This window comes from Sesamum indicum, linkage group LG8 (genome assembly GCF_026168435.1).
Source record: "Sesamum indicum cultivar Baizhima isolate 11 linkage group LG8, ASM2616843v1, whole genome shotgun sequence".
NCBI classification, from domain to species: domain Eukaryota; kingdom Viridiplantae; phylum Streptophyta; class Magnoliopsida; order Lamiales; family Pedaliaceae; genus Sesamum; species Sesamum indicum.
The window spans coordinates 2,075,720-2,146,102 of record NC_142664.1 but is presented as its reverse complement, the minus strand read 5'-3'; the positions used below and the strand labels follow the sequence as shown (position 1 = coordinate 2,146,102).

At 35.8% G+C, this 70,383-nt stretch overlaps 7 protein-coding genes and 2 long non-coding RNA genes across 14 annotated transcripts in view; 5 read left to right on the top strand and 4 right to left on the bottom strand.

The window, feature by feature from the left end:
* The window catches only part of LOC105167434 (uncharacterized), a 7,914-nt gene extending 7,725 nt beyond the window's left edge, over positions 1–189 (top strand). For all 3 annotated transcript variants that reach the window (XM_011087151.3, XM_011087150.3, XM_011087149.3), the window contains exon 6: positions 1–189. This exon is cut by the window's left edge and continues 331 nt beyond it. The gene's annotated coding sequence lies outside the window, so the exon portion shown is untranslated.
* Positions 190–986: 797 nt separating this feature from the next.
* On the bottom strand, positions 987–2,912 carry LOC105167433 (scarecrow-like protein 23). Its single transcript, XM_011087148.3, has one exon. It carries the CDS (start codon positions 2,774–2,776, stop codon positions 1,448–1,450), a length of 1,329 nt encoding a protein of 442 aa, XP_011085450.1. The 5' UTR covers positions 2,777–2,912; the 3' UTR covers positions 987–1,447.
* A 9,792-nt stretch (positions 2,913–12,704) lies between these two features.
* LOC148787097 (protein CYSTEINE-RICH TRANSMEMBRANE MODULE 4-like) lies at positions 12,705–14,587 on the bottom strand. Its single transcript, XM_088883254.1, has 3 exons — positions 14,403–14,587; positions 14,124–14,268; positions 12,705–12,909 (listed from the first exon to the last, which is right to left on the bottom strand). Exons 1-3 carry the CDS (start codon positions 14,425–14,427, stop codon positions 12,864–12,866), a joined length of 216 nt encoding a protein of 71 aa, XP_088739380.1. The 5' UTR covers positions 14,428–14,587; the 3' UTR covers positions 12,705–12,863.
* A 15,313-nt stretch (positions 14,588–29,900) lies between these two features.
* LOC105167432 (protein PAT1 homolog 2) lies at positions 29,901–36,753 on the top strand. The gene is made up of 5 exons (XM_011087147.3): positions 29,901–30,176; positions 30,404–30,561; positions 31,696–31,752; positions 32,747–32,822; positions 34,047–36,753. Exons 1-5 carry the CDS (start codon positions 30,113–30,115, stop codon positions 36,128–36,130), a joined length of 2,439 nt encoding a protein of 812 aa, XP_011085449.1. The 5' UTR covers positions 29,901–30,112; the 3' UTR covers positions 36,131–36,753.
* A 4,034-nt stretch (positions 36,754–40,787) lies between these two features.
* Positions 40,788–46,375, top strand: LOC105167431 (putative UDP-arabinose 4-epimerase 3). Of its 2 annotated transcripts, XM_088883367.1 has the most exons (11): positions 40,788–41,127; positions 41,915–42,066; positions 42,528–42,652; positions 43,024–43,137; positions 43,502–43,609; positions 43,738–43,829; positions 44,113–44,254; positions 44,513–44,607; positions 44,790–44,919; positions 45,684–45,828; positions 45,931–46,375. In XM_088883367.1, the coding sequence occupies exons 3-11, from the start codon at positions 42,530–42,532 to the stop codon at positions 46,152–46,154; spliced, it is 1,173 nt and encodes a 390-aa protein (XP_088739493.1). In that variant the 5' UTR covers positions 40,788–41,127; positions 41,915–42,066; positions 42,528–42,529; the 3' UTR covers positions 46,155–46,375. The 2 variants fall into 2 exon arrangements, with proteins under 2 accessions (XP_088739493.1, XP_020551554.1); XM_020695895.2 differs by lacking the exons at positions 40,788–41,127; positions 41,915–42,066 and adding an exon at positions 41,154–41,173.
* Positions 46,376–47,353: 978 nt separating this feature from the next.
* On the bottom strand, positions 47,354–55,585 carry LOC105167430 (heat shock protein 70 (Hsp 70) family protein). Its single transcript, XM_011087142.3, has 14 exons — positions 54,710–55,585; positions 54,058–54,290; positions 52,912–53,071; positions 52,341–52,586; positions 52,126–52,262; positions 51,692–52,034; positions 51,448–51,609; positions 50,858–50,929; positions 50,599–50,699; positions 50,445–50,514; positions 49,680–49,736; positions 49,489–49,550; positions 48,201–48,273; positions 47,354–47,842 (listed from the first exon to the last, which is right to left on the bottom strand). Exons 1-14 carry the CDS (start codon positions 55,511–55,513, stop codon positions 47,648–47,650), a joined length of 2,715 nt encoding a protein of 904 aa, XP_011085444.1. The 5' UTR covers positions 55,514–55,585; the 3' UTR covers positions 47,354–47,647.
* Positions 55,586–57,659: 2,074 nt separating this feature from the next.
* On the bottom strand, positions 57,660–58,548 carry LOC110012481 (uncharacterized). 2 transcript variants are annotated; one of them, XR_002287715.2, is made up of 3 exons: positions 58,341–58,548; positions 58,169–58,264; positions 57,660–58,086 (listed from the first exon to the last, which is right to left on the bottom strand). It is a non-coding gene; the product is annotated as an uncharacterized LOC110012481 (long non-coding RNA). The 2 variants fall into 2 exon arrangements; XR_016066950.1 differs by having other exon boundaries at positions 57,660–58,264.
* LOC148787096 (uncharacterized) lies at positions 58,080–58,755 on the top strand. The gene is made up of 2 exons (XR_016066949.1): positions 58,080–58,242; positions 58,548–58,755. It is a non-coding gene; the product is annotated as an uncharacterized LOC148787096 (long non-coding RNA).
* A 6,385-nt stretch (positions 58,756–65,140) lies between these two features.
* Positions 65,141–70,012, top strand: LOC105167429 (polyamine oxidase 2). 2 transcript variants are annotated; one of them, XM_011087140.3, is made up of 11 exons: positions 65,141–65,376; positions 65,479–65,614; positions 66,292–66,407; positions 66,487–66,575; positions 66,888–67,001; positions 67,386–67,473; positions 67,613–67,698; positions 67,787–67,889; positions 68,390–68,487; positions 68,581–69,010; positions 69,458–70,012. In XM_011087140.3, the coding sequence occupies exons 2-11, from the start codon at positions 65,575–65,577 to the stop codon at positions 69,764–69,766; spliced, it is 1,473 nt and encodes a 490-aa protein (XP_011085442.1). In that variant the 5' UTR covers positions 65,141–65,376; positions 65,479–65,574; the 3' UTR covers positions 69,767–70,012. The 2 variants fall into 2 exon arrangements, with proteins under 2 accessions (XP_011085442.1, XP_011085441.1); XM_011087139.3 differs by having other exon boundaries at positions 65,141–65,380.
* The last annotated feature ends 371 nt before the right edge of the window (positions 70,013–70,383 follow it).

The following is a 70,383-nucleotide window of genomic DNA, read 5'->3' as shown; positions in this document are numbered from 1 at the left end:
ATCTGTACAAAGGTCGGAGGAAACTCGATTTGTATGTCATGTATTGGGTTTTGAGCATGGTCAGGAAATTGGTTTTTATTTGAAACCTGACCTGTAATTATAGCAGGGAAGAACAAACAAGGAAGAAATCATGATTCTTGCTGTAATCAAGGTTATATTTAGCTATTTATTTTCTGGATCTTTATTAAATGTAGCAAATTGTATTCATGAGTTATCAAACCCTCATAAATGGGATGTGATCAAGTAAATACTTGATTCAATGATAAATAGGATAAACTCTGGTGGCAACATAGGACTATCAACTTGGTAATCTTCTTAAAGCAGCAGTATTTCATAAGGTGCATAGCTCTTCAGAATAAATAAACGGGCATAGTTTGACCTGAATACATTATTGTCCACAAGAGTTTAAATTACGCTTGAATTGATTTGATTGTTAATTAAATATAGTTGAATGAATTTCGAGCTTGAGTAGTTTAATCGAGGATAGTATGGCTAATCGAGTCGAAAATCAAGATTATTAAACAAAAAGTTCTATTTAAATACGATTTGTTATGTTAACTAATCAAGCTGAAATCAGTTACACAAGCTCGCATTTTCAGTTTCCTGTCTTTGGAAACATGTTTGAGATGGCAAGTGCCTATTCATGAAGCAACAGAACTGGTAGCAGCTCTGCCTGTTCTTCTTTTTCTGACTTCCCTTATACTTTGAACTAGGTTGTTCAAATTGACATCAAACATCATTGTATTCAATTTTTATATAGGATTTCTGTGCCTGTCTCAATTCTTCTTCATCCAATAGCTACATTGTCATATCCAAGAATCCACATGGAAAAAGATACAAATGGAAAAGACACCATGAAACCAATGTTTATCAGTCTATGAATTGGCGCAACCTTTTCCATTTTGGCCATGAAGGTATAACATGTATCAGGATGAACAAATGCAATGCATCATCCTCATGACACGTAGAAATTTAAAGCGAACAAGTTGACCTTGCGAATGTGATTCATTAATCCCCCCATTATTAAATCAAAACTAAGAACATCGATATCTTCTCACATTGTTATGAGACCTTTCAAAATCTTAAACTCTCTGTAAACCCCATCAGCAGCAGCAGTTGATCAATTCTTGACAATGTGCCAAGTCCCTAACTACTTTCTCACATAACAAAAACAAACTTCATTGCCGGAAAATCAAGTTGAGCTCCTAACATCTTATTTCTGAATTCTATAAGCTCATTTCCTGAAAGATCTACCCGACGTTACAAATATCTTATAAGCTCTTCAACATCTTATAAAATATTTTACAGAGCTTATAAACTCAGTGAAACACCTTGTAAGTCTTTAGAACCCCCATTATAATCACCATTTGATGAATTCTTGACAATGTGCCAAGTTTCGATTTTCATTCTCACATCCCAATGACAAATGGGTTGTTGGGCAACCATGCTAATCTGAGGGCTGCCATGCCGAGGCCGTGAGCAATGATAAATCCTTCCACCCTAGCTTCAAGCATCCATTTTCCTCCACCAATGTATACCCCTGCCAAGGGAACATTCCAAGCAACAGGGTCGCTTGAGCAGCAGGATTACCCGCCAGGGAAACTGGCCGGAACCCCACCTTAAATAACTCATCCCCCCATTTCTCCACCTTCACCTCGCCTGTCCGTTTCGGCCCGCCCACAGCCACAATGTTCCTAATCTCACTCCCAAATAGCTGCTGCTCCACTGTGTGCCTCTCCTCGCTCTCCGCTGCTAATCCTTCCCCCAAAGCGTCAAACAATGCCGAATAGTAATGCAACGCTTCAACAAACCGCCCCAAGAAACTTCCCCCATGGCTCAAATCCTGCGCCACAATGGTTATCAACTTGGGCCTGATCAAAGACAGGATTCTTAAAGCTCCTAAATCGCTCCCCGTTACGTCGTACAAGCAATGATGCATCCAATGCACCACCACAACTTCTCCCAATTTGATGTTCAATTCATTGATGTCCTTTATGTAACCGATTTTTCCTTCCAGGGGATGGAATTGGAATGGAATGCTAAGTGCACTTGCGAATTCAGCTAAACGCTGGCCGGTGGAGCTCAGCAGCTCTGCTGAAGATCCGAGCCCGGTGATTCTGAACGACTTGATCTTCCGCGTTTTCGAGGCGAGGATATGGAACAATCCTGGCCATTGGAGGCCCTGCATGATGTCTAGATCGATGACGTGAACGTGATCGGCGCCATCGACGGCCTGCTGGATGGCCTGATTAGCCGTGAAATGCGAGAATTTGATCAAAGGGGCGACGGAATTGTAGATTTGGACGGCGCTGAGGCGTTTTTGGACGTGGGTTTTGGAGAAAGGAGAGAGGGGGGAGTAGGTACCAAGGTACGAGCTGATGATCCGCGAAGACAGGGCGTCAGCGAAGTACGCGCCGACACGTTGGGCGGAGGACCCGAACGGAGAGGACAGCTCGGCTATCTCGGGGAGAAGCCGCCCGGCATCATCTAGGTTGTCAATGGCCACGCATTCCGCGCACTGTAAAAGCAGCCCGAGCAGGCGGAGCCCCGTGGAGTCGCCATCATCCTCACAGGCGGCGGGGTGGAGCTGCTCCACCTCCTCCTCTTCCTCAGCTTGTAGGTCTTCCTCGAGGGAAAGATGAGACCTCCGGCGCTTGATGGGTTCCTCATCGGAAGTGCTCGACAGGTCAACGGCGCGCTTCCCGGCGGCGGACATGGATGAATTATTGGCGGGGTGGTGGTGGAGAGGGGTTAACAGACTATGGAGCATGATCATGAAGGAATTAGCAAAAAGATAGGGGGAAAAATGATTGTGGGGAATGAAAACTTTTTGGCGAAGAGGTTTGATGTGTGATGATGGATCAATAATGGCGGGGTGGGGGCTTTTTGGAGGTATCGACAGAGAAGGAGACAGTGTAGGGAAGGTTTTGTTTTTAATGTTGAGTCTATACTCTGCTGCAAGGCTCTGTTTGGTTTGGTTTGGATTGCATTTCTTATTATAATTTCTATTTTATTTTATATATACACGTTAAATTATACTATTAATTTTATTTTAAAAAAGTTATACATACCAAAATTATATTTCTTTATTCCAACTATCCCATTTTACATTTTTTCATTGAAATTTATTTTTTGTGTCGACTTACCATTTCAATTTTGCGAAATTTGCACTTTATAATATGTGATTCTTTTTTTCTATTAAAAAACATCGCATATTATGTATATGTAAAAATATCGCATTATATAACCCTTGAATATTACATACGCATTGCATGTGATGTTTTTTAGACAAAAGATTCGATTGAAAACAGTTATAAATGATAAAGTGCAAAATTTCATAAAGTTGAAGATCGTTCTGTATAGGGGTTAATTGCATTTTTTATGTTGTTACAAGGATAATTGCATTTTAACTCTTTATAAAAACAATAATAAATGAAAATTTTTCCTTAACGAGAAAAACAAATAAATAATACAATTTTTATTTTTAAAAAATTAGAAAATGGAGCTTATTAACTCCTCCGTCGAAGGGTCACATTCTCATTTTTTTTAAAAATTCAAGAGATGGAAGATTTGGAAATATATTTTAATTCAAATATATATTGTTTGAGTTTTTAAAATTATCAATATTATGACTAATATTTATTTATGAAAAAAAAATAAAACTAATATTCTTTTAAGCTATAGTGTACTTTACAAAAATAAGAATTTTATTAATTTAGTTTCAAAATGTTATTAAAAAAATCCATGTATATCTACAAGAAAGAAAGAAATAATCTACTTAGAAAATATTTTATCTTATTATTCTACAATATTAATTAGCTGTGTTGTCCAGCCAAACACGGCCTAAGTGAAAGTACATAAATGGGATCATCACATGTGGTTAGCATTCATCATTGTTCATGTTGTCTGGTTGGATTTGTTGGTTTTTAGTTTTGGGCATATCAGTGTAATATTTAAGCTTTGTCTGCACATAATGTCCATATTGGTTTATTTAAGCAATACATACTTGTAATTTTTAATTCTATTGGTTTTCAATGATATTGATGTGGAAGGCTATCCAATACTAAGAAATTTATATAAATGTCCTAAGCATTTTCAGTAATATCACATGTGGTCAAAATCGTGCTTTCTTTATTCGAGACGTCTCGATTTCTTCTTGAATTTGGGTATGTACGAACTCATAATAATCTCCCAACATTCTTGAATTAATAATTCACGAGAAATTCTACACCTTCGCATATATATAAATACTAGTCACTTGGGATGTATGTATAAATAATAGTGATTTCTGCCCTCAAGTAAAACTTTTGACACCTTGGATGTTCTTATGGTCTCTATATTTTCTCTCCAAGCATCGGATGGCTATAATTGGGGTCTTCTCTCGATGTTATTTCATATATTCTTCTTTTGCAGGACACTCAACTAGATTCCTAAGCATATTTAGAGCATTGTGAATTCATGTTTAGATCATAAACAGACTTTTCTAATTCGAACACACATCATATATTGTCTCCAAAATTAATAAATATTTATATTTTTCTGTCGCCTACTAAAAGAGTACAAAATAAGTAATTATCAAATGGATATTGGAGACTCTTGTATCACATCGGCAATAAACGAAGGATTTGGCTCCATGTAAATGAATCCATATGTGCTCCGTAACTCGCGTTCGGGGATGATGATATTGAGTAGTACCCGCTCCCGTCTTTCATTAATAGCAAATAGAGATTGTTCGATTTATAAGTTCTAAAATCTCTTCTTTTTGCGAATTATTTTTTTATGATAAAATCGTGGGATAATTACAAACAGAATGAACGATATGACATATAGAGACTCAAATCGCTATGTGCAGGTATAAACCATATTACAATATAATATAGACAAGTTTTGAGAGACCAAGAAATTCCTCTTAGGTAGTATGCCTATCAATACTGCGGCAATGCCTACTCATTCATCTTGAGGTAGCAAATAAGTGGACTGGGTCCAAATGAGTTGAGTTCAATATGAATCTAAATGTATAAGTAAAAACAGATCCATTTGAAAATTGATTGATTCGGTATAATTCAATTCATCACTACAAAGATATACTGTTATATTTCTGTGGCCCAAAAGACTGTAAATAAATAAGCCCACTTAGGAGGCCCACCCACCAAACCCCGACGGTTGACCCATGGACTCCGACCCGACCCAGGTTTCACTCCCTTATATATATTATCCTAACCCTAAATCTATTCCTAATCTCTCTTCTTTCATTCTATGCGCCGACTGCTCTCTCCTCTTTCCTTAAACCTCTGATTCTGTTTCTCTCTTTACTTCCTCATGGAAATGGAAGCTTTCTCTGACCAAATCAATGGTTTTGGGAAAGTCTTCGTGGCTTATCTTTTCCTTCTTCGATCCCCTACTCCTACCTTTGGTTGAAAGATATCAGTTGAATCAGAAATATACTAAGCCAAAAGTGTTTTGAGTGAACCGTTTCTCTGTGTGGGTCTCTGTGACGCTAATACTGATAAAAGATCTGAGTGATCTTGAGTTTTTTCGTAGGATCTTGGTGGTGGTGCAGCTGTGGTCTGAACCTTTGTAAGTCGTTGAGTTTTCGGTGACCGAGTTCGTGGGATCTGGTTTACCTGAGTCACCATTCAAAATTCTGTTATTTTATTACGATTTATTCATTCATTAATAATCTGTAATATTGGTTGTATTAAGGAGTTTCGTACTCCATATATATTTGTAATAGTTGATAGGGTTCCTGAGGTTGCCACTCTACAGTGGTATCAGAGCCTCATTTCTGAAATCCGGCTCATGCTGGTGGTAACTTTTCTCAACCCCTCCTATTTCATTTCCGTATTTTTTTTGTTATTATTTTAGCCGCGGTAAATCCCCCTAAACTCCCACTTGGCCGGTCCCCTGAGGACGTCGGGTATCTGGTCAGGACTTAGGCTGGAAGCCTCGGTCTGTTGATCTCTTGATATTTCTTGTTATTATATCTTTGTGATACATGTTTCTGCAATCTGGTCGATTACTATATCTCTGTGATATCTGTTTCTCGATTTGTTCGCCTTCAAAATTCGAGTTATTTTTTCTCATTAATCCGCTGTTAACATCTCTGAAAATTTTGCAATCTGTGTGATTCATACTTATTTCTGTCATTTGTTGATCCCATTTGTGATATATAACTGTGATTATAGTGATTACAATGATTATTTTGATTATAGAGATTATTGTGATTATTGTGATTTTTTAATCCTAGTGTTATTATTTGTGGTCATATTTGCTATAAATTGCTGTTAATCTCTAAACTCTGTGTGTACACAACTTTCTTAAAAAATCAGTATTTTTCTCAAAAGCCGCATTTTTCTATTAAAAACCGATTTCTCAAAATTTTAAATGGCCGGTTATAATCTTCAACCATTCGATGGCAAAAGTGATTTTTCGATTTGGCAACATAAAGTGAAAGGGATTTTGATCCAACAAAAGGTTTTCAAGGCCATAGATGGCAAGTATTCTGATAATATTTCTGAAGAAAAGATGTTGGAAAATAATGAGTATGCATATTCTTCGATTATACTGAATTTGTTTGATTCTGTACTTAGAAAAGTCGTTAAACAAAATTCTGCTAGAGAACTCTGGAAAAAATTAGAAGATCTATACACAAGAACTTCTTTTCCTAGTAAACTCTTTTTGCTTGAAAAGTTCCTTATGTATAAATTGGACTTGTCTAAAAACATAAAAGATTTCACTAAACTGATACAAGATATAAAATTGATAGGAGATAACAACATTGATGAATATTGTCCTATTGTCTTATTGAATGCTATTCCTGATTCCTATTCTGATATCAAAGCTGCTATAAAATATGGTAGGGATAGTGTTAACCTAGAAACGATTGTTAATGATTTAAAAAGCAAGAAAATGGACATAAGGACTAATAAACCAACCCAAAGCCAATATGAGGTTAATTTCGTAATAGGTAGGTATAAGTTTAGAAACTCTGGATCTAGGTCTAATAACAGAAGTTCTAGTATGAGTAAGTCTAGACCTAGAGATAACCACTATAGAGATGACAAGACTAGAGAACGACATTGCTATAATTGAGGATTAAAGGGTCATTACATAAAAGATTGTAGAAAGCCTAAAGAGATAATAGGGAAAGGCAATCCGATGAAAGAGAACATGCAATGTTTCGGAAGAAAATGGTGAAGCCTTTGTGGTATGTGAAGTGAACTCTGTGCTTTCTATGAACAAACATGAATGGTTACTTGATTCTGGTTGCACGTTTCATATGACTCCTTTTAAATTTTTTTTTTCTAATTTCAAAAGTGAAAGTTGTGGTTTTGTTTCTATGGCTAATGAAAAGCGATGTGAGATAATGGGTTTTGGTAATATTTCTCTTAATTTTAAAGATGGTCATAAACTGATTTTGAAAAATGTTCGGTATGTACCTGATCTTAGTCATAATCTCATATCTTGTGCTGCACTTGAGAAAGAGAGTTTAGAAGGAAGATGGGGTAAGAGGCAAATGAAAATTATGAAAGGTTCCCTCGTCGTTTTTAAGGTATCGTTATGTCATAAACGTTTTGGTCACATTAGTAAAAAAAGACTTGAGTTTTTAAAAAGGGAAGGAATTCTACATGATAAACTTGATAATTTGAAATTCTGTGATGACTATGTGTTAGGTAAGCAGCATCGTGTGCATTTTCCTGCTAAACCTTCCCCAAATCCCTCCATGTCATCCTGTATTCTTGACTATGTGCATGCTGATGTTTAGGGTCCCTCTAAGGAACCCACCCATGGTGATAATCGTTATTTCTTGTCTATTATTGACAATTTTTCAAGAAAAGTTTTTGTTTTCTTATTAAAACACAAATCCGAAGTTTTTGAAAGGTTTGAAAAATAAAAATTTTTGGTGGAAAACCAAACTGGTAGAAAGCTCAAATCTCTTAGAACCGACAACTTTCTTGAATTTTTTAACCAAAATTTTTTTGATTTGTGCGAAAAGTTTGGCATAAAGAGACACAAAACCAACTCCTACACCCCACAGAAAAACAGTGTGGCCGAACGCATGAATCATACTATTCTTGAAAAATTTAGGTGTCTTTTGGTAAGTTCTGGTTTACAAAAAACTTTTTGGGATGAAGCCCTCTTGACTGCTGCTCATTTGATTAATCTATCTCCATCTGTGCCTTTACTTGGTAAGTCTCCTGATACTGTGTGGTATCGTAAACAACCTGATGTTTCTGCTTTATGTGTTTTCGGATGTTCTGCTTTTGTGCACCAAAATTCTGATAAGTTAGAACCCCAATATGTGAAATGTGTGTTTATTAGTTATCCCGAGGGTGTCAAAGGGTACAGGCTATGGGTACGAAGCCAGCCGGGTTTTAAGGTTTTAATTAGTAGAGATGTCATATTCAATGAAAATGAGATGCTTTACCTTAAAACTTTAGACACAGCCCAAAACAACACCACATTTATTAAGGTGGAGGATAGCATAGAGGATAACCAACAAGGGGGGGGGGGAGATAGAAGCACAAAATCCTGAACACCTAGAAGAACAAGAACAACACTTAGAACACCCGGAAAACACAAACATAGAAACAAACCTTGATGACTACCAATTAGCTAGAGATAGAAGTAGGAGACAAACTAGGATGTCTTCAAAACTTAGAGATCACCAAGTTGCTTTAAACACTGAAATTCCTGAACCTACGACGTACAAGAAGCCATAAAATCGAAAAATTGGCTTAGTGCCATGGAGGAAGAAATGAAATCCCTTAGGGATAATAAAATATGGATCCTAGTACCTAAACCCTCTAAATGCTCTATAGTAGACTGTAAGTGGATCTTTAAGGTTAAGCAAGAAATCAAATAAAATATAAGCTAGGTTAGTAGCTAAAGGATTCACACAAAAAAAAAGGTATCGATTACAATGAAATTTTTTCTCCCGTTGTGAAATACACTACTGTTCGCATTATACTTGCTCTTACTGCTCATTATAATTGGGAGTTAAAACAAATGGATGTGAAAACTGCATTTCTTCATGGGGACTTAGATGAGAATATCTATATGCATCAACCTTTTGGCTTCATTAATAAAACAAAACCTGATTATGTGTGCCTCTTGAAAAAATCCCTCTATGGTTTGAAACAGTTCTCCCGACAATGGAATAAAAAGTTTGATATTTTTATGCTCTCTCTTAACTTCAAAGAGTATATTGATGACTGTCCTATTTTCTTAGTATTATATGTGGATGACATGCTTATCTCTAGTTCTAATCTTAAACTGATTGATGATTTGCAAAAGGATTTGTGTAAAACTTTTGAAATGAAAAATCTTGGTGATGCGAAAAGGATCCTTGGAATAGATATTACTAGAGATAGAAAAGAATAAAAAATTCTTCTAAATCAAAGGACCTGTTTCTTCCCTCTTGCTGCTCATTTCCAACTATGCAAGGATCAATGCCCTAAAAACGAAATTGATAAGGAGAAGATGAGCAAAGTACCTTATTCGAATGTTATTGGGTCCATAATGTTTCTTATGGTTTGTTCTCGACCCGATATTGCTTATGCCATCAGTTGTCTCAACAGGTATATGTCTGACCCTGGCCCTCTACATTGGAGGCCCTGAAATGGCTCCTTAGATACCTTCGTGGTTCTATTGATATAGGTATCACTTTTTCTAAATTCTCTGATAACATTCATTTGATTGGCTATGTGGATTCGAATTATGCTAATGATAGGGATAGTAGAAAGTCTACTACATCTTACATTTTTTCTTTATGTGGTTCATACATTAGTTGGAAGTCTCAATTATAACACATAGTTGCATTATCCACAACTGAAGCAGAGTACATAGCTACCACTGAAGCCTTTAAAGAGGCTATATGGTTGGAAGGTTTGATAAAAAAAATAGGTTTTCTTAAAAACAAACTCACTATATTTTCTGACATTCAGCCGTCAATACAATTATGCAAAAATCCTGTGTTTCATGATAGGACCAAGCATATAGATGTTATCATTTTATTCATGATATTGTTAGTAAAAAACTTATAAAGCTTGAGAAAATCAAAACTGATGATAACACAGCAGATATGGGTACTAAATGTCTGTTTGCTGAAAAGTTCTGTATGTGTCTGAAATTCTTAATCTTGTTCCAGACTAACACCAGTATTGGAATTGTTAACTTCTTAGTGACTGCAGGTGCCTCGGAGGTTTTCTTAGCAATGATGAAAAATCAGATCCACACATAAAAGGCTCCGGACCCCTGACTTTGAGTTTTTGGTCCAAGGTGGAGCATGTTATATTTCTGTGGCCCAAAAGACTCCAAATAAATAGGCCTACTTAGGAGGCCCACCCACCAAACCCGACGGTTGACCCATGGACTCCGACCCGACCTAGGTTTCACTCCCTTATATATATTATCCTAGCCCTAAATCTATTCCTAATCTCTCTTCTTCCATTCTATGCGCCAACTGCTCTCTCCTCTTTCCTCAAACCTTTGATTCTGTTTCTCTCTTTACTTCCTCATGGAAATGGAAGCTTTCTCTGACCAAATCAATGGTTCCAGGAAAGTCTTCGAGGCTTATCTTTTCCTTCTTCGATCCCCTACTCCTATAAAAGGAGATCTTCCCTTCGGTTGAAAGATATCAATTAAATCAGAAATATACTAAGCCAAAAGTATTCTAAGTGAACCGATTTCTCTGTGTGGGTTTCTGTGACGCTAATACTAATAAAAGATCTTAGTGATCTTGAGTTTTTCGATCAGATCTTGGTGGTGGTGTAGCCGTGGTCTGAACCTTTGTGAGTCGTTGAGTCTTTGGTGACTGAGTTCGTGGGATCTGGTTTACCTGAGCCACCATTCAAAAATTCTGTTATTTTATTTACGATTTGTTCATTCATTAATAATCTGTAATATTGATTGTATTAAGGAGTTTCGTAATCCATATATATTTGTAATAGCTAATAGGGTTCCTGAGGTTGCCACTCTACATATACTTTTTAGGGTGAAAACACTTTACCCTCCTAAATTATTTTTGATGTAATATTTACCCCATAAACTAACAAATATAGCACTTACTCCTATAGTTAAATTTTTTTACAATATTGACCTTATATATTATATATATAGTTCAAAGAATTTTTTTTTTCTAAAAATTTTATATTTTAAGTTTAATTAACATTCTCTTAATTAAAAAAATATCTTTTAATTATAATAAAGTAATATATAATTAGTGAATGAAATAGTTCTAATTTTATTATATTTTCCAGATACAAAGTTAAGTAATGAATACGTACAAAAAATTTTCAAAAAAAGATTTTATTAATTTGGTAATAAAATTAAGTTATTAACTAAGGTAAAATATACTTTGCCCCCTAAATTGTTCTTGAGTAATTAAATAATTTTTGGAATATATTTTCTTTAAAAAATATGATAAAACATTTATATTTATTCATTTTCTTCTAAAATTGTTTAACTTTTGGTTAAGCATGTATATTTGCCAATTTCTTTTATTTCTTTTAAAAAAAACATGTATGAGTTGTTGGTTATATCAAATTATTGTGTATCTACTATATATATATATATTAATTTATACTCCACTTTTATTCTAAATTCTCTTTTTATTTAAAAAATTAATTATAAGTAGTTTTGTGATGATTTAATGTGCAAGATACTAAAATATATTAATAATAAGAATTATTTAAAACATGAGGGGTATTTTTATCCAACCAAAAGGATAAGTGTCACATTTGTTAATTTAAGGAGTAATTGGTACATTAGAAACAGTTGGGGTGGGGGGCAAAGTGTATTCTACCCTACTTTTGAAGTAAAAGTTTTGACTATGTTGGAAGAATCCTCCAGTAATGAACCCAAAATAAAAAAGTCCTAATAAACTATTATAGAAAATCGTGGATTATAAAATCATTTATATTACAAAAATATTAACAGATATTTACAATTCTAAGAGAAGCAGTAATAGATATAAAGATAACAGAGAAAGTAGTTGGCTCAAGGGCCAAATCCGATAGAGGGTAGCTCACAGCCACCAAGGTCAAAAACCACTTCACCAATTGCTAAATTCCAAAATACCTCACCAGGGCCGATCCACAAAGGACCACTAAAATCACTCAAAAATTTCCACTTAGGGAACTTAGTTCACGAAAAACTTTTAATCGGGAGCAAGAGAGTAGAAGGGGGAAGAAGACTTCTGTTCTGTTCGTTATTCTCACCAAAAGCTGTCAGAGGGTTTATATAAAGCTAATCCATTGATGACGGGAAGAGAGAAAAACGGCAGAGGGTGAAAACAAGAAGAGAGAAGAAGAGAGAAAACAGTGATTGAGATTCTAGAGAAAGGAAGGAGGGAAGACGAGAGAGTGAGAACTAGGTCTAGGGTTTTATCCGTAGAAGAGGAAGAGATAAACATCAAGAAAGTCGGATTAGGTCAAGAAGGTCAGGTGGCAGAAGTAGGTTGAGCCAAAGAATGGGTCACGGGCCACAATTTTTATAAAAGAATAGCCATGAAATCTTGTCCAATACTTAAACAAGTTGTGGTGAGTATTTTGCAACAGATTTCACCTTATTTAGAATTCCTAATTCCATATGCAGTTATATATGGCATCAAAAATAATTTATAAAATATTAGACTTTAATAATTACAACATGAATTAATTAGCCAAAAAATAAAATAATATTCAAGAATGTAATAACATTAATTACACAAACATGCAGTGTTGTTATTCAGAATTGCATCCAAAAAGATCCATTACAATTACAAACCAACTCTAACTCTCCCCACAAAGCCACAAACCCAACATACACATATAACATTGAGAAGAAAAAGAAGAATCATTCAGATTTATGAATTCTCCTCATCAGAAACAAGCATCCAATAGACAGCAGCAACATAAACCAGCACAACTGCACCAAAAATGTATGATTATGAATTTTAAAAGACAAATTTTCAGTTCCAAATTATGGAAAATTCTTGTCGGGACCCAATTCGATCAAACTCGAATCAATCACGTGGTAAGTGCAATCACACTTGTTATGTGATTGGTGTACGATTTAGAAAAAATGACATATCACAGAGCAAGCGTTCCGAAATAGGTTCGGGCAAGAATTTTCCCATGTATTGGCACATAAGAGGAGGTACTGCAAAAATGATTTTTTCCGTAACAATCAAACTATAAAGATAATAAAGGAAAAAATACAATTTTTTGTCCTGTAACTTAGGTAGGATGGCATTTTTGATCCTACACGTGTTGATTCTGACAATTTGGTCATGTAACTTTAGAATTTTGGCATTTGAATCATTTTTCGACCAATTTGATCGAAAAATTGCATGTGATCTGAACATAACCTAATTAAATTGTAATTTTAGTTCTGTAAATCAATTCATGTATGATAAAAAAATGCCAACCTAGCAATTCGTTCAAGACTGAAAATGACAATCATCTCTCAGTCACATGACCAAAATGCAATATAATTTAGTCGTGTTCAAATCACATATGCGATTTTTCGGCCAAGTTTGTAAAAAAGGGATTAAAATTGTCAAAATTTTTAAATTACAGAATTAGATTGAAAAAATTAATTTGTGTTGGACGAGAAGTACTAATATGCCTTAAGTTACAAAACTAAAATTATTATTTTTTCGACAATAGACTGATAAATTAAACAAATTCACATAAAATCAAACAAATACACTCACATAAGGTAAGACTCAAAACCTACGATAACGTACTTAGTCATACAACCTAAGTCTTAACCCTTAGGCTAAAATTTCAATAGTGATGTTAGGTCTCATTTTTTCTTGTAAAATTTGAAATTTAAAGGTAAATAAAGGGATAATTACGATTGAAATGATTTTTTTTTTTTTAATCAAATTGTAGTTGATAAATAGAATTATATACGTTGCACCACTCTTGGAAAAATTTTGTCCGAACTCAATTGGGCCAAATCTAAATCAACACATAACAAGTGCAATACATTTATCATGTAATTGATGTACAATTTAAAAAATAAGAGAGATTTTGCACCACTCTCATAAGTGAAAGAAGTCAAAGCATGAATAGGAAAATAGGGTAGAGATGAAATTAGCATGACGAGTAGGAAGGAGAAGCAGTGAAAGTTACCATCCTCTCCAGAACCCACCACCTCTAGACTCAGTGTTCTCCGGTGGGGTCTGAATCTGTTGCCCATCTTTCACTGGAAAACCAGGCGGCGCCGGAACCACGTAAGCGCCCTGTGCCTCCGCCATTCCCGGTGGCGGATAAGCTGCTAAAAAGTGAAATACATATATATATATTCACCATCAACAACCAAACATACATTATACCTTCTTTGCTGTATACAAACAGCAAATAATATATATATATATATATAGAGAGAGAGAGAGAGAGAGAGAGAGATACCTTGAGGCTGATTGTAGTTGCTCATGGTGAAACGAAGAGAATACGGCAGCAAGTATTAATTTAAGAGGATCGGAGATGTTGAACTGATCCAGGAGATGGAGTGATGTATACGGCTGCATGGGTAAGTATATATATATATATATATATATATATATATATATAGTATATACGGCGGGGGGAGTGGGTGGGGGAAGTGGAGTGGTTGGGGAAGATTAATTACTTCCTGCCTAAGGAACCCAGGGCGGCGACACCGCCTGAGGTGGCTGATCAGGAGCAGAAATCCTCCCCCGCCACCCCAAATGGTTTTTTTTTTTTTTTTTTAATAATAAAGCAATCATATATATATATAGTTGTAAATCACATTCATATTGTTTGAATTCATTTTTTGAGTGTTTTGTGGGGATAAAGAGAGAAAAAAAAAGATAAAAAAATGTGTTAGAGATAGTGTGTATGTTTGGATTTATTTGTGGAGATAACTTAAAATAAGTATTATATGTTTAATGTTGTGTTTTGGGAGACAAAAATGACTATTCATTGTCAAATTATTGTCATATCATGTCTTTTTTTATAAGAAAAAATCCAGAGACCCCCCTGTGATAATATGAATGTTCAAAAAGCCCCCTATGAAAATTAAAGTATCAAATACCCCCTGTAATATAAAATAAAGTTTAAAAACACCCTCCGTATAAAATTTGTGCCATAGGCGCTTTGAGTGTAATTTTTTTATGAAAATACCTTTTTTATTTTTGACATTTTTGTCCTTCTCTCACAGTTAATATATAATATTATATATATTTATTAATAATAAAATATTATTTTATAATGATTATTTATAAGGTGGGGGTGGGGGAAGGGGTTCGCAGGCGGGCGGGGGGAAGAAGACGGGGGTGGGGGGGAGGCTGGGGGGGTGGGGTGGGTGGATTTTTTTTATTTTTTCAAAATTATAATTATATATATTATAAATATATTTTAATAGTATTAAATTCTACTTATTATAAATTAAAATAATTATATATTAATAAGTTTAGTTTGACTAGTTGACTATAATGGGTATTTTAGTCATTGTGTTTAAAAAAATAGGCTCAAATTGACTAGGGGGCGGTGTGATTATTTATTCGTAACATGAGGGTGATTTTTTATATTAAAAATTTCATAAGGGGATTGTTGATATTTTTATATATCACAGGGGGTCAAAATGGATTTAACCCCTTTTTTTATATATATTTATGTATATGTATGTATCTATGTCAAAACAGTTAAAAACACCCAAATAAGCTGTTTTTATATGATGACAAATATTGGGTATGTTTTGACTCATTCCGAAGATAACTTGAAAATGAAAACAAACATAGTGATTAAGTTTTGGTAGAACTCAATTAATCGAATATCAAATGTAACACTTATAATGTAATTGATTTAAGTTCGATCCAACTTTTATGTATGCAGTAACTTTTGTTTTTGTGATATGAATATACCGTAGAGAGAAAGTTATAAATTTAGATGGGGAAATTCAAAATCTAAATTGTGTTTAATAAGACCTGAACCAATTATATGATGAGCACAATACATTAGTCGTGTAATTGATAGTTAGAAGAAAATGACCAATCAGATGACAAGTGTATCATACTTACTCTGCGATTGGTTTGATATGACCGAATCTGATTTGTGTAAGAATCTTTTCTTTAGTTATATTAAAAGTTGAAAGTGTTTGAAAATAAAAGTGAAGAATAGGAGGGAAAAAATTAAAGTTGTAGTATCTAAAAAAGATAATCTAATGTTTGTAATTTTCAGGAAAAAAACAAAAAAAGAAGTGATAAATACTTATATTGATGTGCAAACAGCTCTTTGCTACAGGTATTGGGTTTAAATTACAAGAATGTTAGTACTCTTTTTTTTTTTTTGGGTTTAATGCAATTTAGTCCTATGTGATATTGTAAATGAGCAAATTATCTTCATATAAAAAAATTAGCAATTTATCCCCTGTATTTTTAAAATGAAGCAATTTACCCCTTATCTAGGGAGGTAAATTGCTTAATTTCAAAAATTACAAGGGAATAAATGATTGCATTTTAAAAAATACAGGGGGTAAATTGCTGATATTTTTTAGAGTAATTTATACATTTGCAATATTACAGGGGGCTAAATTGCATTTTTCTCTCTTTTTTTTTAACACACACATCCAAGAGTCCTCATAAAAAATTTTGAGTCCAAACCATTAAGTTGTTTACTTACATAGTAGTCAGTTTATATGTTTATTGGTTCTTTTTTATTATGAAATTATTAGCATACCAATTAAATCTAGGTTTAATTTGATTTAATATATATATATATAGAAAAAGAAGAAACAGGAGGGACTAGTTGTGCAATTAAATTTATCATCTGCAATTAATATGGGATACATGCCTACACTATATTGATTTGAATTGTTCTTTTTCCTGCATTGTCATTTGTTTTCTATGCTTTTGTTACACCAAATTTGTTTGACCTTTTCTAAATTTGGATATTTGTGATACTAATTTTCTTCTTGTCATTTCTTGCTTTTTGACTAATGCAGTCTAGTTTATTTATGTCAGTTCAATCATGCTAATGGTGTGCTGATAAAATTTTAATTTCTTATAATTTTTTTCAGAAAAGATTGAAATTATTATTATTATTTTTAAATTTGTTATAATTTTTTTTCAAGAAAGATTGAAATTATTATCATTATTATTTGATATTTTTCGATATTGAAAAAGTTCAATTAAAGTCTAAATGGGATAGAGCATATTCCAAATATGCTAGAGTAAGCTGAAGATTGAATTGTGTGTCCTGTAAGCCAGGAATACATGAGAATAATATTAGATTCTAATTATAGCTATTCGATACTTAAATTAGTGTAGTTGTAAGAAACAAAACATTAAGATTGTAAGAATATTCAACGTGTTAAAAATTGTATTTGGGGCATAAAGTGTTATTATTTATAAAATCTCCCGAATTGTACGATTTCGCGTGAATAATTGACCCTTACCTTATCAAATGGTCATCATAAGATTGTGTATACCTGGGCTCAAACTAGATTACTGGCAATCGGTATGACAATATTAATAAAAACAAACGTAGATTTTGATGATCTGTTAGGAAATTACTGAATTAAATGAGGGCATTTTTGTGTAAATTCCTAATACCCTTAGATAACCCCTACATTGTTGTCGTTATCGTTGTTGTCATCGTTATTTTGAACATAAAAAGTAAATGAGAAGAACATTTGAATTGTGATGAGTGTTTAAATAAGTATTAACATGAGATTAAGTGTCCAACTTGATAGGGGTGCTAACCATCCCATAAGGCAATAAGACGGAAAATACCCCTTCTATGAAGAAAAATAACAAAAATAGCCCAGGATTCACACACTTTTTGTCTGGTCAGGTCGCTAGATGAACCCGCCCCTTCAACCCATAATCAGGACCCGAACTGTTAGCCGTTGGATTTTTTAATAGGCATTCTGTGAGATGTTGCCATGTGGGTCTACTATGTACGGACATTTGGGACTTATAAATACTGCTGTTTAGAAGCATTTATGGTATGTTGCATTTATTGCTTCTTCGACTTTATAAAGCCCTCTAGATCATTTTCGACTTCACCAATTCTAACTTAAATATTAGAGGGTCTTAGTTGGGGGCTTTCCAGCAAGCCTAACGAATTTCTTTGTTCTCAGGATCCACAACCCAGGTGGCTTAAGATCGATCACGACTCGACCATTAGTCAACGAGGAGCAGGGCTTGATCAATATAAGCGACCTGGATCAATTTGGAGGCGTATGTGGGAAAAACCTTGAGAACATATCGAACAATAGGAGGGATCATCCAGAAGAGATCATCAATATGAGGACGAGATACCTATATGAGGGGGGGATCAAATTTTGCACCTAACTAGAGCTGATATTCAGCGTATGATTGAGGAGGTGAGTAGGAAAGCTATTCTGGAGTATGAAAGGAGGACAATAACTCCTATACTAAAGGATAGCATGAAAACATAGTTATTTAAAGGAAAAGAAGTAGAACTTGAGCATGACAGAATGAGGCTCGAAGGACTTGAGAAAGGTGAAGAAAGGATGATGTCTAATGAAGTAACCATCAGAAGGGTGTTACTAAGGCAACCTGGTATCTCTAAGTCCAAGGTCGACAATGTGAGTTGGCAGATCAAAAAAATTAGGCCAACAGATTGAAGAGCTGAAGAAACGAGGAGAGATCACAACCCAGAACAGGAATTCACCATTCTCCAACAAAATCCTAATGGAGGTTGTGGATCATAACTTCAGATTTCCAGATTTTCCCAAATATGATGGAAATAAGGATCGTTAGGAACATGTAGCCGCTTTCGAATTGGTTATGAATCTGTACGATCAGATAGATTCGATCAAGGCCAAATTGTATTTGACCACCCTCAAAGGAGAAGCTCAAGAATGGTTTCAAATTTATCAAGCGGGTCAATAGAATCATTTTGAACAATTGGTGAAGAAGTTTTCCTTTCATTTTGCTATTAAGAAAAAGGCGAAGAGATCGGTTACTTGTTCACTATTAGACAAAAGGAGGAAGAGTCATTGAAAAGTTTTATGGGACAATTTAATAATAAAATGTTGGGGGTAGAAGACCTCAGAATTGACATGATGGTTAGCATACTCATTCATGACCCTAAGAAGGGACCATTTGCCTCTGAAGATGAAATCCCGAACAAAATGTGGAATGGGAGAAGTCAGATGAGATCAAATGGCGGCCAGACAGTGTTATAATTTATCAATAAAGCAGGCAGATGCGGGGAAGAAAGAAAAAAGAAAAGGAGAGAAACAAGGGCAGGGTGATGAGATCAAGAAAGAAAAAGTAGAAAAGATAGAGCTAGAAGAGGAATACAGAGAGGTCCAGCTCGTGACATGAGAGCTTGATAAAATAACTAGGATTGGATCAAAGATGACACCCGAATTGAAAATGATGACTATAGATTTCTTGAGGAGAAATAATGACATGTACACATGCAGTCCATATGATTTTAAGGGGATAGATCCTGAAGTCATAATGCATTGACTTAATATAGATCCCCAAGTCAAGCTAGTAAAGCAAAAGAAACGAGCATTTGGGGTCGAGAGGAACAGAATCATTGAGGAAGAAGTCAACAATTTATTGCAGGCCGAATAAGTTTAAGAGATCCAATACAAAACCTGGCTATCTAACGTCGTGATCGTGCCAAAGCCTCCGAAAATGGCGCATGTGTACCGACTTTACATATCTGAATAAGGCGTGCCCTAAGGACCTGTATCCTCTACTACGAATAGATCTTCTTGTAAACTCTACGACAGGATGTGCATTGTTTAGCATGATGGATGCCTATCAAAGGTACCATCAAATATTCATGCCTGAGGAAGATAAGGGAAAAATGACATTTGTTACTAAAAAAGGGGGTTTATTGTAATAACATTAGGCCTTCTGGTCTTAAGAATGTAAGTGAGACCTATCAAAGATTGGTGAACAGGATATTCAAGAATCTGATCGGAAGCACGGGGTGGAAGTATACATAGATGATATGCTAGTGAAAAGCAAGCTTGCGAACGAGCACCTGAAACATTTGGAAGGCGTGTTCATGATCATGTGAGCATACTGGATGAAGCTTAATCCTTCAAAGTATACGTTCAGAGTGTGAAAAGGCAAGTTTTTGGGGTACATAATCAGTGAGAAAGGGATAGAAGCTAATCTTGAAAAGATAAGGGCAATCGTGCAATTGGGATCACCAAAATCAATCAAGGACGTCCAAAGGCTCACGGAAAAAATAGCAGCATTAAATCGCTTCATAGTCAGATCACCTGATCGAAACCTTCCCTTCTTTAAGGTTTTAAGAAAAGTGAGATTTGAAGTGGACTGAAGAACGTGAAAAGGCTTTTTAAGAATTAAAAGCATATCTAGTGATCCCGCCTTTGCTCATGAATCCTTTACTAGGTGAAAAGTTGTATGTTTATTTGGCAGTCTCGAAAGAGATGGTAAACTAAGTACTAGTATGGAAGGAGAGGGAGAACAAAGTCCAATATACTATGTTAGCTGAATGTTGCAGGGGGCCGAGAAAAAATATGTGCAGATAAAAAAACTAGCCTTCCACTTGTAACAAAAGCTCGCAAGTTGCAATCAATACCTCCAATCACACCTCATAGTGGTCCTTACCAATCATCTTTTAAAACAAATTATGTCCAAGCCAAACATACCCGGGCAAATGGTCAAATGGGCAGTGAGATTAGGAGAGTTTTATATTGTGTTTCAAACGATGAATGCCATCAAAGCCCAGGTGCTTGCGGAATTTATACTAAAACTGGTAGAGGTACCACAGGAGGAAGAAGAGAGATGGCTATTTCATGTGGACGGGTCGTCAAATTCGAAAAATAGAGGAGCTGGAATGTTCTTGCAAGGACCTAATAGGATAGAGATCGAGGTCGCGGTAAGGTTATCCTTTCCGGTGGCAAATAACAAGGCAGAATACGAAGCTCTCATTCAAAGACTGTGAATGGCATGGGAAGGAGGGGTGAAACAACTTGATACATACACAAACTCGCAGTTGGTGGCGATGCATGTATAGGGATCATATGAGACCATAGAATGGTCTATGACATAGTACTTAAGGAGGGTAAAAGAAATGATGAAAAAGTTTGAGAAATGTCAAGTGCACCAAATCCCGAGGGAAGAGAACACGAGAGCAAACGCATTGTCTAAGTTCAGAGCCATGGTGTCGGGGGTCAAGGAAAGGAAGATTGATGTAATGATTAAGGAGGCTCCAACAATAGAGGAGAGTGCAAATAGCGCAATTGAAGAAGATAAGTCGTGGAAAACATCCTTTGTTCAGTATTTGAAAAGTGGGATCTTGTTGGACAACCGCATTACTGCCAAAAAGGCTACAATTCAAAGTGAATAGATTTACATTGTTGGAGGAAGAATTAGACAAGAAGACACCTGAACGCCTACTGCTTAAGTGTCTGAATGAAGAGAGAGCCAAGTACGTGATGAGTGAGGTACATGAAGGAAGTTGTCGAAACCACTCTAGGGGGCGATCATTGGCTCAAAAGATCCTAAGGCAGGGATATTTTTGGCCTACTATGGTGGATGATGCAAAGGAATTTTCTAAGAAGTGTAAGAGTTGTAAAAAATTTGCAGCATTATCACATGTACCAGCAGCACACTTGAAGTTGTCAAGATCGCATGTCCCTTCGATTGATGGGGAATCGACATAGTGGGACCGTTCCGTTCCCTCAAGCGATTGCACAGAAGAAGTTCTTGATCATAGCGGTCGAATATTTCTCAAAATGGGTGGAAGCGAAGACATTAGCAAAGATCTTTAATAAATAAGTAATAAATTTTATTTGAAAAAACATTATTTGCAGGTTTGGCATACCCAGGGTGTTGATTTTAGACAATGGAGCACAATTTCAAGGAAAGAAGATCATTGCCTAGTGCAAAGAGCTTAAAACTCAACAAAATTTGATCGTGGTTAGGAATCCCCAAGCAAATGAGTAGGTCGAGGTCACAAATCGAACATTACTCCAACATTTGAAAACAAGGCTTGAATGAGCGAAAAGATTGTGGGTCGAAGAGCTGCCAGGGCTGCTATGGGCATATAGGACGACTCCAAGAACAACAACAGGAAAGACCCCATTTTGCTTGATTTATGGAACAGAAGAAATCATACCTGTGCAGATGAGGGAGAAAACAGCAAGAATCAACCAAAATATGATCCGCAAGGTAATATACCGGAGAGGTCGTTTGACCTTAACACCATTTAAGGATCGAGCATATGCAAGGATCCCACGTTATAAAAATTTGATGACAAGAGGATATAATCAAAGGGTAAGGCCTAGAAGTTTTCAAGTGGGCGACCTCATCTTGAAAAAGGTCGAAGTATCAAAACATGTGGGAAAGCTCGACCCAGCTTGGGAAGGCCCTTACAAGGTGGTGGAAGTTAGAAAGAAAGGAACATATGCTCTTCAAGATATGGAATGAAAGGATTTGCCTAGGCTATGGAATATTCATAACTTAAAAAAGTTTTATGCATGACAGGAGATCAAGCTTTGAAGTACGAAAAAAACAAAGGTGAATTCTAGCGACCTCAAAAAGGATGTCTGGAAAACGTGAAAAATGATATTTGAAAAAAACTTGCAAATTATAGGTGACCGAGAAAGGTTAGGATTTTTTCAGATTTCATACCAGAATCTCATGCCTTTTTGTGACTTGATGTCAATTTTTGCAACCTAAAAAAGGTCATCGATTGTAAATCTGGTAGAAGTTAAAGGAACCTGCGAAAGCTCATCTTTTGTAAAAAGTCTGAGAAAGACATTCAACCCCAAATTATTCTTAATGGATGAACCTAAAAAAAGGTTGTGTTCTTATTCTTGGAAATTTTGCGATCTGAAAAAGATCATTCTTATTATTCAACTAGGGTATCATTGTGATCTGAAAAGATCATCTTTATAATTCAATTACGATATTATTGCAATCTGAAAAATATCACCCTTATGGTATTATGACGGTCTGAAAAAGATCATCTTATTTCATTATGATTGCAAAATTAAGGATCTATTATGAAAGAAGATAGGTCGATATAAGTATAAGGATATTGAAGCAAAAACAACCTATGATTCATGATCTTGTCAATTCATTTATGAAAGTAGATCGTGTAAACATCTACTTAGATCAAAAGTTATGAAGATGATGCCTATGCAATCTAAGAGCATATCACATCTATTCCACAATCCTAATCCTGTTTCTCTACTTCCACAATCAGACAAGCGAATTCGTCTTCAGCTTCTGGGGCTTTAGGCTCAACAGGGTAGGGTTCCAGGTCACTAGTCAAAGAACGGTCAAGCTGGGCCTGGTTGAATCTTTCAACAAAACCATTGAGTTTTTGTAATTGCGCTTGCACTTTTCAAAACCCTTAATATGGAAGTCAATAGCCTTAGTCTCCACCGCGATCTTAAAGGCAGGAACCTTAAGGAAGTCACGAGCTCCCTGAAAACAAGCCTAGGAGATAGCACTTTGGTACTCATCTGATTGCAGGAAAGATATGCGACCTTTTGCTAACCCAATCTCTCGACCTGCTGCGAAACCTTCCTTTTTGCTATTTCTTGTGCAGCCTTGCAAGCCCTCCCTGACTCAATTGCAGATTGTTGTAGTTTCAGCATGAGGTTAACAGATTTTTGTTCGGAAGTATGCCTTTGCCTCCAGATTTGCCTGCAGGGACACCAACTCACCATTACGATCCCAGGCATCCTTGAGCTGTTGTTCACGTTCAGATATTTTGACATCAGCCAATACCTTCTCATGGCACCACATCGAACATTTCAGAGAGAGATTGTGGCCAAAGGCGATCGCCTGCAGAATAATTTGAAGAGTATGAAGAGACAAGTAAAGATTAATCATCAAGTAATTGAGATCGAAAAAAAGTCACCTATTCAAGGTTATGAGCAAAATACTCTTCCACCTGGATGTGAGAAATTTGCGCTAGGATCACCTGATCGCGTTCCAAGCAGGAAGCCATGTATAGTTCTCAAGAATCTTGGCCGACTCTTGTCCTCAAGATACTACTTGAACTGGAGATCACCCAGTTAGGGACCGTCTTTTCTCCACCATTTGAGCGACCCGGTTATTAGGGGATCGCAAGGCCTCCCTCGCTTGTAGCTAAACCTCTTCCTGCTCTTGCAAAGTAATTTGATTTTGAGCCTCGTTAGCACAATCAGCAGCTTCGCGAGCCTTCTATTGCTTTTTCTTGGTTGACTTGGTTGGGCGGGAGCTCTTGCTCTAACTTTTGCTCTTGATCTTGATCTTGCTCTTACTCTTTCCCTTGTTCCTCTTCCTCTTCTTACTTATACTTGTTCACCTTTGGTAACCTCAGGTTCGACCTGTGCTTTAGAGGACTGTGCAACATGTGCATCAATAGGGGAATGAGCAGGTTGAGTGAGGCAATAGTGCCAGATTGATCGCGAGATAGAGTACTTTCTTGAGGGGCAAGGGTACCAGCATGGGCCAATTCTTGCAATGTGCTCGGGGAAAGGGTCCCCTTCTTTGCCCTCACTTTGTTAGTGATCCTAGCATTCATGAAAACAGAGTCTACAATAAATAATAGTTATAAAGATGTATAACAATTGAGATAGAAAGTAAGAAAGACAGAAGAAAAGAACGAAAATAAAGTCACCTAGAGAGCCCCTAACAAGGAGGGGGTGCTGGTAGGGGTGGCAGGTGAGTCAAGCCGACTCGCGAGCTCGAGCTCGAGCTGCGTTTTTGTTGTGCTCGCGAGCTGGTGAATATATATATATATATATATTTTAAATTTTTTATATTTTTATTTTTGAATTTTTTATATATTTAATTTTATATTTAATATTTGATCAGTTTTATAATTTAAATTAACCATATATTATAATTATTAATCAATATCATACATTTTATCTTGAATAATAAATTATGGTACTTTTATTTATACATTTGATCTTTATATAAAAATAAATTTGATCAACAACTTAGTAAATTATAATTTTTTATAATTAAAATTATTATAATATCTTTATGTTATATTTTAATATATATTTATATTATGTTATACATTTTTTAAATTGATAAATAATTCACTTATGATTTTTATTATTTATAAATTTATGTCAAAATTTAGTAATTCCTATGAATTAAGCTAATAATAATAATAATAATAATAACAATTCACAATAATAATAATAATGATGATGATGATGATTGAACTTCTAATTATTATTTTATTATATATATAATGAGATTGAAAAATTTAATCAATAATTACGATATCTGATTCATACGAAATTTAATTATATACAAGACTGTGCCCATTAGATCGTATCAGACGGTATTATTTAAAATCACATAGCCTGATTTAACTATACACCGTCTTGAATGATTATTCTTATGTTTTGAATATGATATCTCGACATCCGTATATCCAATAAGTTTAAAACTTTACGAAATGTATTTTTTTATAAGTTTTATTATATCTAACGGTCTGATCTAAATTTTGATGGCCCGATTAACCCATGTTGTTCAATAATGTAAGATGATAGTTAAATCAATGTTATACTAACATTTATAAATATATAAATTTTGCAGATTGTGAACATATATTAATTTCAACTATATCTATCTAAAAATTTTATAATAATAATAATAATAATAATAGTTGTAGTAATAATAATAATAATAATAATAATAATAATAATAATAATAATAATAATAATACAAAAAGTCAAAAATCAAAACCCATCACTTTCTCTCTCTTGTTCTCATTTCTTCTTCCTCTTTCTTTCTCTCTTTCTGTTTCTTCCCCATTCTTTCTCCTCTCAATTCTTTCCCAAACCCATCTCTTAGATCCCTAACCCCAAACTCACGGCAACAAGAACGGCAGGTCGGCAACGAGTATGGCGACGATCTTTCTCCTCATTTCTTTCCCAAACCCATCTCTTAGAACCCTAGTCCCAAACTCATGGCAACAAGGACGGTAAGTCGGCAACGAGGACGACGACGAGTACTGCTTTAAGATAATCCTTCTCTCTGTTGCATTTTGCTTGTTCTTCTTTTTCTTGGATTTGGGTGTGTTTTTAGCATCTTCTTTAAATTTTTTTCTTGAGTTTGGTTGTGTTTTTAGGGGATTTGTTTAATTCTTGTTTTTCTTGGGTTTTTAGGGGATTTTTTTATCTTGGGTTTGGGTGTGTTTTTAGCATCTTTTTTAATTTTTTTTCTTGGGTTTGGTTGTGTTTTTAGGGGATTTGTTTAATTCTTGTTGTTAGATTCCTTTCCAGCCTTAGTTCCTTACACTTTTGTTTGCTTTGAGAGTTGTTTGTAAAAGAGTTGTAATGTTGTAAGAAAGACCATTATCAGTTAGTAACATTTCTGAACTTCCTCGTCTCTTTCTTCTCTCCTTCCCACCTCCATTCTGCTGCAATGTTATTCAAATTTTCTGGAACAAGTTCTCGAGCTCGAGCTCAAAAATACTGCATCGAGCTCGAGCTCGAGTTCGACAAAAATGGTCGAGCTCGACTCGTTGCCAGCCCTAGGTGCTGGGGAGAGGCTTGCAAGCTTCAGGACACTTTCTATAAAAAGATGCTTGGGCTTGTACCAATATATGGTAATGTAGTTTATGAGATCGCCTTCCAGCCCCACCCCGTTCATTGATGGATTGGGCTTTGAGATACGCCAATCACAACGAAAAGACCACCTTTCACTTGGAGGGGGACAAATGAAGATACACCTTTCCTGTTAGGGACCTATATTGGACTTAAGGTCGTCTAAGTAGCGAAATTCCTTACGAGCAGTTAGATAAAACCAACCCCTCTCTCCGATCTCTTGGAAGTTATAAAGGAGTAAACCGACCAGAAGTTTTCAAAACTACAAGGGAGATCAAGATGTCGCATTACTATGATAAAGAGTAAAATATGACTAATAGAATCAGGTGACAGTTGCATGGGGCAGAGCTCTAGCCTACTAAAAATGTTATGTACAGGGCAAGGCAGAAAAAAGAAGACCAGCTTCTAGGTGCAAAATTGAGATAGAGTAAAACCCTTGAGGGCTACAATGCATTCTATCAAAAGAATGGGGAATCATGACCTCATAATCATGAGGGACAAAGTATTTCTCTTTTATTTGGTGTATGGGAGTCTTAACAGTACTAACGATCCTAGCCCAAGGGTCCTTGGCCATCATATACTGATATTTTATTTGAAGGGGAACATCATCAGGATCAACCAACTTTACTGACTAATTAGTAGTCGGAATCCTACGACAAGGGAAAGGAGATTGTGGAACACCTAAGGGAGAACTAGGACCATGGGAAGTGCCTACTCACTCCCTAAGGGAGGTCACAGACGACTCTAAGGATGAACTAGGACTAGACTCTGAACTAGAAGAAGACATAAGAGCAAGGTAGAGTAAGTACAGTAAAACCTCTATAAATTAATAACTTTGGGACCATGAAATTTTATTAATTTAGAGAGATATTAATTTATCGATAAATTAATATTTTATTAATTAAAAGAGAGATTTTTTAAATTCAGCAAATTTAGTACATATGTATTGAAAATAAATGAATTCATACATGTTTCATTGATTATATTCATGCATCAATTAATTTTTTATAACTAATTAAATATATTCATGTATAATATCAATTCATTATTTACAATTAACTATTATATTCATAGACACATGTATCAATTCATTGGAATAACTTAAATATACATGTTTACATTAATTCGTTGCACTTAAGTAACTATTATACCCAATTAAATATATTCATGCATGATGAATGAAACATATACTACATAAATCTCAATATGATAATAAAATAATTCATAACACCCAACCATGTCTTCTCATCTAAAAGGCATCGCAAAATCATTCATGAATGATCAAATGCGTAAAGCATTACAGACTTCACATTTTAGTAAATTACCATAATATTTATAATTGTAATATTTATGAATTATTAATTTAGAGTTTTAATGGGACCTAATATTTATAAAGGAATTTTTCAAAAAATTATTATTTTATTATCTTATTGAATTTGATGATTTTTTACAAAGGCCCAAGTCGGGACCGAAAGATTTTATTATTTTAAAGAGTTTATTAATTTATAGAGTATTAATTTATAGAGGTTTTACTGTACCTGGAAGAAAAGAAAGAAGGTTGGGAGGGAAGACGATCTCCAGAGTCAGCTTGAAAGCAAAGTCAGGAAGGGAGGTCAAGAGGTTCAAATGAGGGCCTATATATAGGGGGGAAGGAGAAAAAGCGCGCTTTTTCATGGACAAGGAGATGGTGACACATCAGCAGGAATCAACGGTCAAGGATGCGACGGTCTAACAGATGATGATTCGACTTCTCCTAGTACAATAAATAACATTAGAAGAAGTGGGGGAGTAATGATAGGGGTGCTAACCACCCAATAAGACAATAAGACGGAAATACCCCTTCTATAAAGAAAAATAACAAAAATAACCCAGAATTCGCGCGTACAATATTTAGAATCTGAAATAGTGCATGGGAGGAGAGCTAAGACCTCATCTCCATTGTTGTACAATACATTTAATTTCAATGCAATTTATCTTATAATCATAAAAAAGAAAAATGACATATTTCATGTTTTGGAGTCACTATCCCATGATTGATGATCAATCCAGCAATAAAAATTAATTATTTATAATGTTTAAATATTTTTACACACATCTAGTGTGCAGCTTACTGCTAGTTGTTCAAATTCTAACTTCATAATGCCTACATACCAAATAGTTGTTAAAAGTGCTATGAGAATAAGTTTCTCCACCTAATAGTGTAATAATTGTCTTGCCTAATTGTTTTTGGAGTGAGCCAAACACGCCCTAATGAATATCATGTGATATATACAATTATGTACAAAAATTATAAATATCACTTTTGATCCCTGAATTCTACCACTTATATAGATTTGATACCCACATATTTCTCCCTCATCAGGCTTAATCCATAAAGTTTATAGATTAAATCGATTCTGATTCCTTCATTTGTATATATATAAAATAAAAGAAACATTTTCTGTGGCCAAAAGAACTCAAAACCACAACTTTATATGAACGAATGGGTAGCCTCGTCACTCTATCAAGTACATCACTTGGTTATTTTACGAAATAAAATATTATTTATACATAATTATAAAATAAAAAACATGTTAGAAAGTATATTACTTCCATGCTGAAATATCTCAAAATCAACAAACATCAATCAATATACAGTGATAATAAAAAATTAAATCATACAAATACCAAATAACGTCATAAATCACAACAGATTAAAATATATAAAAAAAAAAGACATAAAAGTCAAAAATAAATACATAAAAATCATGTCATCAAATACGTAATTACACTTATTATACTTTTTGTGTTGTGATTTATGACTTTATTTAGTGTTTGCGTTATTTTGGTTGGTTATAATTTAATTTTTGTTATCACGATATATAGGATAACAATGATCGATATTTGTTGATTTATAAGTAAAAATTAATTTAGAAAATTAGTCAGGTAGTGTATCTGGTGGAGTCGTTAGGCTACTCATTCCCTCATAGAAAGTCGAGGTTCCAATCCTCTTGGCGGTGTTTTTTTTTTTTTTATAAATTCGTTAAAATTAAAGGATGGATAACTGGAGTGACTAAAATGATGAATTTATAAATTTAAGGGACTAAGTCTGATAAAAAAAATATGAGAATCAAATATGAATAAGTGACATAAATGAGTTTTTATTTAAATTTGTCTTTTTTTCACAAATTCATTAAAATTTAAAAATAACACATAGATAATTAAAGGGACCAATATTGACAAACTATAAATTTAAGGGATTAAGTCTGATAAAAAGAGAAAATATGAGGGGTTAAAGATGAATAAGTGGTATAATGGAGGGACCAAAAATGATATTTACCCTATAAAAATTATATACACAGATTCTCTCTCTGTCTCTCTCTTCACGAACACATAAACACAGACAAATATAGACGAGCCTAACCGCTCACTGTGTGTGTATCTCAGTGGGTGAGTCTTTCTTTGTCTGCTTCTAAACCCTAATTACCCCAAAATCTCAGGAGAAAAGGGGAGTGTGGAACAGGAGGGGTTTCATCTATCTGTCTGTATCTTTGATTGGAGTTAGGTTTTGGTTAATTTCGTAATTATGGAGAGATCCGATGGCAAAGATTTCAATGACTTCACCGACCCGTCCAGCAGCTCAGCTTCTGGTTCGCAGCTCTCTACTCCCAGCTTAGTCTATTGATTTTGGAGATTTTTTTTGGTTATAGTTTGTTCTTGGTTACGATCTGAGTTCAATTTTTGTGGGTACTTTTTGATTCTTCTTTTTTTCATTTTTTTTTCTTTCTTTTTTTGTCGTTTGTTAAAGATTGATTAGTTTTGCGTGGATGTGATTTTCTGCTGATTTTTATAAATTCCGTTTTGATCCTGTGATCAGGTAGTGCGCTGTTCGATGCATCCCAGTATGCATTTTTCGGAAAAGATATAGTTGATGAAGTGGAGTTAGGGGGTCTGGGAGATGAAGAAGAGGGCCTTCCTGGTGGATTTGGTGGTGAAGAGGAGTTGAATGAGTATCATCTGTTCGAGAAAGATGAGGTTAAAGTTTAAAAATGATATAAAACAATTCTCGTGTGTTTTATTAAGTTCAGATGTTTGATATTGATCATTAATAGTTTAATTGGAGTTAATGGAATTGTTGATTTCTGGGGGTTTCGACATTAGTCTTGGAAATAGTAGAAAATTGTTGTTTTTTTCTTCCATTGCAGAAGCAGATCTTTCATTGTTCAATTGGACTTAGTGGAACTGTTGGTTTCTGGGAGTTTCGGCATTTAGTCTTGGAAATAGTAGAAAATTCTTGTTGTTTCTTTCTTCCATTGAAGAAGTCATAGTCTATCAATAACCATCTACAGTATACTAATTTATTTGTGGAAGAATACCCAAGGGGATTTATGTTTTTGTGCATGCTACAGTAAGAGTGTATGTCATTAAGCTTAAAGAAGATAATGCCATAAATTTTGGAGTTCTTCATATGTTTTTAGAGTTCATAAGATAGTAGGTCTCGTCTTGAAATGAGTTCTCCAGTTTATTTGGATGAAATAGGCTCAGAGAGCCTGTAAGATTATTTTAGTCGATTAGCAAGATAATCCTGTCATTTTTATGGTGAAAATGATGAAGACCTTAAAGAATAATTTAGGTTCTAAATTGTATGAGCTCCTATTACCTTATTTTTGAAATAGTTCAGTTCCTAGTCTGGATTTTTCTTATTAGATGTTTGCAAGCTTGTTAAAAATCATATACGCTCTTAAACCTATTATAAGATTTTTTTAGCTAAAAAAGTAACAGCCATAATTTGATGTTAAGCTGTTTCTCATCCCCAATTAACTTTTGAATCTGGAAATGTGTGCATAATGGAGATTTGTTTCTGTGGATCTGTGGATCCCTTCAAGATTACTCAAAATGCTGTTATCAACTATTTTGTTGATCTTGTTGTACATGTATTTTACAGACAATATGAAGATGAGATCGGCCTTGAGTTTTGGTGTATTTCACAATCATGATGGGGATGGCTTGCATTCTCTATATGCTTACATTTATGCATAGTTGTTCTGCTGTGTGTGTTATTTCAACTTTCTTAACAAACCTATTTGTAGTCTAATTTTAATGCCTAATTTTCTTTTTAGCATTCCTCTCATGAGCCTAATGATTTTAGTATTCTTTTATATTTACCAGGGCTCAGGATTAGGATCATTATCTGATATAGATGACCTGGCAACTACGTTTGCAAAGGTGAGTTGCTTTGTAGTTCTGTTTATGATCTGGTTTTGCATATTTCTTTTAGTCTGTTATTCCTGTTTTTGTGATACAAAAGGATTTTCTATTGAGGTATTAGGAGATCCCCTATCATAAAGATATACTGGACATAAGTAATTAGTGTCCCTACATAATATGTCTTTTTCTTGCTTGTAAAACATGTCTACTGCATCACTCCAAAAAGGAAAGGAGGGGGTGGTGTGGGGGTGTAAAATTACAACCTTGACCACATGCTTTGTATGCTATATCCTCTCACTTATTTGCTTGTATCATGATAGTGCTGATATCATAAATGCAGTGAGCTAGCTTGCTTGCTCGCTCTTAAGGGTGGGCATTGGGTTGGGTATTGTGGGTTTGGGTACCCAAAATGTCGGGTAGCTAAAATAGCTACCCAATATCGACCTGACATTTATGGGTACCTGATCGTTTGGACATTGTAGACATTCATTCCATTTTGGATGTGACCTGTTGTACTTTTTTACTTTAATTTTTTCTTTCAAACTGAAGACAAACTTTTTTACCATACATACCCTTATACTTCTATCTCTGAACACCCACTTTTCGTCCCAACCAAGCGACCTCTAAAGCAAAACCATGCAGGATCATCTCTGACATAGTAAATTTGGTTGGACGAGTATGTAATCCCTAGACTAACTAATACTGCAGGATTATAATCAGGGATGCAACTAAAACAACGAAAACAAAATGGAGAACTGGATAATTGAGGAACTCTGACTTGGTTGGGAATTCTGACTATACATTTGATCCTTTAATAGGACCTTACATTGCTGCAGACAAGTGTTCCAAATTGAAATAGAACACTGTAATAGTGTGTATAAAACAAAAAAGCGAGATTCTTATTAGTCTGTTCATTAAAAATATTCTTATAATTGTCTATTCTTTATCACTATTCACTTTATTACCTGGTCTATTCCTTTCTCTTATTTTGCATAGTTTTGTTGTTTTGCAGTTGAACAAAGTTGTTTCTGGACCAAGACATCCTGGAGTTATTGGTGATCGAGGATCTGGATCTTTCTCGAGGGAGAGTGAGTTCTTATTTTGATTGATTTTAGATTTATCAATGCTTTCCCCTACTATTTTGTAGTTGACCATTGCACTTACATGTAGATTACGTAAACAGTCACAGTAGATAACCTTTTCCTTTTCCCCTTCTAAGTTAGTTCCAACGTTCTCTGGCATTTCAGTCTATGAAATCAACTTTTATGGTCTCTTGCAATGCACTGATAATATGAAAATGGTCCAATGTAGTATGAGACATAATGCTCAGGACTAGGATAGCTTATCACATACTCTTGCATATGCCTTGAGATATTGGAGAGTTCAGAAACTAATAAAGACGTAAAAAATGGATACCCTGCTAGGCATTGGTAAATTTAGGATAATTTGATATTTCATTGTGTTTTTTCTTGCGAAGGCCCAAAGGGCTGCCATCTCCTTTGACTTCTTTTTTTTCTTCTTTCCTTTTGGTATAGACACATTTACTGTAATAAATTTGGTTTACAGTTGGGTGCGGAGGTATGATTGCTATGATACATAAGATGTCTTAAATTATTGAAGACTGGTTGAATCCTGTACCTAGGGCATGTCATGTTCGTGTTGTTAGGTTCACATGCATCATTTTACATCTTTGCCAACTTGTTAGCTATATTAGAAAACAGCCAGATGCTTGAGTGTCCTTTTCAAATTTAATTGAGAGCTCTCTCTCTAGCAATTTGTTCATGTCCTAAAGTTTTTACTGTTCTCTGGATGTTAATTATTGTTAGTTTGTGCATGCTAAGTATTCTCTCTTTTGTTGATCTTGTTTGGATTTTTACCCTTTTTAACAGTATTAACTTTTTTGCCTTTTTAAGTAACTACCAGAGGTTCTCCTCGATTTAGGGAACTTTTTTACTTATGGGAGATTAGAAACTAGGCTTTGTGCTTATTCATTATTTATGGTCTTTTCTTCACTAGACGGTGCTTGTTTAGTAGAGGCATGGTAGTAAGCTAGTTAATGTTTTTCTCTGATATGAAGTTAGAAAAGCCCCTGCTGACTGCTTTATCCAACTCTTTTAAACAAAAACCTGTAGGTTGGGTAGTGTAGATCTATATTAATTTAACACTAACAACAAAAACCTCTCGGGTACACTTTAAGATTTTATGTATTGAAAAAGGCCAATCAACCACCCAGACAATCAATAGTTTATTTCTCCTTCATTCTTTTGTTTTGGTTTATTTTCTGTTTCTCTGATTGTTAAAGATTGCTTCAGGTTCATCAGCTACACAATGGACACGAGAGGCAGATTTTCCTGATTGGTTTGACCAGCATATATCTGACTCTGAATATTATGAAGAAAGTAAGAGATGGCAATCACAGCCCCATCTCTCTTCAATGTATCTTCCAGAATCTAAACCATTATACAGAACATCATCGTACCCGCTGCAGCAGCAACAGCTGCCACACTTTTCTAGCGAGCCTATCTTAGTCCCAAAGTCATCTTTCACTTCCTTTCCTCCACCAGGTTCTCAGCAAGCTTCTCTGAGTAATTCTCATCATCTTAATTTGTCGTCTCTTTCTAGTGGACCTCAGTCACCATTCTCTCCACAGAACAGCTCTCCATTATCTAACTCAACTCTTCATTTGCCTGGTTTGCCTCGTGGATTTCATTACAATGCAAACATGTCACACCTAACCTCACCTAATCTCTCTCGTAACAATCAGCTACAAAACCACTGGATTAGCCATGCTGGTCTTCTTCATGGGGATCAGTCTGTCCTTTTAAACAATATCTTGCAGCATCAGTATCAAAATGGGCTATTACCTTCACAGCTAATATCTCCACAGCAGCAGAGACTGCACCTTTCATATCAACCGCCTTTAGCCCATTTTTCAGCATTACAGTCCCCAATGTTTAATAGTGTTCCCTCACCATCACATTTGAGTAAATATGGATTATCTGACAAGAGAGAGTCGAAACACAAATCATCGCAAAAAGGCAAACATTCTGTCCGGTTCTCTCATCAGGGATCTGATGCTATTAGCCACAGGAGTGACAGTACTTTGCCACAATTCAGATCAAAGTACATGACTGCTGAAGAAATAGAGAGCATACTTAAAATGCAGCATGCTGCAACCCATGGCAATGATCCTTATGTAGATGATTACTACCACCAAGCTCGGCTTGCAAAGAAATCTTCTGAAACAAGATCAAAATATCGTTTCTGCCCATCCCACCCAAGGGAACAATCTTCTCGTTCTCGTAATAGTGTTGAATCACAACCGCATCTCCATGTTGATGCTCTTGGAAGGGTATGCTTTTCTTCAGTGCGTAGGCCTCGTCCTCTTCTTGAAGTTGACCCTCCTCCCTCTGCTTGTGGAGATGGTAGTGTTGAGCAGAAAATATCTGAAAAGCCTCTGGAGCAGGAACCAATGCTTGCAGCAAGGGTAACAATTGAGGATGGGCTATGTCTTGTTCTGGATGTGGATGACATTGATCGGCTTCTACAGTTCACTCAACCCCAAGATGGTGGAACCCAGCTTAGGCGGAAGCGCCATATTCTTTTGGAAGGTTTAGCTGCCTCTCTTCAGCTGGTTGACCCACTTAGGAAAAGTAGCAATTCGGTTGGGCTGTCTCCCAAAGATGATATTGTGTTTCTACGAATAGTTTCTATCTCCAAAGGTCGGAAACTCATTTCAAGGTTTCTTCAGCTTCTTTTACCAGGTAGTGAACTTGCTCGAATTGTTTGCATGGCCATCTTCCGCCACTTAAGGTTTCTGTTTGGGGGCCTGCCTTCTGATCCTGAAGCGGCAGAAACCATTAATTATCTTGCCAGAACAGTCTCCTTGTGTGTTAGTGGTATGGATCTTAATGCACTTAGTGCATGCCTTGCTGCTGTTGTTTGTTCCTCTGAACAGCCACCTCTTCGTCCAGTTGGTAGCCCTGCTGGAGATGGTGCCTCAGTCATCTTGAAGTCTGTTCTAGAAAGAGCAACTCACTTATTGAGAGATCCACAGTCCACCAGCAACTTCAGCATACCTAATCCTGCTCTTTGGCAGGCTTCATTTGATGCCTTCTTTGGTCTGCTGACAAAATACTGTGTTAGTAAATATGAGAGTATCGTGCAATCATTAATTGTTCAAAACCCACAAAATGCAGAGGTAGTTGGTTCCGAGGCTGCAAGAGCTGTAAGCAGGGAGATGCCCGTGGAGCTTCTACGTGCTAGTATCCCACATACTGATGAGAGTCAGAAGAAATTGTTACTGAATTTTGCTCAGCGGTCCATGCCTGTTACTGGTTTTAATTCTCATGGTGGAAATAGCGGACAAGCAAATCCTGAATCCGTGAGAGGTTAGCTCAGATGGTGACAACTTGGACACACTCTATGAATTGTAAATGCTTTCGTTCCCTGGGCTGCTTTGCTTTTAGTGTTGCTGTTTGTATGTTTGTCACAGCACAAAGATGGAAGATGGGGCATGTGTATACTTTAGGCGGGATTTTAATGCCTAAAGTTCTACTTTTGGAGTCACTCAATGCCCATGGTGTCCTTTCTCTCTCCCTCCCTCCCTTCTGCCTGCATTCTCCTCTCTATTCCCCCTTTGTTTCGGCATTTGGGAAAGGGGGTTTATTTTCTGCCTATTTCATGAATATACCGTCTTACAAAACCATGTATTATGTCAAAAGCTCTTTTAAATACTTTTTATTGTGGGGAGCTTTATTTGACAGTCTTATGTAAACTCTGGATTGAAGATTTAACTCTACGGGTGAAATGTACAGGTAAGACACTAAGATTGCTGACAATTGTGGTGTTTCCTCCCTCACTTGGCTCCATTAAAGTCTCTATTGGGGAGCAAAAAGAAAAAGTTCTTGTTCATCTAGTGAACACAGAAACGCTGGAGCTAGGCTTTCAAGAGGAAACTTGTAATAACAGCAAACATTGTTGGTTGTTAAATACTAGACCTAGTTGCCCATTGTGCAATCTCTCTCTCTCTCTCTCTCTCTCTCTCTCTCTCTCTGTGTGTGTGTGTGTGTGTGTATGTGTGTCTGTCTCTGTGTGTGTATGTGCGCGCGCGAGCGTGCGTGTCTGCATTTGCCTGCACATATGTTGCATCTGATTGTATTGGACATGCATTCTCTTCTAGGTTTTCGCAAATGCACTTTAATCTTTCTATAAGCACATTCTGAGATGGAGGCTGGCTCTGTAATTAGTACTGTTTTAGGTGGAAGTGTATTTTCAGCATACCCTGGCGAGCTCTTGTTTTTTATTTTTGTTTGCCATTCTGTTTGATTTTTCTCTTGTTGCTATTGGTATTATTGTTGGCCTGGCCAGATGAAGGGCAGTTGTTTGTATGAGTTGCTGTATGTTTTGACAGAGACAGAAAGCAGCTTCACGAGATGCAGAAGGATGGATTTTTTTATTGTTGTTGCTGTTATTCTGATTAGATCTAATGCTCTTTTCTTTTTGAATGGTTATTTGCAGAGGGAGCAATATTCTTTGTATTTTTACTTGTTTTGTTGCATGACTATTGTTTCTTTGCTCATTTTAATTTATCGATTATATTATTTAGATATTTGTTTCTCTTGAATTAAATAACAGAAATGCGTAATTTATTTGAGTTTACATCACTCTGTCTTTGCTTTGATAAACTATGAATGCTTTCATCATTAAGCTAAAATATGTATAGTACCATCTTATTATATTTAATTACACAAACAGGTAAATTATATTTTGGTCCCTATACTTTAGGTAAAATTGGATTTTTTAAGCATGATTTTAGTCCTTAATCTTTATAAAAATTGTTACGATTTTGACTTGTAAACTATTAGAAGCACGTTTGGCACCTGATTTTACAATCAATTATTGTGTTTGTCTATGCAGTACCCTCCTTGACTCAATTGTAATGGTTGGATCAAAATTATTGCAATTTGTGCAGATTAGGTATCAAAATTGTGTATTAAAAAGTTTAGGAATAAAAATTAGTTTTTTATACTTGTTTTCTACCATACAAAATTTGGACTTATATTGGGGTGTACTTTTCAAATTAATGGTCTCAAAAGTCTCCAACCACTAATATGTTTTTTCCAACATAATAATGCAACCTAATCACTCATTTTTTTATTATTTCAATTACAATAAATAATCAAATCCGATGCCATTGACTCAACTAGTTCTAAAAATACAATTTTTATTTTTAAAGAAAAGGAAATATTAGGTTGAGAGGAAGATTTCCATGATGATTATTATAGTCGTCGTATCACTCCACATTTTCAATCATATTTAAACTTGTGACGTTAAAGTAAAAAACTGGACATTCAACCATCGGACTACCACTAGAAATTAACTATTAATCTAATACTAAAATTCTTGAGACATTAAAAACTTTTTATTAGTATTTGCAATTATGTCCTAATTAATCATAACTTAAAGGAATAACTACACTCTTTTTCTATGAGGTTTGGTGTAATTACACGTGAATCCCTTATAACTTGAAAAATTATGTTCAATATCCATGAAGTTTGTATTTGTATAACAAATAGGTTCTTCCATTAGTCCAAATTCATTGATTCTTTTTTATATTAATAAAAAAATGAATGAAAGTCGGTATGCTTTTGATTGATTTATTGTAGGCTAAATAAATCTTTTATAATAATGGTGAGATGTGCCTCCTTATATGCATTAACATGTGAAATGTATAAGAGTAATTTGATCACAAAAGATTTATTTGACATGTAATAAAATTAGTAATAAGTCAATTATGAATTAAAAAAATATTATTTTTTAAAAAAATCATCATGTCGGGGATTGCAACCGCGACTTTCTTTATATATATTTTTAAATTTTTTTAATTAAATTTTATATAAATTAGTTATATATAATTAATTATTAACAACATATTAAAGTTCAAAAAATCATAATATTAAAATTATATTAATTTAAAAAATTACAATTAAGTATACAAATGTAATAGTGTATAATTTTTTTATACAAATATAAAAAATACAATGAAGTATACAATTATTCTTGACAACCCTGCACCGGCACATTTGATTTATAGAAGAATCTTTTTATTGGACTTGTTGTCTTTCACGCGTTTGCGCCCAATCCATCGCATTGTGAATACATGATGTTTGGTTTCGACCAGGACATGAAGAGATATGAATAGTAGTGTCGTGGACCAACTCAAATTTCGAGAAGTATTACACAGAAGTCATTACGGCTTACCCCGCTGATTTGAACCCCCAATTGTGGAGATCATCATGTCCATTAGTATCTATGCAATAGTGTAAATGAATTGTCCCGAACGGGCTCTTCACCAATTTGAGATGAGGCAAAATATTCCAAAAGCGATGGATACTCGTGATATGAGCCTTCATTAGATCTCCAGAAAAAATCATACGGGTACAGATTGACACCTACAACACATACAATACATCACTAGATGGCAAAGACGATATGACACGATTTTACAGAGACTATCCATTTCCAATAGAAGATAAACAGAATGAGATTATTGAGAATGTACTACAACATAACATGAAATTTCGTATCGTCATCTACTGATAGTCGTGTGAAAAGCAGGTACCAACCTAGAGGCACACCTATGTTGCAAGTTGTGGTACGTTGTTATATAGTATCACATACTTTACTTTAAATATTTTTTTTACAACACAAAACTCATTATTTTTCTACAATCTTCAGGCAAACAAGGTGAATGCCCGTGAAGCTTTCTGTCAATCTAGACCACTAAATATTGAAATATATAGTCAATTTAGTAGATAGATTCGAACACGGGTTACATATTATCAAGGAAGCCACAACCCATCAACCACAACAAACTACTTCTCCATCCGATGATGCTCCCACAACATCCCACAGGCAAAGAAGAAGTTCTAGCAGAATGTCTATTGCTTCAGTTGAACGTTATGATTATTACCTCAGGATGTATTACGTGCCCCAACCGCCTCAAGATTACTACATGCCTCAACCGCCTCAAGATGATTGGTTTCAATCGGCTTCCATATATGTCAATTCAAACACAAGATTATTGTTCACAAGTACATCTAGACCTTGGCATTGATATCAATTAACCATAAGCACCAAGATACAATATTTCACCAATTCTATTTCCATCATTTAGTGCATATCGTGATAATGTGGAGTCTAACTCTGCAACACATCAAGTCAGTTTGGTGGTGATAATAATGAGGTGCAAAATGAGCCAATACAAAATGTGGGCGAGGAAATAAGAAGACCTCGGTCAATGCTATAAACGCAATTGTGGAACGGGTGGACATTTTTTTATATTTGAAATTATATAGTTCATTGTATATTTTATAATTGTACAAAAAAATATACACTATTACATTTGTATACTTTATTGTAATTTTTTAAATTAATACAATTTTAATATTATAATTTTTTTTACTTTAATATGTTGTTAAAAATTAAATTTATATAATTAATTTATAAAAAATTTAATTGAACAAAATTTTAAAAAAAATAAAAATAAAGTAAGTCACGGATTGCAATCACGACATGTGGATTTTTTTTAAGAAAAATAATTTTTTAATTCGAGTCGTGGTTTGTAACAATGACTCGTCATATTATTATTATAGCATTTATTTAAATTATATTTATATAATTTATTTATTTTTTATTAATAAAAAATTAATTAATCCTTTGGGGACTTATTTGTTTGATGGAAGCAAATCTCAAATGTACTAAATGTAACAAATCACAAAGAATCCCTGTATAATTACACTAAATTTTAGGAAAGAACAATATAATTATCTCTAGTTTTAATTAAATATCTACCTTATTGTATAATTTGCTTGAATTTCTAAGCAACAAAGAATAATTCAACAATATCAAAGTCAACATTTAAGTATATAACCTCAGTTGAAACATAGACCTAAGGTTTTTTTTTTTTGTTTTTTTTGGGAAGAAAAATCAATTCCAAGACAAGACTTGAACTATGTCTCTCATCTCTCTCTCTCTCTCTCTCTCTCTCTCTCTCTCTCACACACACACACACACACAGACTAAATATGAATGCATGGTTCATTGGGTTATTCATGGCAATATTTGCGTGCAATTGTATGTTGTCTCCACATTTCATGGCTTTGTCCATTGTTTGTTATACTCATGAGAAAATGCTCCACTTTTCTTCCATCTCACTGTTCTGATTTGCTCACCTTCTCCTCATTGACCCTTCTTCACACACACACATAAATATTCTCATAGTTTCCGTTTCTTGCAGCCCTTTTGACGTTTAAACTTTTCAGTATTGCCGTTTAAACGTTTAAACTTCTCCACTTCATTCGGTCTTCTTTGAAAATATATCAACTTCAGGTACTGATCACCATTTATTCTTCATTCAATTTTCTTCTTCTTTCTGGTAAGGGATTAGCCATTCGGACACTATTATGTTTTTCCTTGTTTCTGTTACTGCCCTTTTTCATGAAAATCTTGAAAGAAGTTAGTTTTTTTCTTTCTTTTCTTTTTTTTTTTTCCCTCAATAAATGGTTTTTACTGTATATCAGTTAATCTCCTTGTGTTGTCTGATTGCATGGTCATTTGGAGTTTCCTTTTGCTAGTGATCTGGGATTGGTTCCTGGGATTGAACAGAAATGTTAAAAGTGGAACAAAAGATTGTGATTTTGCTAATCTTTTAGCTTTTTGGTATGATCCCTCCGTTTTCGATGGATTTTAGTCGTGTGATACTTTCCTTCATTTCTCTAAAAAGGGTTCCTCAGTTTTAAAGTATTGTTTGTTAACTTGATATAAGTGTGTGATTATTTTAAGGTAAGAAAAGATTTTCATGAAGTAGACCATGTGAAGATTAATCTTTATAAATTTGATGTTCAGAGGCTCTTAAGTAGAGGGGTAGAGGACAGTTTATTTGGCAGGATTTTTTGGTAATTCAAGTGCTTTTCTGCTCCTGAGATGATAGGATAGCAAGATTGGAGATTCTTTTGCTTGATTCGTGAGTGAAGTGTGATATTCCTTTTACGGTGATGAGGTAACTCATTGTATAGATAATAGGAAGAAACTTGTGTGCTGCTGCCTTATTGATTTTGAAGATTTTTAGTCTTATTTAAGGTAAATATTAGTTTTCTTGACTGTTGGAGTTCTGCAGTTCAAATCAAATGCATGGAAAATTGTTATTGGGGACACTGGGAATCTCTATCAACTGATTGGAATAAGATAGACCTTTGATTGTGTTGTGTATGAGGAAAATGTTGGGAGCATGGTGGAAACAGCTTCGAGTATAGCTTCCATGAACAAATGGTACGAACTTTGGCAAATCTCGAAGAATTCAGAGATGAAAATGAATTGATTTCAGATTCATTTATCTGATCTTGGATTTCAGAGAGTTCTTGTTAAGGTGTAAAGTTTCTTCCGTTGTGTTTCCGGTTGTGACTGAAGCTTAATGAAACAGAGATGATACATTCTACCTGATGTTTTATTCTTAATGGCTGCAAAAAGCCTCTGACATTTCCCTACATGCCCTACATGATAAGAAGGAAAAAGAACCACAAACAGAAAATTCAAGCAAGAATCTCAGCATTTTAGGCATGTTTCTTTGGCCGAAACACTTGAGAAAAGACAAATCTATTCCACAAACAATATAAAGAGAAGGGATGGTCAATGAAAATCAAAGCAGTGCAGGAACATTTACTGGATACATGCAATTCGTGTTTTTATCACTCCTCGTGAATGCTTTGCGATCATAAAATTTTCACTTGCAGGGATGGATTTCATGGAGAACAAGCGAAAGAGCAACTTCACAAGGAAAATTATCTTGGCTGCTAGCATCACTGCACTTTTCTTTTTCATGGTGAAGCGGCCGGCTGCTATTAATGGCTCCACCAAGGTACTCTAATTCACATGGCAAACCAAACATCTGCGTTTAAATCTTTTCTTTTTTATACTTCAAAGTAGATACTCTATGAGTTGCTCGTAGACTCAATTTGAATCATGACACAGTATAGGAAAGAATGCATACTGCATTAGACACCGATTGATTTGATATAGATAAGAATCATGTCAGAATCCAGACTTGTTGTCTGTTTTAGTTCAAGTACTCCGAACACCTGACAGGTAAGTACATAAATGTTTTCTGATAAAGGGACAGAAACCATTGCAAATCATAAGAATTCTTTCCCCCTCACAGAGTGGTAAATCCATTTTCAAGTGTTCTATTTCTTACTTGTACGCTAATGTTCTTCACCTGTGCATCTTCAGTTTTCTCAGCATGAGGCTGGCGTAACTCATGTCTTGGTGACTGGAGGGGCAGGCTATATCGGTTCTCATGCTGTTCTAAGACTTCTTAAAGACTCCTACCGCATAACTATTTTGGTATGTCCTTTTCCTAAATAATATGAATACTGTAGACAACTTATGGTTGGATAGATTGGCGTCAGACATTTAGAGGACAGATACTGAAATGTGTGCAAAAATAAGAAGGAAAATCAAACCCGAGAATGGCGTCAGACATTTAGACAACGTATGTGGTTTGAAGAATGCTCTAATGTTACTGCTACTCAAGTTCTTGTACTAAAATAGAATTTCTTACAATTACGGAAAACTTCCATCCATCAACTATCCGTACTAGGATGCCTGTAAGATTTTATAAGGTCATCAATTATATCCCTGTTCATGCCAACAACAGTTGATTATGTATGAGATAACGGAAGTGAAACTTTTCTCCATTTTCTGACAGGACAACCTTTCTCGTGGGAACATGGGAGCAGTTAAAGTTCTCCAAGGACTTTATCCGGAACCTGGGAGACTCCAATTCGTATACGCAGATCTAGGAGATGCAGAGGCTGTATCCTTGACAATTTCGTTGGGCCTTGCATTGCCAGCTCTCGTTCCCTATTCTTCTCCATGCAAACTAATTAGCTCTTTACTAATTGACTGTTGCTTTACGGAATTCTTCCTTAGCTTTTACATTAGGTGGACAAAATATTTGAGCGTAATGCTTTCGATGCTGTTATGCATTTTGCTGCTGTTGCTTATGTTGGTGAAAGTACAGCTGAACCACTAAGGTATTTAACTATCCTTGACACAAGTTATTCGTTTCTCGACTCTTGCAATTATGACTCGTCCAGACGTCAATAGAGTTTATGTTTGAAACGAACATGTCTCGTTCTCCCTCTGCTCGATACTTTACATGATGGAAGTGTAACTCTTTTGTTTATAAATTGGAATAAATGCCTTATGTTACTAGTGACCTTACCTTCTCAAGTCAGCAAATTATTGCCCAAATCATCTGTGCACTATGTCCCTGCTTGATCATTGCTTTATAATTGGTTTATCGGTCCTCTGCAGGTATTACCATAATATTACATCAAATACTTTGTTGCTTGTGAAGGCAATGGCCAAACATGGAGTAAAAACATTGATCTATTCAAGTACTTGTGCAACATATGGTGAGCCTGAAAAGATGCCAATTACAGAAACCACGCCTCAAGTGAGTGACTATAAACGATTAATCCTGTTTTCACATTTTTACCCGTTTACAGTAGCAACTAGTTTTCACATTTTTACCCGTTTCCAGTAGCAACTAGTTTTGCTACTGTAGACATAATGTCACATGGATCAAAGTGCTAAGAGAGTAAAAATATAAGATGGGATATTGATTTTGAACTTTAATTTGGAAAACAGTATAAAATTTGAAGTTAGTTTGAATAGATATCAGCTCATCATGTCAATTATTGTCAAAGTTCAGGTCCCCATTAATCCATATGGCAAAGCCAAGAAAATGGCAGAAGATATAATACTGGACTTCTCAAAGACATCAAACATGGCTGTCATGATCTTAAGGTTCGTACTTTTCTCTCTTCACTGCTGCTTAGGATTAGACTATTAGCAAAAGAGAGTTTCTTAGAAAGAATCAACAAACATGGTATGTGCATATGGCTTGCAACAAATGCTGATAACAACACAGATTTCTGACACAAATAATGATAATTAGTGTGACTTCTGATGTACGATCTTGTGACCAGGTACTTCAATGTGATTGGCTCGGATCCTGAGGGACGGCTGGGAGAAGCTCCACGACCAGAACTGCGAGAACAAGGGAGAATTTCGGGTGCTTGTTTTGATGCTGCAAGAGGAATAATCCCAGGACTGAAGGTACATAGTTCTTGTGATTAATCATGATGTTTGTGAGATGTCCTTCACATAAAATATGGCATGTTCTTTCATGGCACTAATACCTCATGTGTAGAAATCATATAGATAAAAGATTAGCATTGTTGAAAGTTCTTATATGCTCTGATTGTAAAAACACTAGTGATATAGATCATGCTACAAGTTAATCCTACTGATGATCTGACTTAATTCACAATTTCACACCATTTGGTTTTCATATAGCCAGAGTATATAAGTATTTCTTGTACGATATTATTATTTAGAGATAAATGCTTGTTTGTTACATTTCTTGCCTATTTTTCCCCATTCTTTTTGTTTGCAGTACTCTTTCCCGCCTTTCCCAACCAGACCCCTCCCTCTCTCATAGCACGAGTACCCCATGTACAACTCATAGAGGAAATATTTAGCAACCAAGATAATAAAGAAAATTTATAGTGCAGGGTGTAAAAAAACCAAAAGATGGTGTAGGTCACACCACATTAACATTAGGTAGAGGCAACTGTATGTAGCTTCATTCTCATGGCTATATACCGACAACCCTCAAGGGCGTTGCTAGTAAACCTTAATTTCTTAACAATATTCTCATTTTTTAGGATTACAGCTCTGTTGAAAGTATGGACCTGTTATCATTTGTGTGATAGGATTGAAGATTGTTAAGAATTTCTAGACATAAACGCGAAAGTTTACTTACTTAAGCTTGGAAGAGAGTTTATGGAATAAGGTCCTTCCTGTTCTTACTGCTGCAGATAAGAGGAACAGACTACAAGACTCCAGATGGAACTTGTGTAAGAGACTACATTGATGTCACTGATCTGATAGATGCACATGTGAAAGCTTTAGCCCATGCTAAGCCTGGAAAAGTTGGCATCTACAACGTCGGAACAGGAAAAGGTTCGACATCCATTTCCAACTCTATATGCTTGACGAGATTGACTTGAATCCTCCTGTTATACTTGCATGGGGTTTACATCTTGGTGAATAATATGAAAACAGGTAGTTCAGTAAAGGAATTTGTAGCAGCTTGTAAGACGGCTACGGGTGTGGACATTAAGGTGGATTTCCTTAGCCGACGACCAGGGGATTATGCTGAAGTTTACAGTGATCCTTCCAAGATTAACAATGAACTCAACTGGACAGCCAGATTCACAAATCTTGAAGAAAGTTTATCTATAGCATGGAGATGGCAGAAGGAACACCTAAATGGTTATGATAATTAAACAATAGTTTTGTTTATCAAAGTCCCTTGAGATATTTCTGAATGGAAACAGGAGAGTTATTTCTCAAGGAATTAGTTGTTTTGCAACATTTTGTAGCTTCACTGAGCAAGAATCTATTTGGTTTATTTTCGGGTTAGATGAGTCAAGTGATATGAACTTGTACAGAACTCGTTATTGTTCGATCTGAGAAAAAAATGGCTGAAAGATACTTTTCTTGTTGATATTCGCTAATTTGGCTGACTAAATATTACTTGGAGAATGCGTCTAAAGTGTTATTTTCCTGATACGACAGACGATCACAGTGACTAAAGGTTACTTACCTGCTGGAGAAATGAGTGTGTTGTCTTTAAATCTTGAAAGACGTGGTAAAATGGTTACTCTCTATGTATAATGTGGCTTAGCTGCATATTGCATGAGTGATGGAATTTCAGTATAACTCTTGCTGATGTGAGTTGTGTTGCTCGTTTTTCTTCCTTGAAAGGCCTGTTAGTGCCCTCTTTCTCACTATGACACTTGATTTAGCGTGCAATCAAATCTACTGAAAACATTTCGAAATACGTCTAATTAAAACATGTCCAGATACATTGATATGCTACAACATTACAAAATCGCCACATCTATGATTGATGTCGCTGAGGGACAGATTTGTTGTGAGAACTGAAAAGGAAAGGTTCATTTGGTCATCTGCCATGCAACATTTCAACTTTTTAAATGATCTTCAGATATTGTTTTGGTGAAGCATAAAATTATTGAAAAAGCAACAGTTCGGGAACAAAGCTAGTCCCCTAACTTTGGGGTGGTTGCAGAAAACAAGCTTAGTTCCATCAAATAAGTTTAGTCCTGTACCTGTTGTCCAAACACGCGCACATTTCATTCTTCTAAGTTCAAATATGAGAATTTCAGTTACGTACATTTAAAACACCCACAAACTTGGTCACAAACCAAGAATATATATAATTGTTTCCAGGTATCAGTACTAACATATGAGTTGCATGCATTTCTTCTTCCAAGCATCATAAAACAAAGAGAGGAGTCATAAAATCGAAGCATGTAACACCGGAAAAACACAATCACCAGAAGAATTCAAAACTCGATTCAAGTTAGCGTTACCTGAAATTTCATTAAAGATCTCCAATAGTCTGGATGATTCTCAGTGCACCGTACTACCTTAACAGTCCTTGATCATCACATGTTATGCATTGAGTAGAACAAAATTCTTTCAATAGCCAAAATGGCTCATAAATGATATGCCCACCAACAATTCCTTGTGGGTTTGATATTACAAGTAGAAAGGTCATCTTAAATAACAAAAGCACAATGCTAATAATCCCAGGGATCGCGGGAAAAAGACGACCATCAAAAACTGGGCTCAACTCTATGCTTTCTAACCACATTTGATTCTACATCTAGTTATCATATCAATGCTGTTTGTCTGTCCATGTATTGCAGAAGCATTGTCAGCTTTGGTTTTGTATCTCCCTAAATGACGATTATTACAACTCATCATGACCCTGGGATTCAGCATTTGCCTTTTCATCAGCAACATTGTCTGAATTGCTGGTGGTTTGGTCTTCTGACGACGTCTCTCCAGATGTAGAGTCGGCTTTATCTCCACCACTCTCGGTTTCAACCTTGTCGGGTTTCTCAACCTTTGGCTTTGGCTTGGGGATTCTGTTAACGCTTGCAATCTACACCCATGAACATGATCATGAATTAACGCCAATGAACAACTCAGACATTTTTTCCATGATTAGTATGTCATACTCTTAAGTGCAAGTAACTATTGTCTTTTGGACATGACTTTTTTATTCCCAACCAAAAATCTTTGTTAGTTAGGTCAATCCTTCTGTAAGTATTACTTTCTATTACAACTATTCAGCAGCTACAATTCAAAATTGTAGAGGGAATCATCTCCAAAGCGGTTGGGTTGAGAATAAAATAACAAATAAGCAGTGGTTAGTTATATACATTCAAGGCTTGCTTAGTGAGTGCACCATATCATATTGCGTATATGTGCACCAGTAAGAACAAAATATAGACAAATACCTTGTCTTGGAGATCTAGAACCTTTCCATATACTTCAGTAGATGTGAATGCTGGTTTGCTAAATCCAGAAGTCCTGTAAAATGTGACATTAAGGACTTTGTAAATGAAAATATAAAAATTTAATAACAGTAGAATAATCCAAGAAAAGAAAAGTAGGAAGTCAAAAATTTAAACTAACAATACAACAGAATGAATTATTTATGCGTACTATCAGTTTGCACAGTCAAAGGTTAGTCCATCAGGCAACTTGCATTAGATACTTAAGGGTTGGTTTGTTGCGCAACTCGCCGCATGATGTACTAAAGCAGCAAAATCCCTCTACCAGACCAGACCCTGTCTATGTGACCTAACTACTACCCATGAACTAATTGTCTCCAGCCAAATTGAATTAGTGGGCTACCCTAAAAACCTGCTGCCCTCTCTCCATATAGCTGCTTCTAAATGCATAACACCTTACTCATGAAAGCACAAATCTCATCCACCTATGTATCATATGTAGTTTCATGATTACATCATAATTTGAAGACCTTGTATCTCCATGTTCCTGTCGGTGTGTTGTCACTGCATGTCAGTCTGGGATCAAAAGAATTTTAATCATAGATATAAGATCTCAGGAATATATATATTCTCCCTTTATTTATCAAAAACCACATAATAAGGACCTGCAAAACCATTATTACTATTTATTCAAGAAGACAACATTTTTGTTAGTACTTTTGAGAAAAAGGAAACAAAAGATGCAGGCCAACTTGAGAAACAAGAAGTAACTAAATTTTTTATAAGTGGAAGAAAAGGCAACATATTTTGCTCCAGACTTGTTCTCTTGTGAAGGTGTAGTGCTCAAATATATTTTTCATGCTGCAAACCATCTTATTCCTATTCTTTTAGGAGAATCAAATTACTAAAACAAGATGACGAAACTACAGATTAACAACATTCTCTTGTCCAAAAAGGAAAGAGGAAGAAGAAGAAGAAAATGAACTAAGATGTCATTATTATTACTTATTAGGGAAAAAAGCAATATTATTATCTTAAAAATGAAAAGAAAGTTATAAACCTGTCAGGCAAAAAGAATGAATACAACCTATAATTAGTTTTTAATGAGAAAATGGCTTCCATAGATCAAAATCAATGTATTCTAAAGTATCCGTATTGTTTTCCAAGAGCATAATGAGAAAACAGAAAGAAACAAACAAAATAAACCAACAACATCAAAACCAAAGAAGATGATAGAGAAGTCATATGAACAGAGAAATAGCTCATAATATGGAAAAAATATAAAACTTACTTCTTCTGCTCTGCCTCCTTGTCACTTAACCAATTCTTCAACTTTTCAGCTTCTCGTATAACCTAGACACCACAGATTTGAAAAAGATGTCTAAATTTCCATTCTTAAGGTAGTACAAAAATTTGTATTCCTGTCTATATGAGCCCTCCCCATATGTATGGATGCTTTGTGAAATATGAAATAAAGAATACCTCGTCTATTCTCTCTCGTGGCAGCCAAGATTTGTTTTTTTCCCATCCTTGCACAATCTGAAATTTTTGGGCGACAGAAACAAGAAGTTAGAGATGGATCACGTAATAAAAGCCCCAAGTATGCATATGCAATTCATGAATATGAACTTCTACTTTTGGAGCATGAATCTTCAGTGATACAGTTAAAACACCAAAAGAAGTCGTCACACTTTATTCTACTGGGTTTTATCAATCAAACTATGAAATGTAAACTTCTAATGAAATTCAGCACTCAGGGTCAAACTAACTGGATTTATAGCCTTCTCCAAGGCCTGCAAAATTTTATATTCTGCCTTTGTCAGCCAACACGGTTTATAAACCAACAAAATCAATTTTCTTAACAAACCAAGGAGCCGTCTCCAAACTGAAAAATTATGTAGTGCTTTTATGAGAAAATAACAAAAATAAACATGCAGCAATTAAGTTCTCCGAACATTCTGGTGTTTGCATGAAAACCACACGCAACACTTTATAGCATTTAGAGGTTCCCTGCAATTCTCATTATACAAACTCTGCAAATTCACATAAATACTGTAACCACTACTTCTGCAGCATTATCATCATCCATTCTTCTAGGGACTTTCTACTAAGGCAAACCAAATCGGGAAACAATTTCATTTTTACTTTGCATCTTTATCACGGATATACATCTTTCCCATAATTGTCCAACTATGTGGCATAACGTTATCTTTCAAAGCTTCTAACTATGTAATGAAATTAATTTACCTGTTGCAACTCCGTAAGATATTTCCTTGCATGTTCTGATGCAGCAGGCCTTGCAGTAAGTTCTTCATATCTAAAAAAAATAATTCTTTGTAAGAGCCACCATCCTGGCATGTAAGAGCTACTAATCTATTTAAAATCGCCTATTGGGACAAACCTAAAGAATATGGGGTCACCAATAGCTTTTAACATGTCTAGGCGTTCTTGAAATTCAGTGGCAGAAGCATCTTCACCATCAGTATACAACCAGTCCTCCACCTGAATCAATGGATGATTTCCACAAGTATTTTAACAAGAATCTTGACTAGAAAGTGAGAAAATGAAAATAGAGAGGACAGCACCAGTACACACACACACACATATATAGATAGATACATAGATATATATATATAGAGAGAGAGAGAAAGAGAACAAACCTCATTAAGTTTTTCCATAAAAGATTGCCGCTGTTGTTCAGAAGATACTTTTTCAAACTCCTCAGATCCAAGCTGATTATATCAACACATTACATGCAACATTATTAGGTTCAAAAGGTTTTCAAAAGATGCTTATAAAATTCGAAAACCAAATCACAAGCACAAACAACAAACAGTAAATTAATCCAAGTAATAAAAGTCAATGAACTATGCATACCAATTGTCAGGTAGAAGATAATGAACAAAGGAAAAATAGCACTAGGCATGGAAGAACAAGGGGATTTCACCTTCGCACTAAGCCGCACTCTAAGGTAGCTATAAATGGGGAATCATAAGGGCATGCAAAGACAACATCAGCAAATAATCTTAGGGAATGGACATGGCAGTAATAGTAGCATGTTCATCAAACCTTTAAATTAGGCTAAAGTAATATATCCACCAAGTATATAACAAATATAGCTGAAAGCAAGAAGATTGAGACCTCAACTGTTCTAAAATGATATCCATTAATATCTAAATTGCTAAAATTAGTAAGAGCAGAATGATAGATGTGGACCCCCTTCAGCATAAACAAAAACTAAACTTCTTACCTTATCTTTAGTAGAATATATGTATCCTTCCAGGTTATTTTTCAGTTCAGCTGTTCTTCTCCTTTCTGCATCCTTCTTGTCCAATGCCTCTAATTTACGTTTAGCCTCAGCAAAAGATTCTTTTGAGATAGGCATTCCAGGCCCTGTTGTCTTCTCGATAACCTACATGATACATACAAACAGGATTTTCAAAACAATACAGAATTGAATAACTCTTAATTAAAAGTTGTTCAATATCAAATACCTTAAGGGCAACACGGAAAGTTCGTTTCTTCAGCTTTTTTTCAGTACCAAGATCCACAGTGTTAGATTCATTAGCACTGGAATCTGGCAGGTTACCACTGCCATTACTTGTCTCCAATTTGTCATTATTCTCCTCTGGAGCATCCCTAGCATCAGCATCGGTATTGTTGGCAGAAGCAGCGGCAGAGGTTGAGTTGTCCACAGTGAGATTCTTTCTTGGGACTTCTACCCATTCAGTTATCTCAATGACAGCCTCTGCCCGATCCAAGGAAAATATACCACTTCTACTGAGAGAGAAGTGTAAATTGGCCTTAATTGGAGAGGAAAGGTTCCGTGACGAGTACCTGGAAATTGCAAGGGCATCAGAAAATGTCATTGAGAAAATCAAGTTTTCGGATTGGATGAAAATCAGATTTTAATCAACATAACCCTTACTTTTCGCTAGTGTCTGTAAGACCTGAGATATCATATTGTGCAAACACAAGAGAAGAGGCACCCGGTGGTATCAGATCTTGACTCTCATAAGCAAGTGAAACTTCAAAATCCTTGTTGTGAACAACAGATCTGAACATCTGCGGTGAAGTAAAAGCAAATCAAATTGATACCATTGATAATGATATACCAATTTCTGTATCCAAAATGTTCTTTACCTTGCTGGGTAACTTTTTCATTCTTGGTACAATTAGCTGTCTGGTGTTTTCATCTTTTAAAAGACCAACACCATCCAACTCAAACACAAAACCATAGGTAGAACCATCAATCATTCCTAGTTTACGGTTTAATTTAATTCCATCACTCAAATTTGCAGCATGCAGTGAGGCACCTAAGACAATAGCCTCGTCAGCGTCTAGATGTTTGTCCAACTCCTTCCTCCCAAGAAATTCCTGAAGCTTAGCCTGTAGAAACATATTACCCGGTCAAACTCAAATCCTTAATTACTATAGAAACCAATCTATAAAAGACAAAAACTTCTGAAATATGCTTTGACATTGCTCTAAGAGCAAATCAGCAGTTACTATTAGCAACACAGCCAAGATAAAATGGCATAAAACTGAGAAACAGAAAACTGAAAATTCTCCTCAATATTCTAAACCTAAGGAATGTCATGTGAAAAAAATATATTTCCAGAAACTTAAGACAAAGTTAGCAAAAGTTCTATGAATGAAGCTTCCATTCAACATCCGTATAAAATAGTAACTGTAAACATCAGATGGTAAAGACCTGCAATTTTGGAACTCGAGTGGCACCTCCAATCAACTCCACTGCATATAAATCATCAGTGTCTAATCCAGAATGCTTGAGAACTTCTTTTAGAGGAACAAGAGCTTTTTCCCAAATATCTTCACAAAGCTCTTCGAACTTTTCACGTGTTATTGTGCTCCTATAAAAAAAAAAAAATTCAAAAGAGGCAAACAAGATCAGAGGCCAGATATCACTAAGTTCAAATGTGACAGAAGAATAGAGATAACTACAAAAGAATCCACCATGCAACCTCAGGCCAACATCAAAAGAAACATAAGAAATATTGTTCCCTCATCAGATCTAATACATGAACTAATAGTTGCAGTGCTTTGCTGGAAAGACAAAGGAACAAGTGACAGGTGCTACTATATGACATGGTAGGAGTTGTATATATAAAGTAGGTCAGACACTCAATGAAAGGAATTTTGATTTCCTCCAAACAGACGTGAAAATTTTTCACCCAGAAGGAATGATGAATAAGCAGAATATGGAATCCATAATCCAATTGCTCCACAAGTTACTAGCATATGTGGCACGATAAGTTACTGAGATTCATGACCCATCAAACACATGCATGTAGGTAGAAATTGCACAAACTGTGTTTCCTTTAGTAAAAACTGTAAATGGATGAGAAATAAATAAACCTCATGACTTCTTCAAAGATGAAATCTAACAGCAGTTTACTTAATATTCAAACACAAATAGTTGACTGTAGCAGAGCATATGATTGATATGATCAAAAGTCATAGAAGTAATATAGTCAAACAGGTACCAGCTATAATGTTTTCATCAATGAGAAAAAGGAAATAAATATTAGAAAAAGAGAAAAAAGAGTAGTTAAAGATTTGAGATGTACAGCAAAGAGGGATGCCAGTGTATTGTGGACCGCTTTAGGAACTATAAGGACAGAGGAAATAAATGAAACTTTGCAACCGGCAAGAATGGTGAAAATAGATTATAAGATTAATGTAATTTCATCAACAAAGATATTCTACGATTCTACTTTCTGTTTCTCTTTCCTTTTCTCTTTTCTTTCCAATAAAAGAAGCAGAAGGAATGAAACATCAAACATTAAGAAATCTTTCCTTGCATCTGAGAGGAGGCATATTATGAAGATTGGCTAACCTGAAGTCACGATCGTCATAAAGGGATTCTACAGATATTGGAGCCATCATGTTGGCGCTCAAGATTTCTTTGGTGCGCTTAACTTGTTTCTTCAATTTGGCCATTGCCTTGGGAGAGTTTCTAATGTCAACCCCATTTCCAAGCTGTTTGTTGAACTCATCAGTAAAATACTCAACCAACTTCAATTCCATATTCTGACCCCCAAGTTCTGCATCCCATTTGACATCCTTGACCTGGCCAACCACCAAAATGTCAAAATATCCACAGTAGTACTATAGTGCAACAAACTTCTGTAATTTCACTTTGATATGTTAGATGTTATTTCTCCCGAAATCTCCAGAATGAATCATGCAATGATGTTATGTCAATAAGTAATATAAATGAATCAACGTTTGGCTGCATATGGTCATACTCACGGCCTCACGAATCTTTTAATTTCAGACAGAAACAAAACATCTTAACATTTCAGCAGATTCTAACGTGTTGAGTGACTTCTAGCAAAACCACCAAAAACAGTCAAGTGCCATGCTATCCAGAAGGGCAATTATGAGAACTCAGACCTAAAACACCAAGTATCAACACAATTGGATCACATAAAGGAATTGAAACAACTTAAGAATATGAAAAATGACATCCATTAAGAAGAATTCACCTGAAATTGATTAACGGACACAGTTTTTCCAAATTCCTTAGCATTGTATGCCGAAAAATATACCAATGCAGCATAAGTACTGCTCGCCCCCATGTCATAAAACACTACATGCCTCGATCCATTAGAGAAATCCTTATCAATCCCATACTGCAGAGCAGCCCCTGAATGCTCATTCACCAAAGCCAGCACATTCAGCCCCGCCAAATCCGCGGCTGTCAGCAGTCCCCTCCTTTCCGCCACACCTGTAAATGGTGGCACAGTGATCACAACATCTTTCAAACTCGTCTTCGCGTGAGTCTCCGCCAGCCCCACCGCGTACTTAAGTATCATCCCCACCATCTCCTCCGCCGTGAAATTACCAAACTCCCCAGCCTCCGCCTTGAAAACCGCCACCTCACGCTTATCCTCCGGGGCAATCTCGTAACTCAAATAGAGCTTGCTGAGGAAATCTCGCGTAAAAATGTAGGGTTTCGCGAGGAGGGAGGGGAGATGGGAAAACACCTTGTTGGGGTAACGCGCGAGGAGGTTCGAAGACTCCTCACCGATTAATCGGGAATCCGCGTGGAAACTGATAAGAGACGGCGTCTTCCGCTTCGACATTTCGTTAATGGCGATGGAGATCGGGGGCTGGCCAGGTTTGAGGTTGACGACGGCGACTTTCAGCCATTCAGAGCCGAGATCTATACTCGCCACTGCCGATTCAGACTGGAAAGAATTGAGTAGAAACAGGGAAAGGAGGAGCAATGCGCGGAGTGAATTTGTCGTCGCCATGTTTGTGGAATTTTGAGCTTTCCAAGCATCCATGGAGACTGTGGAGGGGTTTTTGTAGGGGTAGTTGAGGTGGAAAGCGGAGGGCTCTCTAGCGAATAAAAGTGCGACGCGTGGCTGAAAGAACACGTGGAAGAAATTTAGTCGTCGTGTGTGTTGTGCTTGCCGTTGTCGTGGATCCTTGTGCTCCAACTAGCAGTTGAAAGGGGTCGAAACCTGTTCTAGCGGGTTCCCGCACCCGGGGCTCCAAATCCTGTTCTAGCGGGTTCCCACACCCGGGGTTGCAAATCCTGTTCTAGCGGGTTCGCCAACCCGGGGCTCCATTTGTTCCAAATCAGATGTCGAATTGGATGCATATGAAAAGAAAAGAAAAAAATGTTGCGCCCAATAACCCCTGCGAAAATAAAATTATCAATTACGTCCGTGTATTATCAATAATGAAGCAAAGAAACCCCCGAACCCCAATTAATGCTCGCGAGTTGACTGCGAAAGAATAGTGCAAAAGATCCGGCCTTCAAGTCAGCACCCAAAAGAGTAACTTTATCTCACAGTCAGTTATGGGGATTTGGGATTTGCTGATTGACCAACTCCACTTCCAAGAGGGACTACTGCCAATGAAGTATTTGGGACTTCCTCTTATTTCATCACGGCTCACTATTTCAAATTGCCAACCCTTACTGTTAAAACTGGATCAATGCATCAAAGGATGGGAGGGCACGGCTTTATCTTATGCAGGACGAGTATGGATTATTAAATCTGTTCTTACTGCCCTTAGTATCTATTGGGTGTCCGCTTTTATTCTACCCAAAAGTATCATTGGAGAGATAAAAAAAACAGTTGAGGACCTTCTTATGAAAGGGATCATCTGCTCGAGGGTATGCAAAGGTGGCATGGGATTGTGTATATTGTCCTATTGATGAAGGTGGTCAAGGGATTCAAGATATTGCTACTCTTAACCGCGCACTTATGGGACTCAAATTGTGGCAGATTATTCGCGGCAATCGAGCTTCTATTTGGGTTGATTGGATCATCATACATGCTTGAGAAAGGTTATTATCTGGACGTCCACTGAGCGAGGGGGTTCTTGTGGTTGGAGGAAACTCTTTTGCTTATGGCCACTTCTTCGGCCTTTTATTCATTATTTCATAAGGGATGGAACTACTTTTCCGCTATGGCACGATCTTTGGCATGATCTTGGTCCACTCATCCAGCAGTTTCCGTAGGGCCCTCAACTCACTATGAGACGGACAAGGTTGCGATTTTGCTTCTAGATGGGCAATGGTGTTGGCCCTCTATCACTGACACTCACTCTCTACAGCTCTTGCATTCCCTTCCACCCATCCATGGAGGGGCTAATCGTATCCTTTGGCGGACAAAAGATACACAACTAATAGTTACTATGATGATTCATTCACTATGGGGTGAAGGGCCCAAGGTAGGCTGGGCTTCACTATTATTGGGCCGCTTCAAAACCCCTAGACATGCTTTTGTGTTATGGTTGGCGATCCTTGGTAGACTCTCTAGTCTACTTAGGCGATTTGATGGAGTATATAAAGATATAAGCACTGTGGGTGCGCTGATGGTTCGAGATGTGCAGTAGATGATTCTTAGTGTAGAATTACCTACTGCTATTAGCACTTGTGCGCTTTATCGCTTATGGCGGATTCATTGGCCTATCGAGAAAATCGCTTACATTAAGCAAGTTGTATTGTACTTTTTTTACTTAATAAAAATTACTTTTACCAACAAAAAAATAGTGCAAAAGAGTTGTGTTTTGACTTTTTTGCCCTTTCCTTTTATTTTAGTAGTAGAATCTACAAGTAAACCTTCTAGAGGTAAGTTATGTTATTGTTGTAGATTTCAAATTTGCAACTTTTTGGTTGTGTACAACCCAAAAGAGCAACATGGTCACCAAGTGGAATTCCGGCAAGCTTTGATTTTGGAGCACAAATTGAACCGGGGGTTAATGTATTTGCAGCAGATGAACAAAATGGGTTTGATATTGATGAAGTAGTATAAAGAGGGTCAAATTATGGGACATCAAATGCGATTGTTGAAGGCAAAGAAAAACTGGTTAGCAATGTTATTTTGTGGATAGGAGTTAGTTCAGCTATATCTCTGGTGGTTTTTAATTCATATAATGAAGTATATGTTTGATTGCAATGTAACACAATTTGCCAAATGCTTTTAATTTGAGTTTCATTATGTCTAGTAATGAAGAATTCAGCCTGAAAGCACACATATGTGAAATTTACATAATAACATTCCTATCCAAAAGCTAACATCATACTGTCATACAATCCCAAGAAAAAGCCAGAAGCTGCATAATTTTACAAAAGTACTACATTCAACACTAACTATCATTAGTTTAAAAGGAAGAAAATAATATTTCATGGTTTTCATGGTCTTTTTTTGGATATTTCTTTAATTCTTTGATTTAGAAACACCATGAGATGTAGTCTGAAACTGGTCACAGATTCCATCAATTAAGAACTTTGTAGTATTTTAAAGAAAAGTGAATAATATAGATATAATTACTTACTGCAATAACAGGTGTTTGTGGTCACTCTGTTAGCAGTTGTTTCTCCTCATCTTCTTGTTTTTTGCTTCTGAAGTTGAGAGCAGGAAGTTTTCATACTGAGTGATAAACAGAATTTATATTTTAAATAAGAATATTAAGTACTAACTTACTTTTGATGTTTTCGTAGACTGAGAGTCACTATCATGATCTTGGCTTGCTGGCGGACTCTTGGAACCTTCAACAGGTATTTTTTCATGATTGGAATCCTGCAAATGATGTTTTTCTAGTAAGAACAAAACTTGAACAAAAATAGTATAGTTAAGGTCAAATTTATTAACAAACCTTGAACAACTTGTTGTTTGGATGGGGGGACTTTTACGACTACCCTTGTTGTGGCCTGGCTCTAAACATTTATTGCAAGTATGTGTCAAGTCCTTCTTGTAGAAGTGATTTGTAACTCCTCCTAAGTTTTTCTTTGGCCTATTTTTGTTTTCGTTTTTTGTAGTTTTAGGGGTTCATAACAAATGGTGACATAGTCTTTTGCACCAGGATCAACATGGATCATCTCCTCATAAGTATGTTGATTTTTTATACACACATCAACATCTCCTTCTCCACTGATACACTGTCTCCACTCTCCACCTCCAGCGGCAGCGACTCTCTATCCCGCGATTTAGGCTCCGTTCATCTTCTTCTTTGTTCTCAGTAATTTTTCTTTCTTTTTAAGTAGAAGAAATTCAAGAAATTTGATTTACAAGTTTTGCTTTGAAAGTGTTTGATGAAAAGCCTGATCCAAAATTGTATTCATAAATATTCTTTTCGTGATATATTTTATTTTTTTATTTTTGAATAAAATTAAAAAAAATCCCATAATTATTTCTATATATATTTTATAAAAAAATAAAAATAGTTTTTTCTATTTTTTAAGCCTTTGCTTTACAATTTTTGAAAGGCATTGCCAACTATTGCCAAATAAAAAAAACATCTAATTGGATCAATTACTCACAAAAAATATTATTTACCATAATCATAATAGCATAAATACTATAGAACAAAAATTATGATAATAAGTAGGACTTGAATCACATTTAAATTTCCAAGAATTTTTACTTTTGGTTACTAAAATAAATTTCCAAAAGCCCATATATATTTTTATTTTCTATGATCTCATTTCAATTAACATTAACCAATTAAAAAAAATTATGAATACTCCAAAAATTCAGTCCTTAGGTAAATTCTACTATTTCACATTATTAATTATGCACACTTTCTTTTTTTTTTTTTTTTTTTGATCGACATATTTGATTTAAATCATAAAAAAACTATAATTGGGATCTATTCAATGATCTTCTTACCTTAATTTATAATTGATTGAAAATTAATCAAGAATGATCCAATGACACAAGAAGTTCAAATTATTATTATTATTATTATTTTTGAATAATATACTGATTCAATTAATATATTAATATAATTAAAATCAATAAACAAATTACATTAATTTAACGATTAATTAAGAAAAAAAAATTACAATATGATGTATATTGGTAAAAAATATTAACCTACAAAGGTAAAAAAGTAATTTAATATATATGAGGCACATGTTAAACAAATGCAACCCACCACACAATATAACTCCCAACATTACTATAAATACCAAAAATATTATTTTTTAAACCTAACCACTATTAATTGATAGTGACCATTTTTTTTATTAAAAGACCTTTCTCGAAAATCGTGTTTCCACCTGGTGCGCAATTGTGTCATAGATAAAATTCTCAACTTTATCACCTCGTAAAAACCTCGACCACATCATTGGCATCGTTTGTGGAAAAATTTACCTCGATACTGAGTATGCAAACTAGGTCTCTAGCTCGTGATGTCCAAGATTTGGACATGATCCGCGAAGCTCAAGTGAACGGGGCGGAACAAAACCCGCATCGCGAACAATCACCACTCCAAGAGGTAACCCCCCCAGCTTATGAGAAAGTAACCCTCAATGGAGAGATCCCCCCACCACGTCGACAATCTTCGCCCACGCTTCCAGGGAGAGCACTCCCCCCTGATCCTCTGCCCCAAGAACCGATGATCCAACTGACCCAAGAAGCTTTCTTAGCCCTGATAAGCGACGCATCTACTCGAGCAGCGGCACATGTCGTGGCCCAATTTGTAGCGCAACAACTTGCGAATCTGCCCCTCCTTCCCTTTGTAGAAGTCGAGTGTTATCCTTGGCTCCCGAGGAGGAGGAGCAGAGGCAAGAGGAAGTGAACAGCAGGATCTCTAGGCCTGAAATTGCACAAACTCAAGATCAAAATCTCCGCAATCGAAAATCTTCCACTCCCCCACTATCTGGGGGGCCGAGGATTCCTACTTGCCATTGACCGTACCCCCCCCCCACAAGACGTAGCCCTTTTGCCCCGAACATTCTAGCCGAAGCGCTCCCAACAGCCCTCAAGATCTCGAATCTATCGAACTATGATGGAACAGGAGACCTACAAGAACACTTAGACAAATTTTATGCCAAGATTGATTGGTACGATCTGAGTGACGCCGCTTATTGCAAGGTTTTCCTCACTACACTCTCCAAACGTGCATTAGCCTGGTTCAACCAACTGCCCACCGGAACTATTTCCAGCCTCGAGCAGTTGGTTCAGAATTTCTTGTATCAATTCTCCATGAACAAAAATGTTCCAAAAACGGCTGCATTTCTATTCACCATTCGCCGAAGGGAGGGCGAAACTTTTAGAGACTACATCTAAAGTTTCGTGGACACAGTGCATGAAGCTCCCCATGTTAATCATGAGTTGTTAGCTAGTATTATCCAATAGAACCTGCTACCGGGAAGATTCAAGGAATCCATAGCTGGCAAGCCCCCTAGTACTATGGAAGATTTACTCGTGCGCTCCCATAAATACATCTGGATTGAGGAGTCTAATGCTTTGGACCCTTTCCTTGGCGGCAAAAGGAAGGGTCGGAAAGAGAAAAATGAGCTGAAAAAGAAAGAGGAACGCAAGCATGTACCTCCAGTGGGGTTCCTCACTATACCCCCTTGAACGCTCCTAGGGGGGAGATATTAACGGTGGCGAAACAACAAGGGCTAATCAGTCAATGGCCGACAAACATGAAAGATAACCCCAAGAGACTCAAATCCGATAAGTATTGTCGTTTTCACTGGGACAGGGGACACAGGACGGAGGAATTCCATCACCAGAAGAATGAGATAGAAAATTGATCCAGCGGGAACACTTGAAGGAATATGTTAACCACTATCCACAAGGACGCCAATTTGACTGTGAGCCAAATGTGTCGACTCCTCATGACGATAATTATCCCACAGTAGGAATCATCCCAAGACCTCAAAAAGATCAGCAAGCCACGAAGTAGTAACTCTAAGTTCACGTAGTCGAAAAAATTATTTTTTGGCTATTCACTCGAGTAGTAGCTCAACATATCCTTCTCCCCTTTTGATTTTTCCTAAAACATTGTATTCCAAATTTTAAGTAATGAAGTTAGTTTTCTTGTCGTAGTCCCAACAAACCAAATGAATTTAGACGTAGAGATCCTTGAAGTTTCAAGAGGACCATAGAGGCTATTGCCCCGGGATCCCCTAAACAGAACTTCATTGAGATCCTCATCGATAATGTCGCCCCGGAACTTTACACCCCTCTGAAGTTGGTAAAAGACTGACTTCGGGACATGAAATATCCTTTGAGGCAACATCCCCTTGTTAAATTCTTAAGGCAATGTCCGCTCATAAAAATGTTGGACTCGCAAAATTTTTCCGGCCCTTCCAAAGTTGGTAAAAATCTAATTCCGGGGCATGAGCAAAAACATCCCTTGAGGTAACATCCGACAATATAAGTCATAAGAGAACAAAATAACAACTTAATAAGTGTAGTGACTACAATTATGAATACGGATACTATCGAGTTGCCTACCAAAATTTTTAACCGTATGGATGGTGAAAAAATCACCCCAAGAGGCAACGTCCTTAAAAAAGAAAAAAAATGCGCCACTTCACCTTTTCCAAAGTCTTGGGGGGCTCCTTCACCACATGTAAGAATTGTTTACCGGGAGTCTCATCTCTTGAAGATGATGTTGAATTCCTCAAAACAATGAAAGAATTCGGCGCAAAAGATGAATAAACTTTTAATAACCTCTACTAATAAAAAATGAGAACAAATATTATTAAGAAATATTTGATGGTGCAGTGTTTGGAGTCACCATTTTCAATCATTTTGACCTGGGTTCAAAACTCATGGGATGCAATAATATACGCCTCATTCCAATGCTTGAAGACTTGAGCCGGGCTCGAAGTGGCTCGAGCTGCACCACCTCGAGGCACAATGCCTCAAGCCCGTGGTCCACCCCCAGCTCGAGGCAGGTGCACCCCATACAATCAAGCCGAGCTCGTGATGCACCCCGCTCCACCTCAGGGCACTATCTCGTGCACCACCTCAAGCACCCTTGCACCCCGAGGTCGAGGTGTAGCACCACTAGGCACTCAGCTCGAGCCCTGGACTTGAGGTGGCTGGAGTAGCACCATCAAGCGCCAACTCGAGCTGTGCACTAGACACTATCGGCCAAGCGTATTCGCATACCCTCAATGAATTGAAAACAATAAATGACTCCCCACCAACCCACTCCCATGTGTTAACTTAATTCAGGAAAATATTCTCTCGGACAAAATATTACACCGACTAGTGCATATTCCATCAGAGAGTGGAGGGTTGTATGATGTACATTGGTAAAAAATATTAACCTACAAGGGTAAAAAAGTAATTTAACATATATGAGACACATGTTAAACAAATGCAACCCGCCACATAATATAACTCCCAACACTAGTATAAATACAAAAATATTATTTTTTAAACCTAACCACCATTCATTGGTAGTGACCATTTTCTTACTAAAAGACCTCCTCGAAATCGCATTTCCACCTGGTGCACAATTGTGTTGTAGGTAAAATTTCCAACTTTATCCTTTTTTAATACCTCGAACACATCACAATAATTCATATAAATCGAAACTAATATCCGCACATTCAGTAGGACTCGAACATGAAATCAAATTTCCTACATGTAAACTTAGACTTACCCATAATCCATATGTTTGGCTAATTTTGCACCACATGTTTCCACGTTTAGTTGTAACGTCCCATCAAATAGTCCATGGGGTTCTATTTCAATTTAATTTATTTCTTTTTTCAAACTATATATATATGATAAAATAGAAATATTAACGTGGTTCAATAAATGTTGCATATACATATTTGGATGTAATATTTGCATTCTTTTTTATATTTATAATGTTTTTTCGCAATTTACGTGTCGATACAAATGTTATATATATTTATAAATATATATAATATAATTTTTTTAGTAATATTATTTTCTTCTCATTCAATAATTTTTAAATCATCTTATATATACAAGCCCACTTGAATAATATAATTTTTATTAATTAAATTATTTATTTGTGGAAAAGAAAGACAATTTTCTCACTCCTAAATGATTGTTTGTGACATCACTATATTAAATTTTTTGTTATGTCGATAATAATCTTAGAGTAATTTATTTTTCTTTTCTTTTTTAAATATCATATGTTGGTTTATATATTTTGTTCATATTTATAATATATTTTAAAGCGTGAAACATTATACATTATATACAGATATGACGATGTGCTACAGTAGATAATCTATACTATTATTAAAAGAGAGATCCTCCACACGAACAAAAGGTTAATGACACTATTGCAACAATATTTTGTGAAGTTAAAAATGCCCTTGAACTAATAAGATAACTACTTATTCAACTTCTTAAATTTCACATTAACTCATAAATTAGTTTTTTTTTTAATTTGTATTAATTTATATATTTTACTCCTATGTATAATATATTTTAAAATATGGAAGATTATTTATTATATGCACGTAGAAACAACGTGCCACAACAACTAGTATTTATACTATTATAAAAAGAAAATGCCTTCCACACTCACAAATGGCGATTAATGACACCGTCGCACCAATTTTTTGTAAAGTCAAAAATGCCCTTTAACTAATAAGATATCTACTTATTCAACTTCTTAAATTTTACATTAACTCATAAATTAGTTTTTTTTTTTAATTTATATCGATTTATATATTTTACTCTTATGTATAATATATTTTAAAGCGTGAAAGAATATTTATTATATACACGCGGGAATGATGTGTCATAACGACTAGTATATAAAAAAGAAAAGCCATCAATGCTCACGAACGATGGTTAGTGACATTGTTGCACTATTTTTAAAATTTACTTGAACTTAAATTTTTTTTTTCTTTCTTTCCTTTTTAATATAATGCAATGTACTGATTTATATATTTTACTCTTATTTATAATAATGCATTTTAAAGCATGAAAAAATATTCATTATATGCATGCAGAAGCGGCGTGCCACAATGACTAGGTAATATAAAAACAACGTCAATTTTCACTTACAACTAGCAATTTGTGATACTGCAATATCAAATTTTAAAATATCAATTACACCTTTAAATTATTTATACGAATATAATCACTAATTTATCGATGGTCCACGCCATCTTCTAGCTGCCAATATATTAACATATTTATTCTGTATTTTTATTTATATTCATCACTTACTCTGCTTTTTAAGTATATTGATTTTTATTTATAAAATTTGAATTATAAGCGCGCAAGTACTGCATATAATATGTTAAAATTTGAAGTGTGGGGAATAGAGTATATTTATGGCAATAAATTAGAGAAGAAAAAACTAAGCTTTATTCATCCAAAAACTCAAGTACTTTATTCATCTAAACTCTCTCGTTCTAAAATTACAGAGATGTGAAACTATATATAAAGAATAGCTAAAGAAGAAAACTAAGTCACTTTGAATTTTAGTTGGCAACAGACTCAATAAAAATTAAATATTGAAATACTAATAAAAAACAAATATTGAAAACAAAAGAATAAGTACGAGCAGAACTTGAAAAGTACAAACATTACTTTCAACATAATATATACAAATATATCAATGCTTTTTTATTTTCATTTTTTTTAATGAATATTGACACACAATACCAAATACGTATGCAACTTGCATCGCATCATTCTATAAACGCACCCAACATATAGTAGTTATTTTTCACTTTTTGCAGTCCAAACCATCATACTCTCTGTCTCTTCAATTTTCTGATCTTCCTCAGAACCCCAATTGGGTATTTTCTGCCCTTCAATTCTTGAAATCCCTAATTTAATCAGTTGGGTTTTCTTGATTCGAATTGGATTCTTGTTTTGTTCTTTTTGGGGTTTTTGATTATCTGATCCGAAGGTGGAGTAGGTTTCTGAAGACGCATGAGTGGGTTGGTAAAGCTGGGTTCCTCTTCCAATTCCGACCATTTCATCACTTTCATCCTCCATTACTTTAAATTCAATACGTTTTTATTGTTCATCTTGTTGCTCAGATTATCCAAGCTCTTACTGAGATTGAATTCGATCCAATTGTCGGTTAATTTTACGGATTTTAGTATTGTTTTTGGTCGTTAAATCTCCGCTGCCATATGGCGTCTAGGGACAGGAGTGATCGCCAACTGCAAAGAGGTGGGATTTTAGTTTTTTGGACATGATGTTGATCTCTTCTTTTGTGTAATTAAATAAATTTGTGACTGAAGATGCTCAATGATGCTTGGTTGGTTCGGGGATTTGTATTTGTTATATATCAAGCAATATATTTGGCATGCATCAAATTCTTGTTATGATCTCTGGAGGGCATGCGAGAGGGTGGTTGTGAGATTTTGAGAAGATCCAAAAAATAGAATTGCTTTACCTGCTATGATTTGTTGTATTCGATTTGAGATGCAAGCAAAGCTCTTGTGATTTGTTGTAAATAGCAGAAATTGTAGAAAAAGTTCATGTGTGTTGATTCAATTCTTTAATTCTTTTTTAATAATTATTATTGTCTGGGTCCAAAATGCCTGTCTTAATTGGAAGCTCATTCTACCCTTTTCTGATTCAATTTTTTGCCTCTTTCCCTCTATTATAATATAGTATTGATGTTTGATTCTAGGTGCATGTCGTGGCCGTCAGTAACTGTTTCCTTCCATCACTTGCTCTCATACTTTCTTACCATTATAAGGATTTTGTTTATTGACTCAAATTTTTATAGTAATGAATGAAAAACCTGGAATAACAACCTCTCATGTGTTTCCGGGGAAAATAAGTATATATAAGATGTAATCTATCTTAAAGGTTATTGAGTAAAAATTTGTATTTTGTAGCTCTTTGCTATTCCACCTCAGGGAGGAGGCCCACTGGCTCACCGTCTGTTATTGTCATCGGTGCTGGATTTGCTGGCATTGCAGCAGCCCGAGCTCTTCATGATGCCTCATTTCAGGTATATACTTGAGGGGTGTTTCTTCGAGCACAGCTTGGCTGTTTAAGGATATTAGTCTTGAAGAAATAAAACTTTGCAGGTTATCTTGTTGGAATCACGTGATAGAATCGGTGGAAGAGTGCACACTGATTATTCATTTGGTTTTCCAGTTGACTTGGGAGCTTCATGGTAATTGTTGTGCTATCGGTCAGTGTTTTAAAAGGCGTTCATATGGCACGTCTGTGCCATCTGGATCTCAAGTCTCCTTTCATGATTCTTTTTATCTACTAGTTTTTATTATATCTTTAATATTGTTATTGAAACTTGTGCGGCACACTCCAACACCAAGAAACATGTGAAAAGCCTCGCTGACGCCATTTGCCTTTTGTCACAATGCTCTTGAAAGATGCATGTTCTCTCATTTTGTCCATCATGTGTTTTTTGAGTCTTTATATGCATCTGGGAGTCCTGCTGGTTACTATCTGAACATCCATGTTTCAGGTTACACGGTGTTTGCAAGGAGAATCCTTTGGCGCCTGTTATCGGAAGACTGGGACTTCCACTTTATCGTACTAGTGGGGACAACTCAGTTTTATACGACCATGACTTGGAAAGGTGGTTTTGTTGATTTTTTTTGGATCAGTGTGCTTGTTTCAGGATGATATGCTAAGTTCTTATTCTTCACACATCGTTTCATTGACCTTGGAGCATTGACTTAATGCTGTGCATTTCTGAACCTTGAAACTACCTATTCAGCGTCATGGATAAGCTTCTTTGTGTATTATTTTTGCAATTTTTTTAATTTGATTCAATAGATTAGAAGACACAGTCTATGATCTTTTGCTTATATTTTTTTTATTTTTCTTTTCATCTTTTGAAAAACTAATAATGTGTTTTAAATGGTGAAATTTCTTAGATTTAAATATATTGGATTTTTTATTATATTTTTCTAGCATCAACTTGTTTGAGCAATTGAAAGCTAATATCTGCTACTTTCAGTTATGCCCTTTTTGATATGGATGGGAATCAAGTTCCTCAGGGCTTAGTCTCAAAGGTTGGCGTAATATTTGAGAGCATCTTGAAAGAGGCATGTCCTTTTATCTCTTCCCCCACTCCTTTGTACTTCCCCCATGGAGAGGATTTATTATATGTATAGACAGATATATATCTTGGGCTTTATTCTGCTGTTTATATTTCTAATTTGTTTTTAACTTTATTCTCTGTAGACGGATCTTGTAAGACAGGAATTTAGCGAGGACATGTCCGTACAAGATGCCATCTCAATTGTTTTCGAGAGAAGACCAGATTTAAGGTTCTGCTGGTGCAACATTTATATAATGATCAATTGTTCTATTATGTCTCTCTAAGAAAGATCTTAAAGGATCTCCTCCCCATGGTAGGTTGGAGGGGCTTGGTCATAAGGTGTTGCAGTGGTACCTTTGCAGAATGGAAGGCTGGTTTGCTGCAGATGCTGATACCATATCACTTAAGTGCTGGGACCAGGTTGCTAAGCAACTGTGATTTTTGTCCTTCAATTTGAAATTTTTTCACGTAAGATATTGGATTTTGTTCGAGTAGGCGGAGTAATCTTTTTTGACAGAAATGATCCTAATTCTTGTGGGTGTTCTGTTATATGCTATCTTTTCCCTCAGAAAACACTTGAGACGCGAACTTGCCCTCTGAAACAATCCCTAAACTCACATCTGGTATTTTTGTCCTAAGATGTAACTGAGGATAGTAAGGGCAGTAAGACCAGAGCTTTTGTAATGCTGGCAAGAATGCAAGTGAATGGATCCCTCCCAACAAGTAGATTGCTTACGCCCCTTTAGAGATAAGGAAAAGCAAAAGAGCTCGGATTTTAGATTTGATAAAGGGTCCCTTCTTAGTTTCTAGTATACATATGTTCTATTTGTCGAGTGCTCTTATGGAATTTAAGAATGTGAGCATGTAGTTTGCTTGATAATTTGTCCTTAATGACATTTTTTTCACTATATTCTTTATAGGAAGAGTTGCTTCCTGGTGGACATGGGCTAATGGTCCGGGGATATATTCCCGTTATTAATACCCTTGCTAAAGGTCTTGACATCCGCTTGGGCCACAGGTACATGATGTTTAATTACCATTGTCGATGACCCTTTCTCATTCAATTGGATTCTAAGCTTGCTTTTCTTTTTTTTTGTATGTTATCTTTTAGAGTGACGAAAATACTTAGACATCACAACGGAGTGAAGGTAACCGTAGAAGATGGGAGAACATTTCTAGCAGATGCTGTCATTGTTGCTGTTCCTCTTGGAGTTCTAAAGTCAAATTGCATAAAGTTTGAGCCGAGATTACCTGAGTGGAAGGAAGCGGCCATTGATGACCTTGGAGTCGGGATTGAGAACAAGATAGTTTTGCACTTCGAGAAGGTCTTTTGGCCAAATGTAGAGTTCTTGGGAGTTGTCGCAGAGACTTCTTATGAGTGCAGTTATTTTCTTAATCTGCACAAGGCCACCGGTCATTCGGTCCTTGTTTACATGCCTGCAGGGAGACTGGCCCGTGACATTGAGAAATTGTCGGATGAAGCAGCAGCTAATTTTGCTTTTACGCAACTCAAAAGAATCCTTCCAAATGCTTTCGCACCGGTATTTTTGCATTCTCAATTTCCATAGCAATGCTTTATGTTGTTTCTATAGATACAAATGCCTGAAATGGAGTGCCTCACTTAGCTATGGGATGGCAATTAGCTCTCTCTAGGATCGGTTACTCCAAGAATGAGCTTCTAGTACCATGTCCTAGGATTCTTGTGCTATTAAGTTTCTTCAATATAACTTGGGGATAATTACTTTGGCACCGCTTGAGGTGTTGGTATATTGCAAGAAATCCTTCGATCTTAAAAATTGTCCTCCATTTTCATAGTCATGTTTTTGCATGACAAATTTATCCTGAGGTCAGATGACCCGCGCAGAATCTAAAATGTCACATTTTTGTACCTTATTTACCCTTGTCATTGTCATTGTAAGAAATACTCCTTTTATTTTCAATAACCTTGTAAAAGTTTTGACACGACATCTCCTGTGTGAATCTTGCAGATCCAGTACCTTGTTTCACATTGGGGAACGGACAAAAGTTCACTGGGGTCCTACAGCTACGACAGAGTTGGGAAACCCCATGATCTATACGAGAGGCTAAGGATCCCGGTGGATAACCTATTTTTTGCTGGGGAAGCTACAAGTACTGATTATCCAGGATCGGTCCACGGTGCCTACTCCACCGGTCTAATGGCAGCTGAGGACTGCCGGATGCGTGTCTTGGAGAGGTATGGGGAGCTGGATCTGTTCCAGCCCGTCATGGGTGAGGACAACCCGTTTTCTGTCCCGCTGTTGATCTCTCGTATGTAACTTCCTGGATAGTAACTCATTGTAAAGCAGTAGCTTTCGCTCTGTGGCAAGTTATGATCAGAGAAGCACCAGTTATGTGATTTGTGTCTTCTGGAAATAAGTTAGATTACCTTAGACTCTGTTTGAAATTAAGGATTTCAAATTCATGATAATACTTTGTTTGGCTAATAACAACATTACAAGGGATCTTAAATTCGTAGTTTGAACTATTTTTGGTGATATTGTAATGAGTTTCAAATCCCTTCACCATTGAGATATTTGAATTCCTTTCCTATGGTAATGTTTGACCTGATCCTGATGCCTTTCTCAAAGAGTTGTTTGGTTTGAGGGGATTGAGAGAGGCTGAGGCTCATCTGTGTGTGACCGACCCATTACACCCTCTTCTTCTCCACTCTCTTTTCCTCTGTACCCCAATTCTCTCCTCTCTCCATAAGTTGGTTGTTTCTTTTTTGCTCTCTCCTAAGAGATTATCTTGTTGCTGCGGCAAACGGAAATTGGTATGTTGTCATTTATTCGTCATCGAAAGGAAGTTGGTTCCATAGCTGGGATTGGGATCGGGACGCCCTCATGAACGGTTATATGCCCCATCCGAGGAAACGAAAGCTCCATTCTAGCCC

Coding starts and splice junctions, on each gene's coding strand:
- LOC105167433 (XM_011087148.3), bottom strand. CDS start 2,776: ATGATCATGCTCCATAGTCTGTTAACCCCTCTCCACCACCACCCCGCC.
- LOC148787097 (XM_088883254.1), bottom strand. CDS start 14,427: ATGAGCAACTACAATCAGCCTCAAG. Junction 14,269..14,402: donor CAACTACAATCAGCCTCAAG/GTATCTCTCTCT, acceptor TTCACTTTTTAG/CAGCTTATCCGCCACCGGGA. Junction 12,910..14,123: donor GGTGGGTTCTGGAGAGGATG/GTAACTTTCACT, acceptor TTTTTGGTGCAG/TTGTGCTGGTTTATGTTGCT.
- LOC105167432 (XM_011087147.3), top strand. CDS start 30,113: ATGGAGAGATCCGATGGCAAAGATTTCAATGACTTCACCGACCCGTCC. Junction 30,562..31,695: donor ATCTGTTCGAGAAAGATGAG/GTTAAAGTTTAA, acceptor TATATTTACCAG/GGCTCAGGATTAGGATCATT. Junction 32,823..34,046: donor TGGATCTTTCTCGAGGGAGA/GTGAGTTCTTAT, acceptor AGATTGCTTCAG/GTTCATCAGCTACACAATGG.
- LOC105167431 (XM_088883367.1), top strand. CDS start 42,530: ATGGATTTCATGGAGAACAAGCGAAAGAGCAACTTCACAAGGAAAATT. Junction 44,255..44,512: donor TTACAGAAACCACGCCTCAA/GTGAGTGACTAT, acceptor GTCAAAGTTCAG/GTCCCCATTAATCCATATGG. Junction 45,829..45,930: donor CAACGTCGGAACAGGAAAAG/GTTCGACATCCA, acceptor ATATGAAAACAG/GTAGTTCAGTAAAGGAATTT.
- LOC105167430 (XM_011087142.3), bottom strand. CDS start 55,513: ATGGATGCTTGGAAAGCTCAAAATTCCACAAACATGGCGACGACAAAT. Junction 53,072..54,057: donor TATGACGATCGTGACTTCAG/GTTAGCCAATCT, acceptor TTTTTTTTATAG/GAGCACAATAACACGTGAAA. Junction 52,035..52,125: donor CTTACAGACACTAGCGAAAA/GTAAGGGTTATG, acceptor TGCAATTTCCAG/GTACTCGTCACGGAACCTTT.
- LOC105167429 (XM_011087140.3), top strand. CDS start 65,575: ATGGCGTCTAGGGACAGGAGTGATCGCCAACTGCAAAGAG. Junction 67,002..67,385: donor TACGACCATGACTTGGAAAG/GTGGTTTTGTTG, acceptor TGCTACTTTCAG/TTATGCCCTTTTTGATATGG. Junction 69,011..69,457: donor TTCCAAATGCTTTCGCACCG/GTATTTTTGCAT, acceptor TGAATCTTGCAG/ATCCAGTACCTTGTTTCACA.